The 61,778-nt window shown below is 43.8% G+C and overlaps 3 protein-coding genes across 5 annotated transcripts in view; 1 reads left to right on the top strand and 2 right to left on the bottom strand.

Annotated features, from left to right (window-relative positions):
• The first annotated feature begins 14,668 nt into the window (after positions 1 to 14,668).
• On the top strand, positions 14,669 to 36,026 carry KATNAL2 (katanin catalytic subunit A1 like 2). Of its 2 annotated transcripts, none has more exons than XM_071579974.1 (15): positions 14,669 to 14,735; positions 15,121 to 15,287; positions 17,933 to 17,972; positions 18,359 to 18,485; positions 19,459 to 19,569; positions 20,344 to 20,442; positions 21,187 to 21,264; positions 24,327 to 24,425; positions 24,968 to 25,031; positions 26,345 to 26,463; positions 27,335 to 27,426; positions 28,959 to 29,069; positions 34,042 to 34,204; positions 35,197 to 35,299; positions 35,619 to 36,026. In XM_071579974.1, exons 1-15 carry the CDS (start codon positions 14,671 to 14,673, stop codon positions 35,756 to 35,758), a joined length of 1,578 nt encoding a protein of 525 aa, XP_071436075.1. In that variant the 5' UTR covers positions 14,669 to 14,670; the 3' UTR covers positions 35,759 to 36,026. The 2 variants fall into 2 exon arrangements, with proteins under 2 accessions (XP_071436075.1, XP_071436074.1); XM_071579973.1 differs by having other exon boundaries at positions 17,930 to 17,972.
• A 1,771-nt stretch (positions 36,027 to 37,797) lies between these two features.
• HDHD2 (haloacid dehalogenase like hydrolase domain containing 2) lies at positions 37,798 to 56,355 on the bottom strand. 2 transcript variants are annotated; one of them, XM_071579976.1, is made up of 9 exons: positions 56,203 to 56,218; positions 55,817 to 55,883; positions 54,794 to 54,914; positions 52,904 to 53,014; positions 48,456 to 48,664; positions 45,270 to 45,354; positions 40,757 to 40,973; positions 39,942 to 40,005; positions 37,798 to 38,905 (listed from the first exon to the last, which is right to left on the bottom strand). In XM_071579976.1, exons 3-9 carry the CDS (start codon positions 54,838 to 54,840, stop codon positions 38,802 to 38,804), a joined length of 837 nt encoding a protein of 278 aa, XP_071436077.1. In that variant the 5' UTR covers positions 54,841 to 54,914; positions 55,817 to 55,883; positions 56,203 to 56,218; the 3' UTR covers positions 37,798 to 38,801. The 2 variants fall into 2 exon arrangements, with proteins under 2 accessions (XP_071436077.1, XP_071436076.1); XM_071579975.1 differs by lacking the exon at positions 54,794 to 54,914 and having other exon boundaries at positions 56,203 to 56,355.
• A 5,072-nt stretch (positions 56,356 to 61,427) lies between these two features.
• Positions 61,428 to 61,778, bottom strand: part of IER3IP1 (immediate early response 3 interacting protein 1) — a 3,864-nt gene continuing 3,513 nt past the window's right edge. The window contains exon 3 of the mRNA XM_071579977.1: positions 61,428 to 61,778. This exon is cut by the window's right edge and continues 1,128 nt beyond it. The gene's annotated coding sequence lies outside the window, so the exon portion shown is untranslated.

Below are 61,778 nucleotides of genomic sequence, written 5' to 3'. Positions count from 1 at the left end.
GCGTGGGGGGACACACACAGACACCCACCCCCCGGGGACAGCGGGGGGGGACACACACAGACACCCACCCCCCGGGGACAGCGGGGGGGGACACACACAGACACCCACCCCCCGGGGACAGCGGGGGGGGACACACACAGACACCCACCCCCCGGGGACAGCGGGGGGGGACACACACAGACACCCACCCCCCGGGGACAGCGGGGGGGGGGGGGGGACACACACAGACACCCACCCCCCGGGGACAGCGGGGGGGGGGGGACACACACAGACACCCACCCCCCGGGGACAGCGGGGGGGGGGGGACACACACAGACACCCACCCCCCGGGGACACACACAGACACCCACCCCCCGGGGACACACACAGACACCCACCCCCCGGGGACAGCGGGGTGGGCGGGGGCCGGCACACCGAGGACAGCGGGGGTGGGGGGGGAAGACACACGTGGAGACCGATGGCGGGGGGGACCAGGGGGGTGGGACACACCCCGGGGGACCCAGAGGGAGGTTGGGTGGACACTGCGGGCGACACACACACCTGTGGGGACCGAGAGGGAGGGGGGTGACGACACCGGGCCGCGGTGGCACAGGTGGAATCACGGAATTGTTAGGGCTGGAAGGGAGCTGTGGAGATCACCCAGTACGTAAAAACAAACACCTCCACACAGCCGGTGGGATTGGAATGTCTCCAGAGGGAGACTCCATGGCCTCCCTGGGCAGCTGTTCCAGGGCTCTGCCACCCTCAGCGTGAACAAGTTTTTCCTCAAGTTGAGGTGAAACTTCTTGCCTTGTAGTTTATGGCCACTGCTCCCTGGCCTGTGGCCGGGCACTACTGGAAAGAGTCTGGCACCGTGCTATGGACACCCGCCTTTGAGATGTTTATTTGCACTAATTATGCCGTCTCAGTTTTCTAGACTAAACAGGCCCAGCTCCTGCAGTTCGTCTCTCCTCATCAGAAGAGCCCCATAATCACCTTTGTGCCCTCCACTGGACCCTCTCCAGTAGCTCTTTCTCATAGCCAGGAGCCCAGAAGAGCTCCCTCCCCTCAGCATTAACAGCTCTTCAACAGAGTTGTTCTATTCCCAATAGAAAGAAAAAAACCAAAAACCAGCAAATCACAAAAATAATAAATAAAAAATAACCCGGTATTGCAGTTGAAGTGGATTAAATGGAAAGGTTATGATTTTACAGCTTTCTCAGTTTATCCACCCAATCAACAGTACTCTCATAATTTGTGTTATAATGATGCTGCAGCACATTTTATTAATAAAAAATGAAGGGAAAATGTCACCAGCAGTAAGCTTCAGAAACTAGATAATGGGTTTCCTGCTGCAAGGGAAATGTTGGGACATTTACAGAAAAATAAACATTGAGGTGCAGCTGAGAATATTGTTTCCAAATGCAGGCAGAGATCATTATCTAGTGACAATAATTACCGAGTCACAATATTCAGTTTCATTGGCAACTGGGCCATTAAACTAAACAACCAATTCATTGCAATAAAAAATAGGAAAATCTTGGACAACAAACAGGCAAGCAGCCAGACCAACCCAAGGGAGAAGATGAAGAGACACTGGAAAAGAAGAGATATCTGAAATCCAAGATGTATTTGGTCATATTAATCAAAAGGCAGCTCTTTTTGCATGACTGACAGACTCAAAAGAGTGAGTACAACAGTAACTAAAGGGCCAAGGGTCTGGGCTGTGCTAGGGGAGATGCTGGCACGCAATTTTGGGAAAAAATAGCTGAGCTTTTCTAGAGGATACTGATCTCTGCCATACACACCAGTTATAGGCACTTAACACTGCTACAAGGTCTGGACGCCGGGGAACTCAATTACCATTATTAGTCATAATTTTGGTATCGCTTTTTGAGACAGGCTTTTATTTACTGTCAGCTACTCCAAGGTAAAGCCTTAGCTGTGCTATAAGTTTTAACCATAGGCACAAGTATCTAATCCTTCTCTGCATAAACTGGTCCCATGCTTAGTCTTAGGACACCCATTTCCCTGAAGATATAAGGACTTTATTAATTTCAAACCCCTTTTCTTAGTCAAAACCAAGAATTCACAGCCTAATACGACACTATCTGCTACACTGCTGCACAAGTTCAACTCTTGAGTCCATCAAATTCTTATTTTTTCCTACAATTCAATACCAGACTAAATGGGCAAGCTGCAGGTTAGGCTCTCTGAGTCATTCAAGCACAACCAGACTAAAGCTTTCTCCTTGTCCTTTCAGCACACCCTCACATGTTCCTTCCTTCAGGGACACTGGGAAAGACACCAATGTTCACGCTCACATCAGAGCTGGGCACTTCTTGCCTTGTGTACATTCACCTCCCACTCATAACCGCATCTTTCAACTTTCCCATTAATCTCATCTGCTGGGATAAGTCCAAACAACATATTCTATGTTTTAACATCTCAAGTGCATAAGAGTTAAGACGGGTAATAAACCAGGTCATAAGATCATAAATAATATTACTTTATCCCAATTTTTTTCTTGAAGAGTTCCTACACTGTATTTTGGTTTTTCTCAAGTTTTTTCTGAGGTCCCTACTTCACAAAAGCAAAGGCCACAAGCATATCCTCTCCCATTATCTCCACACTGACATTTCTCTCAAATCTTCTTCTGCTGTTGCAGTAACTAGAATTGGTCTCCCCTTTTGTCCTACTTCTTCAGAATCCTGCTGTTTTATCAAAATTCCTCACACACACATCAGCTCCAGGCTTACAACTCCCTGGTTACCAAAATGTCAACATTCCCAACATTTCTCTTTCCACCAACTTTTAAGAAACGTACCTCAGGTGACAGGCATTATTCCGGGATATGATGCTCTGCCTGGACCACTTTTTCTGGTATGGCCTCCTACCCCTCTTCCCTGACCTTTTATGACCTGCCTCTACGTCTTTCACACCATTCACTCTAAAGGCTTCACCGTGAGCCCTTTCTGAGCGCAGGGCAAGCCTTTCAACCCCGCCCAGCGCCAGCTGGGAGACCTGCCCTTCCACAAGGCAATCAGGCTCTAATTGGGGTAAGAAAGGAGCCGGTAGGTGCAAAGCATCCCGCCCCCTAAACTGAGGCTTGTTAGAGGAAAAAAAAACCCCAAAAAATGCGTTTTCAAACTTTTCTACTAATCTTTCTAGCACTATGAGTGTTGTGTCCACACAAGCACTGTTCCCACAGTCAAGTCAGCTACTGAAAAGACACCTGATCATCCAAACAGCCCCTCCCAACCTTCCACAAACTCCGCAGTTAAAAAACAAACAAACCAAACAAAACCACCAGCCCACAGCTCCTCCCAGCCTTGCAAATTACTCTGATCGATATTGTACCTCAATGAACTCCTCCAGTGCTGCTGATCCAGCCCCAAAATAGACGAGTGGGAACTGCAAGCAGGGTTGGGCTGTGGGGCTGGAGGGACTGCCTGGAAGGTAGATTGGTTTGTGTGTGCTGTGTCTAAAGGAAAGAACTTTAGGAGGTCACCCTTGGGCTTTCCATCATCTCTCCTGTCCCGCAGTCATTTACTTTAAGGTAACACATTTTACTTTATCACTAAATATGGATTGCAAAAATATTTAAGTGGTGCTCAGTGCCTACAACCCTCTTGTGGGAGGTCTAGAGGTGTCAGACCAGAGGGGCACACCCCCCCTAATTGTGCTGCTGAAAACAAAAACGTGGGCCCTTATTTGAAAGGAAGATATTATGAGTTGGATACTCAGAATACTCAGTTTGACACTCAGGCTGAATGGGGATTGGAGCAACCTGGACTAGTGGAAGGTGTCCCTGCCTGTGGCAGGAGGTTGGAACGGGATAGTCTTTAAGGTCCCTTCCAATCCAAACCATCCTGTGGTTCTCTGATTCTGTTTATCGGAAAGAAATATTTTATGTGGCCCCTTTGGATCTGCAGTTTCTGTGCAGCTGATTGGCAAAACAAAGCTTCGATGAGACACAATCTCTCGTTATACTAAGGAATACAATGAATATAATCATATATAACTACACTGATGTCAGATTTAGTAGATATATTAATGTTTAGCAGAAAAAGCCCAAAAATTAGGAACCAAAACTGGCAAAATTGAAAACAAATTCTAGTAGAAGGGGACTTGAGTTAGATGTTAGATCTGATCCACTGTGAAAAACTCAAGTGTCATGTCATGTCACACTGTTCTGAGCTGGAAGGGACCCACAGGGATCATCGAGTCCAACTCTTAAGTCAATGTACTATGGGCCAAATTTCATAAAAGAGATATGTATTTAATTAGATGCTTAACAGGGTGAAAGCACATTACATTTGTACCACAACTGTCTGAGCTGTGAACATACACTGAGGTCATGTTTTTGATGAGGACGTGCTGTCCATGACGACGTAATGAAAGGAGAGAGTAAGAGGCATGTGCAGTTAGAGATACTTCATGAAGGGAATTTAAGGGAACACAAAACCTGTGTTGGCCTGTACTGGAATGAGAAAGCCAAAGAAAAGGGCAGAGGAAACATTCCTGAGTGGGAACAGATGGACACCACAAGGATAAGGCCTTTTGGGCTATTGATGGTGATACTAAGAAGTGTTTCTGGGGGAAGGCCTGGACGTCTGGAAAACATGTTTTTGAGGATGAGATGCTAAACAAGCATGATGTAGAATCCCAGGATGGTTTGGGTTGTAAGGGACCTTAAGGATCACGTAGTTTCAACTGCCCTGCAGAGGGCTGGGACACTTCCTACAGGCCAGTTCATGTTGCATGGATGTGAGAAGGGACTGGAGAAGGGACTGGAGCACAAGTGCTGTGGGGAGAGGCTGAGGGAGCTGGGGGTGTTTAGCCTGGAGAAGAGGAGGCTCAGAGGTGACCTCAGCACTGTCTAGAACTATCTGAAGGAAAGTTCTAGCCAGGTGGGGGTTGGTCTCTTCTCCCAGGCACTCAGCAATAGGACAAGGGGGCACGATGGGCTCAAGCTCTGACAGGGGAAATTGAAGTTGGAGATCAGAAAGAAATTCTTTGCAGAGAGAGTGCTCAGGCATTGGAATGGGCTGCCCAGAGAGGGGGTGGATTCCCCATCCCTGGAGGTTTTTCAGCTGAGCTTGGCCGTGGCACTGAGTGCCATGATCTGGTAAAGGGACTGGAGTTGGACCAAGGGTTGGACTTGATGATCTTGGAGGTCTTTTCCAGCCCAATCCATTCTATGATTCTAACCTGCTGGTTACCCTGCCTAGGAACAGCTGGTGGAGCTGAACAGCTCTTGGGTTTGGGAAAAGGGATAAAAAAGCCTTTCCCACAAAGGTGTTGGGTGCTACGCCTGCCTATACCAATCCCTCTTCCAACTGTGTGTGGAAAGCACTGGATTCCTCATTTTATAGAGGAGTTTTGGGAGTGGTCTCCAGACAGAGCTTTAGGTTTTGTCAGCCTCTTGCAGGATCAAGTGTTCTCCTCCTGCTGTACTGAAGCCAGACAGTATCCAACAGGCACAACTGAGCCCTCCAATAACTCACAGCTTGACCCCAGGAGGCTGCAGCAACCAGGCAGCCGGTTATGCTCTGAAGAGGGCCCTTCCTTTCGCCCCGCGTCCCCTCACAGTGGTGGTCTGTATTTTAACACCCACCAGCATCCTTGACGTGAGGGACGCAGTGGAGTCCGGTTCTGCTTGGACACACCTCGCTCCGTCGGTCAGCAGGATATAGGTGACAGTGGGATGGGCAGGGCTCGGCTCCTTGGCCATGTTTGGGGTTTGCGTGGCCTGTTTTGCCGTGTTTGGGGATGTTTTGGGCTGGTTTGGCCTCTTTGGGGCCCGCACGGCTCCGGCCCCTCAGCCCGACCCCCCACTCCCCTCACAGCCGGGCGCTCATTGGTCAGCGCCGCTGCTAGCCCCGCCTTTCTCTCACGTTTATCTAGTTGTGATTGGTTACCTCTTCTGTCAGTCTTTCCATTCCGGCGTCTTGATTGGCTGTGCTGGGGTGCAGGGCGGGCTTGTCCCTCGCGGGTCTCGGCGGGGCGCGGCCCGGCTCGCTCGGTGCCGCGTTCCCAGCGGCATTCCCGGCGGCATTCCCGGCGGCATTGGCCGCCGCCATGGAGCTCTCCTGCCAGGCGCTGAGAACCACCCACCAGGCGAGGGAAGCGGTGAGAGCCGGCGGGGCGGATCGCCGCGCGTCGCCGTTGCCGTGGCAACCGCAGGGCGCATGCGCGAGGGAGTGGGGGCGTCATGGCGGCGGGGCCGGGGCCCGGGTCGGTCCTGATGGGCAGGGACGAACATGGACCCCCTCCTACAGCCCCTCTCGTCATGGCCCTGCAGCAACAGGCACAGGCAAAGGGGGCAGACAGTCCGTGCTCCTCCCTGCCCCGGCTCCTGTGTCAGTCAGTGACGGCCGTACTGCCCCGCCGCGCCTCCATCCCATCGGCCCCATCCCTGGAATTCCAGGCCAGGCTGGACAGGGCCTGGAGCAACCTGGGATAGCGAAGGTGTCCCTGCCCATGAGAAGGGATTGGAAGTGCAGAGTCCTTAAAGATCCCTTGCAACCCAAACCATACTGTTTTTCCACGATTCTTGCTCCAGCAAGCCCAGAAACAGAAGGAGTTTGCTAAATTTAGTAGCCTGTTCTTTTGCTTCCATCTGCTGGTCGAATTAGAACACAGAGAGAGACTGCGGGGATGCTAAAAGCCTTTCCCACAAGGCTGCTGCAGGCTGTGCATGCATGCGCCGATCCCTCTTCCCATTGTGCGTGGAAAGCACAGGATTCCTCACAAAGGAGGAGTTTGAGAGGGGTCTTCATGTCACCGAAAATCGTGGGGAAGAAATGAAACCCTCCAACACGACCCTTTAAGCATTATAGAGCCAGGCATTACTTTATTCTGGCCAGAGATAGGGAGCAAATAATTCCAGTCTCATAAATCCCTTTCCAGACTTTTCACGTATTTTACATTTTTGTAAACAAAGAAATTAACGTTAATTAGTTCTAAGTTACAAAATTAATTTAATTAGTATTCTAACCTTTATTGGCTAATTTGGTCTGCATTCTGTGATTTTCTTATCATTTTTCCTTAGAGAGTCTCTAACTTTCAGGTTGTAATGACTTTGTTAACTCCCTCTGTATCTTCTGGTTACTCCAACATGTCTTTGAAGGACCACAAATTTAACATCCCAGACGTCCAGTCTTCAACTCCCTCAAGCTTTGTTTGTTGAAACTTATCAGAGCTAGTCCAGAGAAAACTCAAAGCTTCAGTGGTTTAATATCTGCAAGGAAAGAACAGAAGAAACCTTGGTCACTGCTACCATTAATTAAAATTTTAGGAAAGTTATATCATTTCCAACACTGATAATGAGCTTTAAGTTATGTCAACCTGTTGCAGGATCACAGAATATCCTGAGTTGGAAGAGACCCACAAGGATCATCCAGTCCAACCCCTGACCCTGCACAGACACCCCAGCAATCCCACCCTGTCCCTGAGAGTGTTGTGCAAACACCCCTGGAGCTCTGGCAGTCTCGGGGCCTTGTCCTGTTGTCCAAACACCCCTGGAGCTCTGGCAGCCTCGGGGCCTTGTCCTGTTGTCCAAACACCCCTGGAGCTCTGGCAGTCTCGGGGCCTTGTCCTGTTGTCCAGACACTCCTGAAGCTCTGGCAGCCTCGGGGCCTTGTCCTGTTGTCCAAACACCCCTGGAGCTCTGGCAGCCTCGGGGCTGTGCCCACTGTCCTGGGGAGCCTGTTCAGTGCCCACCACCCTCTGGGGGAAGAACATTTTCCTGAGATCCAACCCAACCCTCTCTGACACAACTTCAGGCTATTTCCTGGAGTCCTGTCCCTTGTCCCCACAGAGAGGAGATCAGTCCTGACCCTCTGCATCCTCTCCTATTTCCTGGAGTCCTGTCCCTTGTCCCCACAGAGAGGAGATCAGTCCTGACCCTCTGCATCCTCTCCTGAGGAAGTATTAATATTTACAAGGAATGGGTCCTCCAGAACAGTCTCTTTCCGAGCCCTGAAATTGATTCAGATCCCAACCACAGGGAATGGAGCCCTTAAGCTCTGGTATTGAATCAACATTAAGGTACAGGAGGAAGAGAGGAGAGAAAGAGATCTGATTTGTAACCTCACCAGTGGGTATTTGGGTGGCCCTGATCCCAAGGATGGTGTTGGAAAAGTCTGTGGGATTGGGGCCTGGAGCTGAAGTGCTGCTCCCTGTGACCTCTACCACTCTGTTTGGGTTGGGGTGCTTTGTAAGCACAGCAGGATGGATGTGAGGATGACAATCCACAGTTTGGGTACAGAGAAGAGGGAACTGTTTGTGTTCCACAGTCAAGCAGAAGTTTGGAGCCTTTTTTTAATTAGTGACTTGAAATGAAGCTGCCAGGAGGACTTTTTGATTCTTGCTCTAAGGCTTTCCCTTCCCTGTGGAGGGAGCCTCAATTCTTAATGTCTGTTTTCTGAATTCCAGTATTCCAGTTCAGTATCTGGAAGTCAGACTGCTCTATGCTTGATTTGTAGCACTAATTACTGGGATTTTTAGTTCCATAGCCCTGCCCTTATCTGTATTGCATTTCCCATTAATCTGTTCTACAGAACGGAAATTACTATTTTCTAACTATTTTGGGAAAAGTGTTTTTTAAAAAAATTCCTATATTCATTGCAATTCTATAGCTGTTCACAGCTACCCAGTCTAGTCTTACAGTCAATGAATTTGCCTTGCCAGGCATTTCACTGGTTTTAATGGTAAAATACTTGCTGTGTTTGCTTTGTAAATACCCCTTAACAAGCAATATTGTTGTGAACTGTAGTAGAACTTTGTAAATGTCTACAAATGAATGGGAGAGTTAATGCTTTGTTGATCAATGCTTTATTGTTAATTGCTTGTTAATTACTTTGTAAATTCATGACCCTTAATGTGTATAATTCACCATACTTTGTGTCCATTCATTTTTATGTGTCCGTAGTAGGTAGCACTTCAAATTAGTGAGGTCTTGGCAGTGCAAACCTGGCTTTAGCCTGCTAAAACAGGGAGATTAACAGCGTTTTGTGAGTGGCCCTCAAAATTGGAGCATGAATTAATGAAAGACAACATTGCAGTGGGGGTAGAAATCAGAAGGTTTCTGTTTTGAGTGCACCAAACTCAAATAGTAAATGCTTTTTGAATTAAAGGTAATGTATTTTGGGTGCATCCTACTGGAATGACAGCCGTAAGTTCTGTGGTGAGCTTGCTGTGTGCCTTTAATTATGAAAGCTCGTTGTAATCCTTGGAAAACTTTGCCAGCCCTATTGTTTGCAGCAGCCGTGTGTAATTTGAAAGAAAGGAGAGGGCAAAGTGCCTTTTATTTGTCCTGGGAAATTCTATTCAATGGCAGCCAAGTTATACATTGTTTAAAACTCACCAGTTCCCTCCTCTGTTTGTCTTTTTCAAAAAGTACCGTCAGCGAGTCAGACAATAACTGAACATTCCACCTCCTGAAAAGCCTGTCAAGGCCACCAGTACCCAGAGGGCTATGGGGAAGGGAAAGCTGTGGGGATAGAGGGTGGTGGAGGGAGGAGGAAAGCTGGGCCCATCCAGCCTCTCTGTCCTGGCACACGGTGCCAGCTGGATCTCGAGGAATCCCGTCCTTGGCGTCGTCCTGCGATCCCAAAGACAAAGAGGGGACGGAGGGACGCTGCATGGATGTCACGGAAATCCTTTCCCTGTGTGGTGACAGAGCCATCCTTGTCCAAATTCCTGACCAGAAATCCCTCTGAACTCACCCTGCTGACTGCCCCAATTGGATTCACACAGACACAACTAAAGCAGGATAGTTCTCATTCCCGAGCTTCCCAAATTGTTATTAACACTGTAACTCTATTTAGTTTTCCTCCTAGCAAATGTGTGTGTGGCTCAGCTTCGCGAACGAAGATTTGGGAAGGGCTGTCCCCACGTGGATGTGCCCTTCCAGCCTGCGCAGTGGATTTTAGGTGAGGCTCAGCGTGTGCAGAACTGGCCCCACCCTTTAAGTCCTGAGGTTCACCTGCCACGGCCGAGAGAGCTTGGACGGTGCCAGTGAAGTCCTCAGGACTAGAACCTACAGCACCTGGCATTTCCCAGGAGGTCTCCCATCCAAGTACTAATCCGGGGCTGAAAATATAGAGGGTCAAAAGATAATGAAACATTAAAGAGTTAAATTAATCTTTTAGAAGGTCCATTAATTTGATGGAATTACACAAGAGTCTAGTTGATTTATAAAGTAAATGTATTTTAGTAAAAGGTGTGGAAATGACTAAACAAGCAATTGCACTTAAAGATGCACAACTCTATTAGAGTTTAATTTCAAATGACTCAAAGAAAGGAATATGTTCTGCTCTTTTGTTAAGCTAGAAATAAATAAAATAGCACTGTAAGTGTTGGAGCTAATTAGTTAAGTGCTCAACTATTTAGTTTTTAAAACAAGATCACATTTAAGTGCCTTAAGCTTTTATTAATTTCATGGACCCCCAAATCCCCTATAGTAATTGAAAATTTAATTACATACGTTTTTTTGTTCTTTTAAGAATGGAAGCTTATTAAAGTTTAAACATTTAAACATCTATTGAAATACCAGTGGCTATAAACAACATGCAATTCTAAATACTAATTGAACAGGAAGGCTCAATTGCTATAAAGCTAATCTGAATTTTAAGTAACTTTGCACTCATAAGCACTCCTATTTTTTTCATGCTGTGTAAGATTTACCATTTCCTCTCTATGCAGAATAAAAGCCGTGGGCAGTGTTAGTGTCTGTCTGCACTGTGGGTTTATTTTGTGGGCATATTTGCAGTCCCTGGAGGATAAACTGGAGTTTGGGACAGCAGACTGGGGTGGACAGGGAGCTGTTTCAAGGGAACAGCTGGAGCTGCTGGTGGCGTTGACACAGGCTGAGGTTCATGTGGAAAGCTTATGAAGTAAAACAGGACTGGTGGAGGCAGGAGGTGGATTGGTCAAGAAAGCACCGGAGTCATGATTCAGTCACAGTTACACTTTGTAAGGTCTTTGGTTTTTCTTTCTTTTACAGGACTGGGACCAGAGATATTTTTGTTCTGTTTTTCTGATCCAATCTAATGCAAGTCATTGTCAGTTGGTCAGCTGATTGACAGCTTATTTAGTTTTCTTTGGACACTTTTCTCACTTCCCAAAATCAGCTGCTCATATTTGCATTCTTAACATCAGTTAAAGACAGGATAAAGTAACTTCTCGGTCTAAACTCTCTGCTGACTTTTAGATGAGGCTCTTTTTGGATGTCAAGGCTCATTTTTCCTCCTGCTTGGTCAGCACAACCAGAACATTACTCGCTCAAGGCTGAAGTAGGTGGCTCAAAGGTAGACACAATGTTGTGCTATACCCAAAGCAAGTCTCTAGAGAGAGTATTTGAGATGCTGCCAATCACTGTATCACTAATTACACTAGCACTTAAAATGCTTTAGGAGTAGCAGAAGTAACCCAGGGGGATAAACAGCAGCAGAATGCAAATTCTTTTTAAGGGAAGCTCCAAGCATGGATTGTGAGCCCTGTCAGTTCATCAGGCAGAGGCAATTCTTCTCTTGTCAAGAGTATCCATGTTTATTACACGAAACACTTGATGTGTTTGTCTTCTGTGGCAGCCGCTGTGTTTGCATACCGTGTTTTAAATATTCAAAGCCAGCTGTGACCTTGCCCTTTGATATGTGGGTGAACACAATAGTTAATCTTTCTCAGCATAACCATCAAGAGCAATTGCATTTCAAAGAATGATGGGCTTCTCAGTAAGTGATGACTCCAGTCTCCTCCTTGCACCTCCAGCTGTATTTCAGAAGATTCAAATCATCAGGAGAAATGGTAGAAGTGCCACAATTCAAAATGTGTTCTCCAAGCACCAACACTTCAAAAATTAAGCAGGAGGACATCCTTTCATCCCAGGCTGTCCATGTTTTCTCTTTGTTTATGACAGTTCTCAGAGGGGGTTCATTTCTTGTTGCAGCACCTTGCAGGAACCAGTCTGTTTCATTCAAGTGTTACTAATCTACCAAGCATTCACACAGTTTTGTTTTCTCACCAAAATCGTTCAGAAAAAATATTTTGGAACCACCATTGAAATGCAAACAGTATTGTAACTTCTTTATAGACTCTGAAAAACTTTATCAAGATGGTATCAAAGTATATAAAGCCTTGAAATGGGGTATAGTTTCTTTAGTTTTCCCAAGGCAGATTTATTCTTTCTTGAAAACTGAAATGAAGAATCTATGAATTTTTGCAGTAATACATGAATTGCAAATACACTCACTCTGCAGAAAACGTTGTGAAGAACAAGCCCCAGCTCTTTCTTAGTCGTGACACTAGATGGCCCCACGACTGAAGCAAACATCCCAGGAAATATTTGCTGTACTGGGATGCCTTTTCCCCGCTCTATCCAGTACATTTTATAGGCTGGCAGATTTTATTTTAAAATAAAACAAAAGCTGACTGTGCTATCTCAAGTGTTTAGAATGCCATGTGATATCCACCGTACAGAGCAGAGGGAGCAGATAGTTCTAGTCTGGCAAAGGAGCAGCATGATAAACAGGTAAATTGGTTTTGCACAGCCCAAAAGCACCCTTGATTTCAGGAATAAGTGATTCTCCAGTATCAGCAGTTTACTGTAATGATGTTTCCTTCCAAGAGACTGGAGAGGATAGAGTAATTGTCTTTCTGTATTTGTATTCCTCCCGTGCATCTTGTGGGATTTACAAACATAAGCCTTAGTCAGCAGTGATTCTTTGGCATGTCTGTGTGCCAGGCACAAGCAGAGAGCAACAGAAGTCATTGATACAGATCCTGGGGCTCTGTTTGCAGAATGAAGAGAATGGAGATCACTGGGTTTGAAGGCAGCACTTGAGCTGGGCTTTTCTTGGGGGTGGATGCAGGCACTGTTCAGTTGAAGGAGAAGGGAGGGAATCTGGGGGTGGAAGAGAGAGCCTGTGTGGCATTACAGTGCAGAGTAATCAGAAATGTGCATGTGCTGTGGAAACAAACAGAAATTGCTGGTCTTTCCCCATACACTCAGTGTCATCTGCTACACTCCCACTGGGTCCTTGTGAGTAATCACAGAATCATAGAATAGACAGAGTGTCTGAAGTTGGAGAAAGGGCCACCATTGGATCATCCAGTGTTGAATGCCAGCATCAAGAGGGAAAGGAAAGAATTTATTTGCCTAAATGTGGGTTTGGCCATACCTGCTTTCCCTGTGGTCCCAGCTTCAAGTCACAGTGAGGCAGACTGAAGTCAACATGCTGATTTCTAGAGCTTTCCAAGTAGCACCTTCAGTCATGACCTTAAAATCTCAGGGTTTCTGTGCAGACACTCAGCAAAGACAGCACGTTTCATTGGAGCAAGGCCTTGTTCCAGCATCTTGCCTGATTTGTGTTTCCACTGCCTCTTTAGTCCTACTTGATAGTGCACCTGGTGCTCCCTCAGGAATGAAGGCAGAGATGTCTTATGCTACATTATTTTTCATTGCTGAAGTGTTTCTGAATGACTTTTGGTTCTCTAATCTGTGTCAAGAAACCCATGGGACTCACTCCACATTGAAATTTCTGCATGTTGAGACATGGCTTTGGTCACTCCTGTGTTAAAATCATGCAAGTTTGGTGTTACCCCAATCCACTACAATCTACAAGTGTCTGTGTTTCACTTGCTCCGTTTATAAATCAAGGCCCATGGAATGGGGGGTGCCAACAGTGTTATAGAGCTGGTCTTTGTAGTAGAGTCATGCAGATTCCAGGCCTGTTTTCCAGCCCTACTTCTCCAAGCACTCAGAGAACAAGTTTCCAGTTGCAAGGGGAGGACTCAGCCAGGCTGGAGCTCGAGGCCCAGTTCTGGGCCCCTCAGTTGAGGAAAGAGATTGAGGGGCTGGAGCGGGGCCAGAGAAGAGCAACGAGGCTGGAGAAGGGACTGGAGCACAAGGGCTGTGGGGAGAGGCTGAGGGAGCTGGGGGTGTTTAGCCTGGAGAAGAGGAGGCTCAGAGGTGACCTCAGCACTGTCTGGAACTCCCTGAAGGGAAGTTCTGGCCAGGTGGGGGTTGGTCTCTTCTCCCAGGCACTCAGCAATAGGACAAGGGGGCACAATGGGCTCAAGCTCTGCCAGGGGAAATTTGAGATCAGAAAAAACTTCTTTGCAGAGAGAGTGCTCAGGCATTGGAATGGGCTGCCCAGAGAGGGGGTGGATTCCTCATCCCTGGAGGTTTTTCAGCTGAACTTGGCCATGGCACTGAGTGCCATGATCTGGTAAAGGGACTGGAGTTGGACCAAGGGTTGGACTTGATGATGTCAGAAGTCTTTTCCAACCCAATCTATTCTATGATTCTATGAGGTTTTCTTGGACAGTGCCTGGAGACACTCTGCATTGAGGTTTCCAAGCGTCCTGCCCTGGAATTCTCAGCAGCCTGAACATGCTGGAGATCCATAACCATAACAAGGGAAATGGGTTATTTGTTCAACCTCAGAGTCTTTTCTCTTCTCTAGGAAAAGGCTTCTACGCCTCCAGTAGCCCTGATAATGTGTAAGAAAAATTAGGTTGAAAACCACTTTCCTTGTGTTTATTAACAGTGAGTTGTTTTACAGTTCTTACATGCTGTTGTCTTAATTTGTTTGTTTCCACAGGCTACATTTAGATGCTGTTTACAGCAATAAAGAGAATATTACATTTGATCTAGAGTTCTGTCTTAATTCACAGGAGGAGATGAGAACAGAAGCTCGTCGGAAAAATCTCCTCATTCTAATTTTGCATTATTTAATGGAGGAAGGGTATGTTTTTTAAATAACAGTGCTCTGCATGGTGGGATTGTGTGTGTCTGACCTCCTGTACTGTGTCCTTCTGTCCTCTGTTGGGTGGATGGACATCATGGCCCTTTGGGCTGATCTGAGAAAGAGGTCAACTACTATTATACCTCTTGGCAGTTTACTTTGCTGAATTATTTCAGTTTCTGGAACAAAATGTCATATTTAATTTAAAAATACTTTAGATCAACCAGCAAAGGTTTTTTAAATAAAGTTTATACTTCTCTAATAAATAGAGCAAGTTAAAGATACCATATACTTAGTAATGCCATAGTTTGCTTTTTCTCTCAAAAATCAGTCAGATAATGACTCTCAGTTTTTTGATCTTTGTTTCTTTTTTTGAAATTACCAGATATTTTGATGCTGCAAATGCTTTGGAACAAGAGACAAAATTAAGTTTACGTGGCTTTGAAGTTTGTGACAACGTTGATCTTGAGACAATTTTGATGGAATATGAAAGTTATTACTTCGTAAAATTTCAAAAGTATCCTAAAATTACTAAAAAGGTCGTGGACACTGGTATGTGACTGTTCCAAAAGGAAAACTTTTGACTCCAAAGCCTAAAATATATATTTGCCTGATATGCTAACAGCCCTTTTTGTGTATGCTAGCATTTATTGTTCCAACCCTTACAGCTACAGATCTGTAGTTGTAGCACAGAAGACATAAGAGTTGAGAGATGGAGCTTTGAGCCCTTGTGCTCTCCCATCTCATTATGTAGAGGAACTAAAATGTGGCGTTTTTCTGTCTTTTAAAAAACTGCTTTGATAGTGGAAAATGTGAGCTAAGCACAAAGGATTATGGCATAGATACATTTATTCACTTTATTCTCATGGAGAGAGACTAGTAAGTCTGAGGTATAAATGAATGATACAAAATAAGGCAAATCAGAATATGAGCATTCTGTTATGACCCCAAGAGCCTGAATGGTTTTGCACTTGAGTATAAAATGTAACTCAGAGAAGCCATAAGAACAACTGTGTAAGAATCAGTGATGAAGAGCTTGTAGGATACAGGTTTGGATTGGACATTAGGAAAAATTTCTTCATGGAGAGGGTTGTCCAGCCCTGGCACAGCTGCCCAGGGTGATGGTGGAGGCCCCATCCCTGCAGGCATTTGGAAGGTCTGTGGATGTGGCAACTGGGGACATGGGGAGATGGTGGCCTTGGCAGTGCTGGGGAAATGGTTGGACTCAATAACCTTGAAGGGCTTTTCCAGCCTGAAGGATTCTGTGATTATTTGCATGGTGAAGATAACGTGCTTCTAGAACTGATTGATTGGTGTTTGTGCAAAAAGGAACAGCCTTGCGAGACAAAACCAAAGGGATTTGTCATGAATCAAGAATGAAAATGTATTACAAAGCATTTTTTCACATCTTAGTCAAGCTGAGTGGTAGTCAAGGCTCAATCTGTGATCTAAGTGAAAAAATAATTCCTAGAGAGCTACTCTTGAACACTTAAAAGCTCTCAGTGTTCATATTTTGGTCAGGAAAGCGACTCAGACTTGGCGTGCTCTGCCATTACCCAAGCTCAGAGCCGTGACTGTGCTGGCAGAGAGGCATCATCCTTTTCCCCTGAAGTGCAAGCAGCCTCCTCTCCTGCATGTACTTTGCAAGGTGCCCTGAATGTGTCCATGGTCAGACAGGTGTATCTAAACAAAAGGCTTGGTGGTTGTCTTGGTTTGAGCTGGCAAAATGCCAACTGCCCAACAGAGTCAGAGCTTCCCTCCCCCTGCTGAGAAAAGGGAGGAAAGGAAAAAACCCTCTCAAACAAGGTTTAATGCTTAAACTAATTATATGTATTTATACACAAAGAGAAAAATTAAACTACAACATAACACACACTTACACAATTTAGACAGAACAAGAAATAACTTCCCACTCCCGAGTGAACACAAGTCCCACCATTCTAACTACAAACAAATCACTCTAGACAAGTCAATTCCCCAGAGACAGACTTAAGCAGAGACTAAAACTAAGAACAAACATTTTACTTCCCTAAGATAACATGGTGGTGATCCGGTGCTGGGCCTGGGCCTCCCCATCCCTCCTGGGATGGCCCAGTGTGTCTTCTGGGACCACAGCTGGGAAGGAACTGACCAAGCCACTCCCACACTGGCTCTTACCCCTTGGAGATGATGTCAGAAATATAATATGGAATACTCTTGGCTAGAAGAAGTCAGCTGTCAGCTAGCCCAGCCCAGCTCAAGTCAGCCAACAGTCCCAGGCTTAGTCTGAACTCCAAAGCCTAAATTTAGGCCTGCCTAGCTAAACCCATAACAGTGATACTCCTCCCTACTAAATTCTTTGCAACACTCTTTGCACGACCTACAGAACTAACTTGGTCATTTCCATGCTGGATTCCAGTTGGAAGTGTTGTAGACATACCCACATTATTAGAAGTTTATCTATGGGCTCTGCTGCCTCCGTATTTCCAAGCTCTTTCAGGGAAATAACTGTCTGGGAAGGATTATTGTATATAAGTGTGTGAGAATCTTTAATGGAAGAGCACAGTACAGAGAACACTGAGGGGAGATGTGGTTTGGAACCAGGGTGATGCTGGTGGGACACAAACCCTCAGCTTTGTGAGTTCACATCTGGGCTTGGCAAGTTTGACATTTTGTGGAAAAAGCTTTTTTTGACAGAAATTGTTTCAAATTATATAAATGCAAAAAATAACGTAGTCTGATAACCTCCATTGCAATGGGATTTTTGTTCTGCCTTGTTTTGTTGAACTTGATTGTTTAAAGAGGAGTAAAGCAAGTTCATACTTCCCAATTCAGCAATGAAAAAATTATTAGCATTAAATTGCCATTCTGTGCAATATATTAAATTATGGTGCTTAATCTAATTTCTGGTAGTGTCCATTTTACTGGGAACATGATACTGGTTTTAAAAAGTAAGCAGAGAAACCAAAGACTGAATGAGCCTAAACTGGAACAAGCTTGAAGCAAAACTGCTCTCACCAATATCAGTTTGTTTTCAAAAAGTTTTTGCAAGCTTGCAGTGCTTATAATCACAGTGTTCCTCTTTATGCATTGTTATTTCCAAGGTCATTAATGTGTGCTCTAAAAATATTTTTGAAGGGGGGGGTGTGGAAAAATCAAGTTACCTTTTTTAATATCCTTAATTATTTTCCATTTTAATATTGATTTTGCCACAGCAGAAAATAAACAACGGCTGCAAACTAGGGCAAAAGCAAGAAGGTAAGAGAAAGGTGGTTTTTTGGGCAGAAAATTTTTCTATAAAAACAATATGTTAAAATAATATTGTCGTACCATAGGAATACTAAAGCCCAGGCTTGTGCTGCTGACTGTGTGGTGCACTTTTTTTCTGTATGTGTTAGAGGAAAACAGAGGCTCATTTCCCAAATGTACAGGCAGAATATTTACAGTTTCTGCAATGTGGTTAAGGTGGGGTGGGGTGTTAGTAAATAAATGATTAAACTCTGCTGTAATTGAAATTGATGCCTTCATTTCAGTGGCAGCAAAGTTGGCCCAAAAATGCTTTATTTGAAAACTTTGTCTTTCAATATTTAAGTATTTGGAAGGAAAAAAAGGACTTGGGAAAGCTGTTAATTTCTTTTTTCCAGTTCTAGAGCAGCAAGCTCTTCTCAGAATGTACCAAGGCTCAAACAACAGACAGTGCAACAACCTCTGTCAAAAACTTATGGGAGTACAACAGAATCTAAATCATCTACCAAGGAGAGCCCTGGACAGGTTTAAACATATTTTATCTTGGTAGCCTTACAGTTGAAATTAATGTGACATGCCAATTAATATGTAATGTAATGACACCATTAATAATGGTGCAACTAATGGGCTTCACTGATTATGTAATTAAAGCACGGTAGGTGCAAGACTTGAAGAGAAGATGCTTTCTGGCTGGGAGTTGTGGGGCAAGTCACAGGCAAAAGTGGGAGGAAGATGAGCTAAATAATCCAACCTACACTAAAAGAAATCAGAGCTTTCCCATTAACATCAGCATGTTCATCCTTCAGTGCCAGAATGCAAGACAAACAAATCAGATAGAAAGTCTGGTGTGAGTTGTAAGCATTTTCACAGTGTGTAACATGTTTGACACTGGGGAGTAATTTGGCCCTGGGATTTTCAGTTTTGAGAGTCATATTTTGTTAAGATTACTGTGAAATCTACTTTATTGTTATCTCTTACAGAGAGTGGTCCAGGCATAGCAGGTTGGGGGGAAAGCACTTTGTCTGTTCCAGCTATTTTTGAAGGGCTTGTCTGTATTTCTTCACCAAGAGTAATTAATCTCTGACCTCTTCTCACCACCAATAAACCCCAAAACATCACCTTTTGGATTTTCCAGCAATAACTGCTGTGAAGTGAATATGTAATCCTGAAATGGCTGAGATGACATGCTGTGCCTTACACTTGCCTGTCCTTTCCACTGTTCATAACTGGAGTTTCTTAGAACTGTGTAAATGCAGTTTTCTGCTCTGCACATGAAATAACTTGACTCTAGAGCTGAGGCTGCTGTCACCAGTCAGATGAAGTCTGACTAAATGTAAGTGGTGCTTGTCTGACAAATATGGGATTACTCTGGGAACTGCCATGTATTGTACAGTTCATCTGGGTCTGTATAAAGAGGTGGGATGATACCTATGATGTAATATCTTCAATTCATCTCCTTGGCAATACATCTTTTATTAACTTTACTTTTTTTTTTTAGAATAGTGACAATGCAGTTACTCTGGCTCAGTCTGACTTTGGCTTAAGCATCTCAGCAATCAGCAAACCTGGAGGAGACAGCACTCACCCAAGAAAGGCTAGTGGAAACCTGGTATGTGATTTATCAGAAATTTGTGGTAGAAAAAAATCACACAGGTTTTTAAAAACATCGATTGTTAGCTTTCTATTTTTATATAAAACATTCCTGTATAGTCTGCTGAAGGGTCAGTTTTTTAATGGTTTGGGTAACAATTCCTTGCATAGGAAGCTCTATTTGCATTAAATAATATTTCAGTATAGAATCATAGAATCATAGAATGGATTGGGTTGGAAAAGACCTCCAAGATCATCAAGTCCAACCCTTGGTCCAACTCCAGTCCCTTTACCAGATCATGGCACTCAGTGCCACGGCCAAGCTCAGTTGAAAAACCTCCAGGGATGGGGAATCCACCCCCTCTCTGGGCAGCCCATTCCAATGCCTGAGCACTCTCTCTGCAAAGAATTTTTTTCTGCTCTCCAACTTCAATTTCCCCTGGCAGAGCTTGAGCCCACCGTGCCCCCTTGTCCTATTGCTGAGTGCCTGGGACAATATACTCAAGTTGGAAGAATATTTCTTTTTAAAAACCCAGTGGTAACAGCTAAAATTTAGGATAAGTTTTGCATTCCTGAAAGAGATGATAAGAGGTCCTTCAGTTAAATTGTTCCAATGGCTGAGATGTGTGTTCCACCCCTCTTGCTACCACAGGTTTTGTGGTCTGCTTTTTGCCTTAATTACAACTGTATATGCAGCAAGGAAACCCATTGCTGTAACTGCAAACCAGATTTGGTCCAATGTAGAGCTACCATTGTGGGTAAAGCCTATTACAACACTATTTTCTCCTTTTAGAGCCGAGTAATTGACTCCCATGGGATGATTCAGGATGCTGTCAGCATGTCAGCAAATGGAATTCCCTTGAACAGCCTTAACTGTGATCCGGATCCCTCAGTAAGTGGTTCTGCTCCTATTTCCATCCAGCTAATATGCAAATGAGTTTTACATAACCAAAATAAACTAAATAAAATACTGCAAAAAAGTTGTCTTTGTTCCCAAGTGCTCAAAAAGGGCTTAGATTGTTGAAAGGGGTATTTCATTCTGGAAGGGACTGTCATATTGACAGTGGTCTAATTTGTTGACAGTTGTTTACTCTTTGGACATGCAAGTAGGCAACAAATAGAAATGATACCTTATGATGAAAAAAAGAAATAATAATTTCAGAAACCTGCAGAACTTTTGAGGATGAAATTCTGAAGTTTAGATGATTGAGGCAAATTTTCAGTAATCACTCCTTGTCACAAGCCAGAGCTTGTCAGACAGTGTGTGCAGCTCACACGGTGCCCTGGAACAACTGGTACACTGGAAGAGACCTTCAAAACAGAGAATGTGACAATTCAGTGACCCACCATTGCATTTTTCATTCAGTGACCCACTTCTTAATCTATGTAGGGCATGTTAGAACTGTAAGTTAAATAAGAGAGCTGCTCATTTTAAGGTAAATTCAGGATTAGATTGTATCAGAGGAAAAGATGACTTATTGCAAAAAGGGATTACTTCAAAATGTTTATTATTATCCATATTTCTATGGCTTTAAGAGTTGATATTACCATGTGTCAGCTTTTTAAAAAGTATTTAATAGTCTGTCTGTCTAAAAATATTTGAAGTCTGACAAGAATTTATGTTTTTCTCTTTTAGGAAAGATTATTGAAACCCCTTAGTGCTTTTTCTGGCATGACTGGTGAGATGAGGGAACTTGCAATGGTTGTAAGCAGAGTAAGATCAGATCTCCATTTCCTTGTATAGAGGTGTTGGTTATCTTTGTCATCTGAGAATGCTGTTTGTTTCTTTTTGCTGTGACTGAGAGTGCTTATTCTTGAATATGCATCTAGTTTTCTTTTCATACAACTTCCAACAAGTCATTTCTTTACAAGTAACCATATTTCTTTTTGGTACACAGTGGGAATAAGTGATTAAGACCATTCCCTTCTAATAGAGAACATGTAATCTAATTGTGCTGTGGGAACTGTGTGGCTTTTCCCTTTGTTCTTTTTCTGCAGAAAAAGTACAATAGTTCTCTGGAAAGAGATTTAAATATATTAGCTAATACTAACTATTATCTGATGTATTATCTAACTGGGGTCAAATGGAGGGAAAAACCTTGATCCAGCCCTATGAGTGCAGTTTCCATTCAAGGCATTGGTCTTGAGTCAGCATGGCAGTGTCACACCAATATCTGAATTCTGAATGTATTTACTAGATACAATGTACAAAAATTACTAACCCCTGATAATTCTGCACTGTTTAGAATCATAGAATCACAAAACTGTTTTAGTTGGAAAAATCTTCTAGGACCATCAAGTCCAACCATTCCCCAGCACTGCCAAGGCCACCACTAACCCATGTCCCCACGTGCCACATCCACATGGCTTTTAAATCCCTTGAGCGATGGGGACTCCACCACTGCCCTGGGAGCTTGTTCCTAGACTTAATAACCCTTTCCATGAAGAAATTTTCCCTAATGTCCAACCTGACCCTCCCCTGGCACATCTTGAGGCCATTCTCTCCCCTCCTGTCCCTGTTCCCTCGAGCAGAGCCTGACCCTCCCTGGCTCCCCCTTCCTGTCAGGGAGTTGCAGAGAGTGAGAAGGTCCCCCCTGAACCTCTGAACCTCCTTTTCTCCAGATTCAGCCCCCCCCAGCTCCCTCAGCCACTCCTGCTGCTCCAGCCCCTTCCCAGCCCCGTTCCCTTCCCTGGACACGCTCCAGCCCCTCCATGTCTCTCCTGTCTGAGGGGCCCAGAACTGCCCCAGCACTGGAGGTGTCTCAGCAGTGCCAGCACAGGAACAGGCAGTGCCCTGGGGCTGTGACACCCCATGACTGGCACAGCACAGGGGCCACTGGCCTGGTTCTGGTCCTGTGCTTTGCTTTGTGCTGTGCTTTGTGTGCATGGCCTGGACTCTTGTCTTTTATTGATTGGGGCAGTTCAGAGCTGCTGTAGCTGTAGGCAATACAAGCAGTGCCCTGCTGCATGAGCAGCATCAGTGATGCACTGTATCCCAGGGCAGACTGGGGATTATAGTCCACATTGGGAAGTCTGACAGGTGGAGGATTCCACCATGTGGTCAGCACCGTTTTGTTTCATTCCTGGGTTGAGGATCAGTGGCTACAAAGCAGCTTTGCACGCATCACCTTTGGATGAGGCATCATCCAAAAGGCTTCATAGTATCACAATATTTGGTAGTGTTGTGAGTCTTTCTGGATGCAGACATCTGAAATGGTGTCAGCTGTTGCTCCCACATACTTGTATCATCTGTTTGGAAAGCCCTGAATACTTCTGCTGGCTGATTTTTATAGCTGTGCATGGCCCAAATTCTTGGTCTGCAAGTCTTACATTTGAAGTTTAGTAAATTGAAATCTTAAGAAATTTCCAACCTTAAAGTAAGAAAATTCTCATTCATTTCACTTCACTGGTGTTTAATTTATGATAAACCTTTAAAACAGTGTTGTTCCTGCTGCTGCATTAGCAAAAAAGCAATACAGTTGCTCTCCCTTCATTATTGTGTACCTTTTCTACTGTGCTTCATTACTGTATGTTCTAGTTGCTGGGGTAGTTGACAGTATAAATCAATAAAAATAAAGAGCACATGGTATCTATTTCATAACACAATACAATTTAATTTGGAAATAGTTATGGAAGCCTCTACTTAATATCAGAAATCTGATTCACCCTAATTTGCTGTTAATAGAAAGGGAAAGTGTAATCTACTCTATATAAATATTTTTTTCTAATTGTATTAAATCAACTTTTCCCCTTGGATACAAGCACATAATTTTTCTTCAGTCTGTAGGGACTGTTTTTATTGGAGAGCAGAATTTATCCTTAGTATTTGTATTTGATATGATATTTTTTGCAGAACAATTAGCCTCTGGAACGAAAAGCCACAAAATTTTTATAAGGCAAATGGAAAGATTCATAGAAGATTTGGAAAGTTTGATAAATTAAATGAAATTAATTTAGTGACTGCTTCAGGGCATAGACTAATTACCGACTATCTTTTGATAGAAGCTTAAGGGAAAACTTTCCTCCTGTTGCAGAGTTTCTCACAGCTTTTCTTGCAGCTGATAAAATCTTGCCTAGTGTGGAGTAAATAGCAGTTTTTCAGTGTTACTTATAACATGAGTAATAATGTAAGTAATCGGTGCAGCCATAAAGTTACTCAGCATCAATTTAAAAAAAAAAACAAAAGTATTTTCACATTGCACATGATTGAAGTGTGGAACTCATAGCTGTGGAATAAACACATTGTAAAAATAGGGAAGAGAAATCTTCTGAAGAATGAATGTCAAAAAGTGTTTGAACTCAAAGACTAGGATGGAATTGGAATTATTTGAGTTCAGTTGAAGTCCACTGATGGATGCAAATTTGAGCCAACCTGTCCATGCTATTCCTTATAGTTCTTTTTTAAACATCTCATACTTGCCAGCAACAGAGGCAAAATATATAGGGTTGGTGAACCTTCATATCATGATAGCTCTTCATATGTTGGTTGGCTACTGAGCCAAACCCAGAGAAGACAGATCTGAGAATGATCTGCCCAGCACACACATTTGGCAGGAATTCATTAGGAAAACTGAGGGCTGGAGGGGAAGCTTGAGGGAACTGATTGCTGGGTATGCTTTCCTCTTGGGAGGTCCCTGGCATGTAGGGTTAAATAACACAGCTTGTATCACTTAGCAGCACTTTTATTTTATCACTGAGTTAATCCTTTTACTTTGCCAGAGGTCATTATCCCAGTGCAGGAGGAGTTTTACTAACGAGATGTGATGTGTGTTGCAGGACATTTATCTCCATAAGCCAAACGTGAAGTGGGATGATATTATAGGACTGGATGCAGCTAAAAGGCTGGTCAAGGAAGCAGTTGTTTATCCCATAAAGGTAAAAGTCCTGAACAGTTTTGAGAAAACCAGTGCTGGGCTCTTTAGCATTTTCCTTCTAATTAGAGTGTTGCTTTAGTGTTCTGCTATTTCTTTTCTTTCATGAGAAGTTCATGTTAGAACTACTCCTGTTCCTGTTTTGTATTGGATATATTCCTGTTCCATCTGAAATTGCACTTCCTACAGAAACATGGCCTTTCAGTATTAAAATTGTAAGTGTTAGGTCCAATTTTTGGCACCTTTGACAATGTAAGAAGTGCTGGTTTTGGCCTATCCTAATTCCATGAAAAATTACTTACAAAATAGAATATCAAATCAATTGCACTTGAAAAAATCAGAACAGATTTCAAATGGTAAATTCACTATGTTTCTCAGTACACAGGTCATATATATTCCATTGTTTTGCTGTGTTTTTATGCCCCTCTTCTGATCTCCTATGTTTCCTGAGTGTGTTAGAAGCAGTGAAGGGGGGGACTAGAATCTCTTCCAGTTTTTTACAGATGATACATTTTTAATCCCTGAATTACTTTTCTGTTTCCACAGTACCCAGAGCTGTTTACTGGCATTCTGTCCCCTTGGAAAGGATTACTGCTCTATGGACCACCAGGTATGAAGTGCTTTATACCATATCTGTGTGTTTATCATTGCTTCTGGTTTTGTCCCATGGATAAATCACTGATGATAATTAAATCATAGAATCATAGAATCAGTTGGGTTGGAAGAGGCCTCCGAGATCATCAAGTTCAACCCTTAATCCAACCCCACCTTAAAAACCTCCAGGGTTTTTAGATCAAATGTGTTAAAAAAGAACATGTTCTGCAACATGAATTAAAAAGAGAGAATGTTGGGTGATTATGTCTATCTCTGACACTCAAACCTGGCCTTTCCTGTGAGCATTGACTGTTTTTACACGAGTCTTACAGAAACAGTGCTTATACCAACAATTCAGAGGCACAAAAACTCATATGTCTGTTTTTACTCAGCTTGGACCAGATTAATCAAATTAAGCACGATCTGATCCAATGATATGTGAATAAATCTGTCATGGACTCATTTCCTTGGTGAAAATTTCCTTCCTTTCTTCTGCTTTTAGGGGTTATTTTGGGAATGGGGTGGAAGCTTTGCCCTCTGCTGTGCTAACTGGGTGGTTTTGCTGTCAGCACAGCTTCCCTGCTCCCTCAGCTCCACCTGGACACAAGCAGTACCACTGTGAGTGTGGCTGAAAGGGACTCAGGTTGCACAGGCTGTCACTGCAGCGAATTCCATTTGTTCCTATGAATGTTAAATGCACTTGCCAGAGAAGGCAACTGACCATGTCAGCTTGTACTACTTCAGAATCTGGGAAATGCATTTGCAGGGCTGTGGTACTTGAGTTTCTCCAGATGATCCTGGAAGGGCCACAAAATCTTCTGAGGACTGAAGCTCCTCTGCTCTGGAGCCAGGCTGTGGGGGCTCACCTGGAGAAGAGAAGGCTCCAGGGACACCTGAGAGCCCCTGCCAGGGCCTAAAGGGGATCCAGGAGAGCTGGAGAGGAACCTGGGACAAGGGATGGAGGGACAGGACACAGGGAATGGCTTCCCAGTGCCAGAGGGCAGGGTTGGATGGGATATTGGGAAGGAATTGCTGGGTGTGAGGGTGGTGAGGCCCTGGCACAGGTTGGGCAGAGAAGCTGTGGCTGCCCCATCCCTGGAAGTGTCCAAGGCCAGGTTGGATGGGGCTTGGAGCAACCTGGGCTAGTGGAAGATGTCCCTGCCCATGGCAGGGGCTGGGACAAGATGGACTTTACAGCCCTTCCAACCCAAACCATACTATGACTTTTTTACTGATTTTATCTGGCTGACAGTATAATAAAGGGAATTACTCAAACATTTGCATTGTATTCCTGTAGTGAGTGAATTTTGCAAACACTGTTGTTTGTAGGTACTGGAAAAACTTTGCTTGCTAAGGCTGTTGCCACAGAGTGCAATACAACCTTTTTCAACATATCAGCATCCACCATTGTCAGCAAATGGAGAGGTGATTCAGAAAAACTTGTCCGGGTAAGAATTATGCCCTCATTCGTTACAATTTACAAACATCAGGTTCCCTCCTGAAGAACTGGGGTTTAACTCAGAACTGGAAAGCAAATACTTCTCTGGTACTCATAATGTTTCCTGACTTACACATGACTTTGTTCCTACCTAGTCCTTAAAATGGGAGTAACATCACTTCTGCAGAAGTCTCATAATGGATTCTTACTGTGGAATTTGAGTCTGTGATGTAAGATGAAGCAGATGTTCCAAAGTCAGCAAAGGTCTTTCACTCACTGAAGAACAGACAGACAAGCCAGTTGAAACTTCTTTCTCCATCGGGCAGATCCACATTTTTTGTGTCAGCCTAATGGTCCCTTTTATAATCTTGATTGGTCAAGCAGTTTATGTTTGCTTTCACCAAGAAAACAAACCAAAATAACACTTGATACATATCAAGAAAATCAGTCCATTTTCTTTCATTATGGTTCAGCTGACTTGAAGGTTTTTTTCAATTCCTTATTAAAAAAACACAAAAAACCAACAAAACTACAAATGGAGTAACAATAAAAGGCACATGTTTAATCTCTGATAACAATTTAGGAGTTCCCAGAATCCTCTGATGGATCATTTTCTTCTATCCCATTATTCTCAGGGTGCTCTGGTAGGATTTAGCCAGAAAGATTTACACATAAAGACAGGATTACAAGGCTGTGTTCTTTATATCTCCTTTACAAACCTCTCAGAATTTGAGAGGATTCAGGGACCCTCAGCCTACCCAGAGGTTTTTCCCAGCAATATCCTTTGGAACGTGGGTGCTGTTATTTATCTTTTATGCCAGTGGCCCTTGATGCCTTTTTGTGTCAGGGTATCTTTCACATTTACTCTTCTCCCTGAACAGGTGTTGTTTGAGCTCGCCCGGTATCACGCTCCTTCCACAATTTTCCTGGATGAGCTGGAGTCAGTCATGAGTCAAAGAGGCACTTCTGCTGGGTAACTGGTGGGCCACTCTGGGGGTTGGAAGAGAGGGGTGTAGTGGTTGTTTCAGTCACAGAAGAGAAGGGAGAGTGAAGGAGGTTGTGTGAGGGTGAGAAAGGAGCTACAGGTGTAGCAAGACTGAAGGGAGGAGGTGCAGGAGTGTATAACCAGTGGTGCTGCACTTTAAAATAAGGGATTTGAAGTGGATATAAAGGCAGTGGTGGGGGAAACAACACATGAATTGTTAGATGATTTTGTGACACTTTGGACAAGCTTAGGCACAGGAGAGTAATATGGAGTGTACACAGAGGAGTGGCATTTCCATTGATGGGACAGATTTTGGTGGCACTGCCAGGACTTCCACTTGCAGTAATGGTTGAATATTGTTATTTTCATCCAAGGTACAGACAGTTTATAGTTAAAAAAACCTGATTGAAAAGGTGGGAAAAGAGCAGGAGAAAGATAAAGGTATTGTTACAGCAATTGGGAACCCATTATAGTGGATTTTAAATACAGTTATTACAAGCTCATTTTATTTGTATTATTTGTTTATATTATACGCTTACATTTATAATAAAATATGCCCTGTTTTAAAGATACTACTTGTAATCATTCTCAGTTAATAAATACAAATTAACAGCCAAATTTTTGCCTTCATATAAACTTTAAAAACTCTCATTAACATCACTAGATTATATTTTAATAAGGATTTTTATCCTGATGTATGTATTTTTACATATCCTTATTAAGTACTGAGTTGGCACTGATGTGTGGCTCCCTTTGCAGAAATAAGCCATTAAACCTGAAGTGTAGCTCTTACCATCTAAGGCCCTGATGTTTTCCCTGGGCTTGATCCAGGAGTTTCCAAGAGCTCCACATCTGGAACCAAGAATTCCAGCTGTTTTTCTGCAAAATTGATTACCTGGATCATGGCCAGAATTTGTTGGACTTTGCTTAGGTTCTCTTTTTTTTTTTTTTCATGAAGGATCCTTTCTGTGTGGTCCCAGCCTCATTTTTAAATTCACATCAGTAAGGCATATTATTCCACTTGCTTTTGCAACGTGCTGAATTCAGTAGTTAGTGTATTTTCTTGTGGCCACTTAATATTGACTCACATTAAAATTCCACCCTGAATAGGTAGGTGTGCTAGTTATTTAATGGCAACTATCACATTATAAAAATTCCCTCATATAGATCAATTAATCAGTAAATCAATCAATCAGTCAATCAATCAAAGCCTTAGCTGTTGTCCAGTAAATGTCAGCATTGAGTGGAGATTAATATGAAAGAAAAATAAATAAGAATACATCTTTTCTTTGGATTCAGTAATAGTGAGTTCTCCTCACTTTAATGCACTGGAAAGAGTCCATTTAAGTAATCATTAGAAAGCTTGATTTTAATGCTTAGATGTTAGCTAATGGAGCTTAATCATGCTTTGAACTGGGGCAAAACTGTGACAGGGGCTCAATTGCTGTGAATGACACTGTATAAATAAAGATGATTACTTTAATGCACTGAACAAATCATATTTCTCTGAATCTTGGTAGTGGTGAACACGAAGGAAGTCGGCGGATGAAAACAGAATTACTGGTGCAGATGGATGGCTTGGCCCGATCTGATGATCTTGTATTTGTTTTAGCAGCTTCCAATCTGCCATGGTAAGAGATCCAGAGAGTACATTTTGAATACATTTTCATGAGCTTCTAAGCACAGATAAAGATTTTATTTAGACTTCTGCAGAAAAAGCCTTGATATTTGGTTAAAGCATTTAAAGATTAATTTGGAGCTTTTACTTTTAAACTCTTCAATTCTTGCTATTTGTGTCACATGAGAATAATCCATAATAAAGTCAACATATGCTGGTCCTACAGCTACTAATATTTAAAATGGTGTATTTGAATTTATGGGCAAGTTATTTACTACATTTAAGCTAAGAAGGGTTTCAGCCTAGAACTCTAAGGTGCTTAAAACATCTGGTGCTTAGAAGGATACTCCATAAATAGGAATGTTGGATTTTGTTGATATCAAATGTGACTTTGAAAAGTTGAGGGGCACAATTCTTCAGTTACCTTAACATAATTTAGTATATAAAAATAAACAATTTAGGATTGGAATTAGAGCATTTAATCATGTTGGTTCTCAAACCGGACAGGATGGGAACAAGGCAGCCAGGAGAGGATGAGGGAGGGAGGTAAGATTTGTAGTGTAATGACTCTGGATGCTCAGGAGAGCCCACCATGGCCAATGTGTTTGCAGTTGCTGATCCTCATAGCACTGAGGCCTTTCTGGATACCCATGTCCCCAAAGGAACACAGAGCTCGTTGGGCCTATTCCCCTCTCACATGCAGAGGAGCGCAAGCTGGGAGTTAGAAAAGGAGAAGGCAGGAGTCCTGTTTCCAGGGAACTTCAAACCATGCTCTGGGAAGCGTTTGGTGGAGCCCAGTGGAAGGTGTTCCCAGGAATGACCCATGTGAACAGTGGATCAGCAAAATTCCAAGTGGCTATACTTGAAATTTGACATTGAGGTGACACCCAGCTCTGCATTGTGACAGCCACAGAGCAGGAGCAGAGCACCCAAAACCCGCTGGGAGCCAGAGGAGGCACTGCACCCACAAAACACAGGCTTCATTCATGGATTATTTTTCATGATTACTGATATTTGGCTCATTCTTGCTATGTTGCCAGAGGGAGAAATGTTGGAAAAGCCTCCCTGTGTGACTGAAGAGCTCTGGGCTGAGATGGGGCTGCTGGGTGTGTCCTAGTCTGAATGACACAGATTGTGTATCCTCATATTGCTTTTGAGTACTTGTAAAAACCCCTCAACTCCTCGTGCATATTTTATTTTGTTTTTCATACAATGGCACCTCTCAGTCATGAGATACCTCCTCATGAGGTTCCTCCTCATGAGATTCTCTCACAATGTCTGTGGTAGTGTTTTAGTCCCCTCCTCAGCTGATCCCCTTTTTAGCAGGCCTGGCTGAAAGGCCCAGGGTGCAGGAAAAGAGAATTAAACAATGGAAGTGATGTTGGTGCCTGAGAATTGAGGCTCAAAGATGGTATTTTCAGTCAGTTCCATGTGGCCTGTAAGCCTGGCCCATTGGTGCTGGCAAGCCTGAGTCCTTCAGAGAACAAGCAGGATGTAGATTCCAAGTCCCCATGGGCAGCTCTGCCACACAGTGTTCCCTGCATGATGAACAAGGGGGTGTTTGATCCAGTCCATCATCTTTCAAGAACTCCCAACCTCAGCTGAAAATCAAAACAGGGGCCTAATCTACGTACCAGCAGAGTAATTAAAAGTATTTCTCTCTTCTGAATGTAGGAAAACTTAAGGGGAATGGCCTTGTGAGTCAGGCATAGAGGCACAGTTGCTGCATAAAACTAGGCAGTGTTATTCTTCCATACAGCTCATTAAAATTAGATAAATTAAAACAAATACCTAAGAACTCACTTGAGAATTACAGAGTCTTTTTCTGATGTAAAGGCTGGACTTGCTGTCCATCATGGGAAGAAGTCCAGTTTGCCTCATCCTACAACCCCACTTTTTCCTCTCTATTTTCCTTCCTAATGCAAACCCTAATGTTTCCCATACAGTCAAGGAAAGATGCTCCCAGAGCTGCCAGGCAGGCACCTCACCTGATGGACTTCAAGTGCTGAAGTGGCAGCACATCCAGAGACTTTCATCTGCCCCTCTCTCTTTGGCTTGCCCAGGGCATTATAGCTCTTTAACTAGGAGAGTGCCTGTGTGGACACCTAAAATTTATGTAGAAGTTAGCTGTATAAGTTAGGCTGGTTCCTGCCCTGGCCCAGCACTGTGTGTACAGAGCCATCAAGGGCTTGTATAGCAATAATAGTGTCATAGAATGGATTGGGTTGGAAAAGACCTCCAAGATCATCAAGTCCAACCCTTGGTCCAACTCCAGTCCCTTTACCAGATCATGGCACTCAGTGCCACGGCCAAGCTCAGTTAAAAAACCTCCAGGGCTGGGGAATCCACCCCCTCTCTGGGCAGCCCATTCCAATGCCTGAGCACTCTCTCTGCAAAGAATTTTTTTCTGATCTCCAACTTAAATTTGGCCTGGCAGAGCTTGAGCCCATCGTGCCCCCTTGTCCTATTGCTGAGTGCCTGGGAGAAGAGACCAACCCCCAGCTGGCTGGAAATTCCCTTCAGGTAGTTCTAGACAGTGCTGAGGTCACCTCTGAGCCTTCCCTCCATCACCAGAGTTAATGTCCAACTCCACAAGAATATTTCATAAAGTTTCAAACCACCTAGTGCCACTGTGGGAAGTTGTGGCTTCACAACAGCCTTGTGTTCTTGCAAGCATTTGCTGTTAAGCTGGATTTCAGGAGATTTATTTAACTTGCATATTTATTGATCATAGAAAAAATTGGTACCAAGCTGCTTTTAGATGAGTGAAAAGAAGCCTAAACAAAGCTCTTTACGTTGTCCTAAGCTGCACTGCAGCTATTGATCTTCCTCTTTAGCCTGTGCTTGCTGCCCAGTGCTGCTTTCTGCTCCTCATCAGCAAAGCTTTTCTATTGACAAATTACTTGCTGAAATGATTCAATGTAATTAAATAAAATAAAGGCCTCGTTAGTGAAGGAATGAAATGATCCTTAATCACATAGTGAATGTTTTCTAATGAATTAGTGCATTTAATTCAGCTTCCATTGCAGTGCTGCTTTCTCTTCCCTCCCCACCCTCAGGGTGGGTAAAGTTTTGGTGGGGGCTCATGGACTCTTCCCTTCCAACCCAAACCATTCTGTGATCCTGTGATGCCTCCTCATGTTAACCTGGGGGAGCTCCGAAAAGCCACGGACTCTTAGGGGTCCTGCAGAGCTTTGTGTATCTTTTCAAAAGCATCTTTCAGTACTTTGACTGGCTGTTGTTTCAGAGAATATTTTGGTTGGCTCAGTGCTTATTATTCTGCTCTGGTTAATGTCACTTAACCTTGCCTAACAAAACAATTTAGCAAACAACCTAAACAGAAATAACAAAATAACAAAAATACTCTATTTTGCTCTTTAGCCAACAAGCCAAGTCTTTGTAACCTTTCTGGATAAATAGGACCACAGAATGGTTTGGGTTGGGATGGACCTTAAAGCGCATCTTGTTCCACCCCCTGCCATGGGCAGGGACACCTTCTCTGCTCCAAGCCTGGCCTTGGACACTTCCAGGATGGGGCAGCCACAGCTTTTCTGGGAAAAATAGAGCAACTTCATATTTACAGAACATGGATAGAGAGCTCATGAAATTGTGATCCTGGGGGGACCTGACGCAGGAGGAGTCATGGAAAACTTCATAATTTGGAGTATTTCCAGGGTGTTTGCAGAGACCGGCTGTAGTTGGCCTCTGCCTACAAGTGCTTTTTAAAGTACCTGTGTGGGCACCTCCAAAACCCTGAGAACTTTTGCCCTCTTTACATGGGGGATGTTAATGAGGGTAAAGAACAGCAAAGGGGCTGGTCAGCCAGAGTAATGATTTCCAGCCAAGCAAAGCAATTTTGAGAACTTGAGCCGAAAAATACATTTAGAAGGTGAACAGGTGGGTGTGATTTTCTGTGAGTCCTGGGTGGGACCCTGTGCTATTGCACTGAATGTTGGACAGCACCTGAAACAGCCTAGAAATGTCAATAATAATAATACCCATATACTGATAGCTATTGATTAACAAAATCTGATATTTACTTCTGAGGCCTTGATTAGAAGTACTTGATTAGAAAATCTGAGTGAATTCCTGTTATCCTCTGGGTTCCTATTGATCTGTTTTTCTGATCTTTGCATTCATTTGCCCTGGCTCAGTGCACATGGAACAAGGTCTCCCAAACTGAGACATCCTTTCTGGAAAGAGGGATATTTCTGCTCCTTAAGACTCCTGTTCTTCTGTCTGCACAAGACACATTGAAGTGGGTTTCCCCTAGATGGAAGTTGCTTGGTAGGTATGAGGACTGAATTATATTTTAAACTGGAATAAGGAGTCTGATGGAACAGAGCCAGTAGAGAAACATTTGTGCAGAACCTTTTTCTTACCCCTTTTTTCCAGGGAAACCATCTTTATCAGTTTTCATATTCACAGAATCACAGTTTTTTGCTCACTCACACATTTATCCAGCCTGTCCACCCTTCACATGATCTTCTTTGTAAGGATAAGGCCCTTTGTAACCATGTTAACATTTGTATTAAAGAAGCAGTCTCAGGTCGGTGTCTTGTTCTGCTGTAATACATGGCCTCACATCCAAGGCCATCAGTCTGGATTTTATACCTACTGAGCATCCCTTACTAAGTAGCAATTAATTAGTCCTGACAGTGCCCCAGACAGACAATTTGTAGTGTCTCCTTAATAGCAGAGGGAGAAAGGGAGAGGTTGTTACTGATGAGACATGGAGCAGATGAGTACCAGAGCCAGGGATGGAAACTGCAACTTCTGATTGTTATTGCTAATCCTCAGTGTCAGAAGCCAGCATATAACTGACATGCTGAACAGGAATACACTGGAAAATTAACCCTTTTTCTGTTGTTTTTTTTTTTTTGCACAGAAAAATGCCAGTCCCTGCAGTGAGGAGCTTGCTGTCAAAGCCACGTCCCCACAATGGGGAACATGCTGAGACGGTTCCTCTCCCCCTTTGCTTGCAGGGAGTTGGACTCTGCCATGCTGCGGCGGCTGGAGAAGAGGATTCTGGTGGACCTGCCCAGTAAAGAGGCTCGGCAGGCGATGATCCAGCACTGGCTGCCCCCTCTGAGCAACACCAGGGGTGTGAAGCTGAGGACGGATCTGGATTACAGCTTGCTGAGCCAGGTGGGAAGCACCGAGGCAGGGACGGTGCCCACGCCGTGCTGGAGGCATTTCTGGGCCAGACCTGCAAACGAGGGGTGGGACAGCACTTTGGTGTACCCAGCTGTGACCCAGCCTGAGGCTCCAAAGGGAGATGGGCAGGACATATGGCCTAGCACGTCAGGTGGAAATGACTGGTTTCACACAGCTCTGCCTGCAAAGTGGTGTATTCTGGTCCTCTCTGTTGTGCCAGCGTTTCAGCCTTAAATACAGGGAGAGTTCCAGCAATAGTACATTTTATCACTGTTCTCACCAAGCTGGGAGCACTTGCAATTCATCGGGGTAATGAACAGTTAATTGTGTAGGGAAGGTTTGTCACAGCTCCTCTGCTGCAGAAGAGCATTTGACAGTGAAAAGACTCACTAGATACCCAGGCTTTAATTTAGCCCTTTGTCACATATTCAGTTCTGTGGAAATAGAATCACAGAATCCTAGAATCGTTTGGGTTGGGAGGGACCTTAAAGATCATCTAGTTCCAACTCCCTGCCTTGGGCAGTGATGCCACTCACTAGATCAGTTTGCTCAGGGAACCAACCCCTAAATATTTTACAGTTTGCCCAGTTGACTCATTTTATATCTGTTCACAGAGACAATACTGCTTGGGTTTGGGTTCATAAATGCTAATGAGGAAACACAGTTACTTTATTAACAGGAAAGCTGGGGATGGACACAGAAAGATGGGTTTTACTTGACCTGCAGAAAATTAGGGTTTAGAGAGAAAATGCCCAGTAATTTCCTTGCTCCTACAAGGTATTGTGGGCATTCAAAAAAAATTGAGCAATATAATTTGGAGGGGAGGATGCACATAAAAATAGGTACGTGTGTATATACAGGTATTTCAGACAGCAGCAGACTTAAAAAGTATTTTCTATAAATACACAGACAATATTCATGCCTGCAAATGGTATTCCTGTCTGATTTTTAAGCTGTAATTCATCATTCTGATCCCATCACAGGAAACAGATGGATACTCTGGCTCAGACATAAAACTCGTGTGCAAAGAAGCAGCCATGAGACCAGTGAGGAAAATATTTGATGCTCTTGAAAATCATCAGCCAGGTACCTCAACTCTGAGCACAGAATGTGAACCGGGAATGCCGATCTGCTGCTTAACTCTAGGAACGGTAATATTACTCCAGCAGGTGGAGCTCTGATATCTGCCTGGAAAACTTAAACTCTGCAGATCAAAAACATCTAAATGTCTGAAAATCAGGCCTTCTTTTAAATCTGTCAGTGTCTGAGCTCTCTACATAAATACATTTTTTTCTTTATGTCACTTTATTATGTTGCATCCCTATATTATGTGTTGCATTAGGCAGGGACAAAAAAATGTCTTTTGGTAATAATAACAGTATTTATTCAATTCTCTTCTCTTTAGGTAACAGTAACTTGTCCGTGATCCAACTGGACATGATCACAACAGCTGATTTCCTGGATGTGATCACCCACACCAAGCCATCAGCAAAGAATCTAAGCCAAAAGTACATGGCTTGGCAGAGAGAATTTGAGTCAGTTTGACAGAAGACACCCCCAAAATTTCCAAGACTTCCAAGGTGGCATCTCCTTGCCTCCAAAGGATCGAGTGGATGGGGAAGGAAATGCTATTGTCTCAGGGAAGAGAAAGCAGTGACAAGTGTCAGAGGGTGAGTGGAAGGGGGGTGGTTATTCATTATTAACCAGTTTAATGACCATTCTACAAACATTCTTTGTGGTATTAACGTAATGGCAGCTCCAGTGCAACAAAGCCTTCGGCCTCAATTTTATACATAAAGACTTAAAAGATTGATTGCTTCTCAGTCTTTATTCATGACAGCTGCGTACAGGTGTGGGGTAGAACTGGATAAGAAAGACTAACAACAGTTAGACAATTAGTGTAGTTCTCCATTCCTCAGACTCACTAGACCAACACAGTCAGTGTGGCTTTACCAGCAGAGACCTGCACTTTTCCTAATGAAACATCAATCAGGTTTTTAGTGAAATTCAGGACCTTAGCAGGGCTATGTAGATCTGGTTAGTCATCGTTTTTAGCTGAGTTCAGAGCCTTAATATGCCAAATGGGTTGCTTTCCTGTTGGTTTGGGGCATTTCCCAAGTGGGAAAGGCAACAATTTAGAGGAAAACTGTAGAAAATCAGCAGATTTGGGCTAATTAACTAGAAACTATATTGGTAGTTACCAACTGGTTCACAGCCAGCTGTAAAACAGAATCACAGAATCCTGAAGGGTTCAGGTTGGGAAGGACCACAGTGGGTCATCTGGTTGCACCTCCCTGCTCAGGCAGGGTCATCCCAGAGCACACGGCACAGGATTGTGTCCAGGTGGTTCTGCAATATCCCCAGTGAGGGAGACTCCACACCTTCCCTGGACAACTTGTTCCAGTGGTCACTGCACAGGGAAGAAGTTCTTCTTCATGTCCAGGTGGAACTTCTGGGGCATCAGTTCCTCCGGATTCCTCTTGTCCTATGGCTGGGCCCCCCAAGCAGAACCTGGTCCATCCTCTGCCCCTGCAGACACTGACAGACATGGGGCAGGTCCCCACTCAGTGTCTCCTCCGGGGGCTGAACAGCCCCAGCTCCCTCAGCCTTTCCTTGTCACAAAGATGCTCCAGTCCCTTCATCAGCTGTGTCACCCTCCACTGGACCCAGTGGAGTTTTGGAGTCTTTGCAGGGCAGTGGTAAATGCCAGCCAGGCTCTGGAGACTGTTCTTACACACATGGCCAGGTGAGCAGCCAGCACTGCCACGAGTCCTGCAGTCTTCTCACCACAAATTCTAACAAGTCATTCTTTCAGGTCTCATACTCTCCTCCCCTCCCTCTTGCTTGGCAACAGTTCCCCTCTCTTTGCAGTTTTCCCAGTGCTTTTCTTGGGCTTGTGTGCCTCTGCATTCCAAGCACCACGGTTGTGCAGGCTTTCCAGCATGTTCCAAGACCTGAGAGGCACTGACAGTCCAGCACCAGTCACATGTCAGAGGTCTCCATGGGAAGAGTCTTCACAGGATTTTGCTCATCGATCTCCCACCTCCTGAACCTGACTCTGGCCTTGGGCCACAGCCTTCCCTTACATCCTCCAAGCAGAAACAGGTTCAGACTTGCTGGCACAAAAACTAGATATGTGAATTTATCCCAAACTGTACCTGACAGTGTATGAGGGCACACAGAACCTAAAGATGGCTTCCCTTCCTGAGGGGTCTCTTCTCCCAGGTAACAAGTGACCAGACAAGGGAAAACAGCCCCAAGTTGTGCCAGGGAAGTCCAGGTTGAGTATTTGGAGTAATTTCTCATGGAAAGGGTTACCCAGGACAGTGGTGGAGTCCCATCCTTGGAGAGATTTAAAAGCCATGTCGATGTGGCACTTGGGGACATGGGGTAGTGATGGGCTTGGCAGTGCTGGGGGAAAATTGGACTTGTTGATCTTAAATGACTTTTCCGACCTAAACAATTCTGCAATTAATTCTCGTGTTTCTACTGCAAAATCTGCTCCATCCACATGTTCTGCCTCTGACAGAGATTAAATCTCAACATAGTAACCACCCACCAAGTGAGACTGCAGAGAGACACTGTCACATGTCAGGAAATTCATTCATCACGATGATTTTGTTTAACAAGAACGAGCATGGCTCATTAAGACAAAACTGTATTTTCAATAAGGTTAATACTCCAGTAATGCATAATTACAATCTAATAATTTAACACTCAGGAGCACTGTAAAACAACTGTAAAGGACTTTGATTATTACAGTTTGCAAATGGACCAGAAAAGCCATTTACCATCATTACAAAGTTGGTTCATATTGGGGGATGTAGTGCATAGAAAAGCATTGCATGCTACAGAATTAAATTTCATTTTACAGCTCTGCTAACCAACTGTAAAAACTGGAATCTGTCCCTATGGCTCGTGAAGGATTTTTCCCATAACATTAAAAAGAAACAAAAAAATCCCCAACAACAGTGAAATTTTGCAACTGTAGCACTAATAGGACCCTGCTGAAGCCTAATTTTAAACAGTCACTGTCTCTGAGGCATTTAATACCAGAGTTTTGTTTCTGTATCATTCTTTTTAATAACAGCATCTAATTAAAACATCTGTAAAATGCTGACAGTTTTTAATTTTATGTAAAATTTGAAAAACAAAGAACAAGATTTGCTGTAATGAGAGGAAAGACAGCCACAGTAGTTATTATTAAGCAACAGTGGTATTTTAATTTAAAAGTCACTTTTAAATGTGCATAATCTCTACCTTTAAGTAAGAGCTCAGTGAAATCACTACAGGCCAACTAAGGCTCTGTCAGTGTTGCTATTTTCAGTGCATGTTTTCAGTGTAGCTTATTCTGCAGTAAGTGACTTACCAGACAGGACTTTTCATCAGGTATTTCCTGAAAATAAGAACTCTGCCACACTCCCTGTGTGTGTGTGACAGTGTTGGGCACACACAGACCCTCTGCCCCTCACACCTTGGGCAGGTTTCTGATGCCACACATGCAATGATCTTGGGACCTTAATTTTGGAAGCAAGAATGAAGGAAATGATGTGAAGCAGATGTTTCTTCAAAACAGCTATTCCCTTTCTCACAGCATACGCTGTAGGATGTGTTCCACTGCCTCTGGGAAACTCTCACAGGTTAAGTATGGAGCTGGATTGATTTTGTCTTCATCTGCTGGTCGGTATTTACCTGCAACAGATTAACAAAATGATCCATTTAACTAAGCTCATTTAACTATTCCTTTTTATTTTTTCTCCTGAAAATTACAGCCTCCTCAAATCACTACCAATGATGAAATGGTAGGAGAAATGCCCTTCTCAGGGTCTCCTGCAATAAACATCCCACAAGGTTTCCCTAAATATGCACTGATTATACTTACTGAAGATTCCACCAGGGGCAGCTCTGGCTCTAAATTTGTGTTACTTATGCAGTGGTTCACACTGCAGCACTGGCACTGTTCTCTCACTGCCTGTTCACACATCCATGCTGAAGGTTCATGAAATAATGATGTTACTTTCAGTTTTGTAGAATCAGAGAATCCCAGAACGGTTTGGTTTGAAAGGGACCTTAAAGCTCATCTCTAACCTAAATCTCCTATCTTTCAGTGTGAACCCATTACTCCTTGTTCTCTCACTACAGCTCCTGATGCAAAGGGTCTCTCTGAAGGCGACTTTGAGGAACAGCAGGATTACTTCCTTTCATTTTCAATGTAACAGTCTAGATGAGCAGCAGCCACCTCAGAAAGGCCTCAGCAGTCCACTGTACCACCAGTAACACTGTCAGCCCCTTCAGGTTTCACTTTTATCCAAAGCAAACTTCGTTTATAATGACCACTGTAATTCCCTGGGAATGCCACCAGTGTTCCTGAACAAACAGTGGGTAATTCACTGTGATTGGTTCTGGCACCTTAAGATGTCACAGTAACAGTTCTCTGTTATAGTGCACAGGATATTTGAGACATTAGAACAAAAAGTTCATACCCACAAGAGCCACCACCCTCATCTATGACTTTCTGTCACCCTGCTCTCAGCCTGGGGTCTGTCACAATTTGCTGTGTTCACCCCAAAATGGTTCAGCCACAGGGAGGGTGGGCTGTTCCAAAGCACCAGGGCTGGCCCCAGGGCTCTGTGTGCCTTCACTCTGGGCACGGGGGTTGCTGTTACCCAGGGTGAGATCACAAAAGGCACCACCATCTCCCAGAATGACCAATCCATGGACTACTTACCCGTCCTTACCAAGATCCCACGCATCCCTGCCTCCTGGGCACCGCCAACATCATCCCTGCAGTCCTGGGGCAGAACAGAGAGCAGCTGGTTGGTGGGCACAGACAATTCCACAGCAACTTTTGCTTTGCACATCACTTAAAAGCAGCGACACAGAGTTGAATCTTGAGGCTGCCTCTGTCCATCAAACTGTCATAGGAGTGGTTCACTGTGTGCCTTTTGCCCCATCAAATAGTGACTGGAGTAAGAGAACCTACCCCAGGAACTGCACATTAAATCCTGTGAGTTTTCATAGAATTTTTTAGATAGGGAAAGAAGTCCAACCATTCCCCAGGCATTGTTAAACCCACCCACTAACCCATGTCCCCAAGTGCCACATCCACATGGCTTTTAAACCCTTCCATCAATGGAGACTCCACCACTACCCTGGGCATCTCTGCCAAGTCTGGACAACACTTTCCATGAGCAAATTTTCCCCAAATCCCATCTAAACCTACCCTGGCACAGCTTGAGGCCATTCCCTCTCCTCCGGTCCCTGTTCCCTGGAGCAGAGCCCGACCCCTCCCTGGCTCCCCCCTCCTGTCAGGGAGTTGCAGAGAGTGAGAAGGTCCCCCCAGGGCCTCCTTTTCTCCAGCTGAGCCCCCCCAGCTCCCTCAGCCACTCCTGCTGCTCCAGCCCCTTCCCAGCTCCGTTCCCTCCCCTGGACACACAAAGGGGTGATTCCAGAGGATGGAACCACCCCTTTGCAAGCACTGCACACGGTGGAGCTGAGCACTGTGCCAGCAGGCGGGTGATGAGGGTGTTGGTCCCCACGTACATCTCCGATCATGACGGCCTCCTCTGGGACACAGCCAGTCCCCCGCAGGGCTTCCAGGAAGAAGGTTTTCTCTGGCTTCCCCACAACCATCGCTTTGGTGTCTGTTGCATATTCCAGCCCCGTCACAAAAGGCCCAGGTCCCAGAGATAACCCATCTTTCTTCTTGAAATACCTGGCTTTATGGATTGCTATAAGAGGAGCCCCATCCAAAATCAACCTAAAGAATGAATGAAGAAGAAAGTACAAAATAAATTATATTTACAGCTGAAGGCCTCAATGGTGTTCACAGAAAGGTTTAGGTGTGAAAGGACCTTAAAGCTCATCCAGTCTCACCCCTTGCTATGGGCAGGGACACCTTCCACTAGCCCAGGTTGCTCTAAGCCCTGTCCAGCCTGGCCTTGGACACTTCCAGGGATGGGGCAGCCTGGGCAACCTGTGCCAGGGCCTCATCACCTTCACAGGGAAAAATTTCTTACATGTAGAGGATGAATAATTTGACCTTAACTTTGTATTTTAACATTGAAGGAATTACAGTAACAAGTTACATAAAAAAAACCCACAAAGCTATTTGATATATTCATGTCCCACTGAATTCCCCAGTTAACAGTGCTGTTACTGAGCCTTTTAGAACAAAGCTGGATTGGAGCTCCTTTCTACTGGAAACCAAACATTCCAAGTGGAATTTAAAGATCAAAATTCCAAGATAGTTAAAATTTTAACACTTACTGTGCTTGAGTACAATAAAAGGGTGATTAATTTTAACACTTACTGTGCTTGAGTACAATAAAAAGGTGACAGGGTAAGGGTTGTAATGCATGGTTTGGCAGCATTAAAGGAGGGTCTTGGCTGGGCACAGCATTGGGAGCCTTGGGAAGCGAGTGCAGCAGTGATCTGCCAGGCTGGGAGCTGCTCCCTGCCCGACAGGGAGATCCTCCCACCTTCCATGGGCTCACCACTGCCCCAACACAGCACCCTGCACCCTCCTTAGATTCCACAGGCAGCACCTCTGCCTGTTAAAAAGAACATGGGATTGTCTGGAGTGGTGGAAAGATGTAAGGGAAGAGATCACTAAGAAACTGGTGCTGCTCCCCTGATCTCAGCCAGAGCCTCCACAGCCTCACTACCCTGTGACCTCTTCATGTCTGCTTAGGGCTGGTGTCCAACATCCGCCTTGTAAAACCCTTTGTCAGGGAGTTTTGTGTGTGCTGAATGGGAGTCTGAGAGGGCTTGTTCCCACAGAACCTGCACCTCATCTTTGATTCTTATCCTTCTCTTACATGCCTGGTAGCTTTTCCTTACACCAGACACAGCAGCTCCCTCTCCTGCAGGGAAGGGGAGCCGGTGTAGCCGCTGCACTGCAGGAACCCTCCTGGACCACCAGGTGTGACCTGCAGTTCCCTCCAGACAAAGCTCAGGTAAGGACTGCCAAATGCTTCCCCTTCCATTCCACACCTTCTCTGGGTATTGCAGGTCATTCCAGTCTTTATCACAACATGTAGGATTAAGGAGCAAAGCTGGGGGTAGAGAATAAACCCTGGCTGTTATCTCTAGGGTAGAAGACTCTTTTTCCTCTTAACCCCACCCAATTTTCAAAACAAAATAAAAAAGCCTGTAAGAAAACAAAATCCTGCTGTGCCCCTGTTGCTTGAGGCTGGCTGAGGTGAGCTGGGTGCTCCTTCCCACGAACTTGCAGAGCCACCTGGCTACTCTGAGCAGCACATAAATGAAAATCTTTCATTTCAGTTCATTATCACAAAACACTTCTATTAAATCAATGCATTCCAAAGCAAGCTCAAATAGAGGAGAGCTGGCATGAGTGTCTGTGAGCAGCCAGACATGTTCACAATGGGAGGATGCCTCTAGGACACAGAAAAATTTAATTTGACAGCAGCACCACAACCACTACATTCAGCAGTTTGCAGGGAAGATCTCACCTGAGAGAATTCTTTTAAACGTGGTATCAAAATCCAATGTATACAAAAAGAGAAATTTAGTCTCAGTCATTTCAAATGGTGCCTGGAGAATGGTCTTACTTTGTGTACCTCGTTTTGGGACTCATGTTGGGTTAGATTTACCTAATCTTGGATGTCAGTGGAATAGCTGCCTACCAGGTAATTAGTCAGCCTGGGCTCTTCACAGCCAGTGCAGAGGAAAATGCACTTCTAGGGCACAGTTCAACTGTCCTATTTTAAGCACTACTAGGGGAAAAATGCCTGACAAGTGCCTCCCCTCTCCCCTCAGAGCCCAGGCACCTGCACTGTAGATACCTGCATTTAATCAGATTCACCTCAAAGTTTTGCAATCCCAATCCAATTCCATTTGCAATGTAAATCCCAATTGACTTAATTACCTGAGCAGTAAAGGAGAAGGAATATGGATGTGGCATAAGGCAAGATAAGAAGAGAGAATGTGACCTGTGGTTTGTATTTCCATCAGGCTGAACAGAACTGACACCAGCAAAAGTTTACCCTCAGCAGAGGATGGAGAAAAACACACAGGAAAGTCAGTGAAGGTGTTACAGATCAGACAGAGCCAGTCCTAGAGACTCTATAAAGCCTGAAAAAACACAGAATTGCTTGGGTTGGAAAAGACCTCAGATCATCAAGTCCAACCCTTGGTCCAACTCCAGTCCCTTTACCAGATCATGGCACTCAGTGCCACGGCCAAGCTCAGCTGAAAAACCTCCAGGGATGGGGAATCCACCCCCTCTCTGGGCAGCCCATTCCAATGCCTGAGCACTCTCTCTGCAAAGAATTTTTTTCTAATCTCCAGCTTCAATTTCCCCTGGCAGAGCTTGAGCCCATCGTGCCCCGTTGTCCTATTGCTGAGTGCTTGGGAGAAGAGACCAACCCCTACCTGGCCAGAACTTCCCTTCAGGTAGTTCCAGACAGTGATGAGGTCACCTCTAAGCCTTCCATCCATCACCAGAGTTAATGTCCACTCTCATCCTTAATGCAAAAACTCAAAATCCATCCTGGGACAACCTCGCCCATCCCCACATGGCCAGTTCCATGGGCATTCCCACATAACCTGGAAGTCTGGAACCCTCAGGGCTTCTCCATGTTATCCTTGGTTTCTTGTTTTAAATGTCCTGATCTCCAGCCCCAGGCAGCAAATGGATATGATTCAACAGCTAATACATTCAGGACAGAAATATCAATAAATAAAATTATGTAAGCCCTGGGACACACAAGGGGTTAAAGCTCATGGAGTTGTGAAATTGAGAGTCCACTCAGGGCTGCACTGTACAACTCCAAAATCAATGCCTTTGGCACATGCACTAATGATGCAGAGTCAGTTTGGGTCAGTATGTGTTGTTATGACACATAATTGGCAGCAGATAAGGACAGCACTGGCCTCCTACCCCAAGGAACCTCCCTAAAATACTGGTGAGCAGTAAATCATAATCTGTCTTCAGATTTTCTGGTTGTAAAGGCAGATGAAAGTGCTTGAGATCAGGGTTTTTACCAGATTTTAAGGTGCAAATTTGTGTGGTAACCACCATCCCGTAAGGCAGAGTGGGAAGGATTCATCACATCCGTCACTGAGGCCACACTCACCAACAGGCTCACGTTTGTCTCTTCAAGCTGAAGGGTTTTTGAGTTAAAATCAAGAGTGTGGTGTCAAGCTAGAACTAGAGAGAAGGAAAAAGGCTCTGCACACACTCTTGCAGCCTGGCTCATGGATGATCACAGAAAACTTCAATCTGATTTACTCCTTAGTCTAGAGACAAAACCAAAAGCTTTACAAATAAGACAGGCTGGATCAGCTCCATAGTTCACTTAGCCCAGCATGTTGTGCTGGCCACTCCTAAACAGAAGATGACTCTGAAGATATTGCTGGATATACTGCACTAAGAGGGTAAGAAATAATCTGCCCTGAACACTGGATCTCCTGCCCTATAATACTTGGGATCTGAAGGCTGGACTTTGGACATGGAAGCCATCTCTCCTCTTGGACAAGAGGAAATGGCTGTGCCAGGGGAGGTTGAGGTTGGACATCCAGAGGAATTTCTCCATGGAAAAGGTGGTCAGGCATTGGAAGGGGCTGCCCAGGGAGGTTTGGAGTCCCCACCCCTGGGAGTGTCCAAGGAATGACTGGACATGGCAGTCAGTGCTCTGGGCTGGGTGACAAGGTGGGCATTGGGCACAGGGTGGACTCAACGACCTTGGAGGGCCTTTCCACCCCATCTGATTCTGTGATTCCGTGAATGCTTCCCACATCCTTGTTTTCGTGTATTTCCTCTTGAGGCACTGCCAACATTTCCCCCTCACAGTCACAACTGTGACTGTACTTCTGCAACTTATTTACAGGCTGAAAGCTCTAAAAATGAAGTTCTGGACTGCCTGAAGTTCACCGTGATGGCCCCAAACTCACCAAGATTAGTGGCTCGCTCACATTCTGCCTAAGAGTGGTATCCCTATCACCCTCTTCTTCCCACAGAAGAAGGAATTCCTTGCACATGCAGAGGTTCAGAGCCCACCACTCAAAAACCCAGGAGGGGCTGCCTTACCGAAATGCCCTGTTCATCATCTCATAGTGGAAGTGCTCAGGAGCCAGTCCTACCACCACTGCGTTGGGATCATCAGTGCCTATCCCTGAAAATCAGAACACGACTCTGAGCAAACAGAATTTAATTCACACTTAGCAGCACACAGTCAGCAAGTGCATTTAATCACTTCACAGCAAAAATGAGCATTTTCAGACACGGACTATCCAAAGAGACTAGTTTTTATGTTATTTAAAAGTCAAAAAAGCATCTGTGGAAAGGGTGTTGGTCTACCCAGACCCTGCCATCCTCCAGGATCAATACAGCTCTGGACAGTCTGAACAGTGACTCCTGAATGGCTCCACTGAAATGCAGCAGACCACACAAATCCCTCTTTTAACTGAATGACTGTTACCTGAGAATCCTGCTCTACAGATATTTATCTGCTTTCTAAGACAGAAAAGTGGGAAGACTGGTGAATTCCATCCAGTTTTTCTCCTCCCCCTTGTCCCAGAAAACTTTACTGAGGGTCTAAAGCCTGGCTGTTGTGCCATTTATCAGTCTGGTTATGACAGCAAAGATGGTACTGCAGCGTGGCCTAGAAGTTGTTACATTAGATTAGTTTGGACTCTTCTGGAAGGTCTTTTTTTTAATGTGGATTAGTCCCCCAGAGAACATCCTCTTTGTCCTCCAGTGTTCCTGAGGAGCGGGGCTGTTTTCATATGGCAGTGCCACCTCTGAACAGAGCCAGCAATGGAAGCTGAGCAGCATCAACAGGAGAAACAGACAGTTTTATTAATGGCATGTTGTCAGCTGCATTCTGCATGTGCTGTGGTTTTTTTCCACCTTCACACATAACACAGTTGCCACGTGGATTTGTGACACCACCCAGAAGCACCTGGGTCCTTCAGTGAGGAACAGATTACACTCATCCATCTGTGACCAACTTCATAGAGAGATTAGCCAAGAATAGCTCAATAGCAGACATTAACAGGAATTTAAAGCATTCTGCACTGTACTTAAATGTTTTAAGAGCAGCACTGAGTGTGAGCCAAACCCCTTGTAGCAAAAAGAAACAAAATCCCCTCCAAACCCAGGCAACACAGACAATGCACCAGTGCACCCAAATGATGTCTCTATCTGTGCCATCTTTTACAAAATTAGCAACAGCTACTGCAAAACTGATGGAAAGGTCCCAAAACCACAGAGATTAAACTGATTTGATCACTTTCAATGAAAGAGCTCCTGTCTCTGCTGTTTCTGACCCACTAAAGCTTTCCTGAGAACACAAACAGAATATTGCTGGGGGTTTCTTCCTCTGGAGATGATGTTAGACACAGATTATGAGGTTTCATTGCTCTCAGGACCCACAGAGGCTCTTCTCCTGAACACTCATCTATCTGGGGATTACTGACTATGGCACTGAAGTTTAACAGGACGTTTCTAGATCCTAGCAAGATTAGAACCTACTTAAATTATACAGCCAGAGGGATTCCAGTTTGTAAAACAAGGAGCAGGGAACAGTGACAAGCCACCCATATTTTTGTTGCTTAGAGTTTAAATAAAAGCTGAAAATACAGTTTTAAACTCTGAGTATGTTAACAACATGGGTATCTTCACTATTCTTGAAACAACGATGTGGGTCTAACTTCAGGCCCTTTCCAGACATATGAGAACATATCATCACCTTCTCTCCTGACTGCTGAGGGAGGGAAATGGGAACATCTGAAAGTAAAGCAGGTTTTAACCAGCTCTTTAATCATAGAATGGATTGGGTTGTAAAGACCTCCAAGATCATCAAGTCCAACCCTTGGTCCAACTCCAGTCCCTTTACCAGATCATGGCACTCAGTGCCACGGCCAAGCTCAGCTGAAAAACCTCCAGGGATGGGGAATCCACCCCCTTTCTGGGCAGCCCATTCCAATGCCTGAGCACTCCCTTTATAAAGAATTTTTTTCTGCTCTCCAACTTCAATTTCCCCTGTCAGAGCTTGAGCCCATCGTGCCCCCTTGTCCTATTGCTGAGTGCCTGGGAGAAGAGACCAACCCCCACCTGGCCAGAACTTCCCTTCAGGGAGTTGTAGACAGTGCTGAGATCACCTGTGAGCCTCCTCTTCTCCAGGCTAAACACCCCCAGCTCCCTCAGCCTCTCCCCACAGCACTTGTGCTCCAGTCCCTTCTCCAGCCTCGTTGCTCTTCTCTGGCCCCACTCCAGCCCCTCAATCTCTTTCCTGACCTGAGGGGCCCAGAACTGAACACAACACTCAAGGTGTGGCCTCCCCAAGGCAGAGTCCAGGGGAAGGGTCACTGCCCTGGGCCTGCTGGCCACGCTAGTTTGGATCCAGGACAGGATCCCATTGGCCTTCTTGGCCACCTGGGCACACTGGTGGCTCCTGTTGAGCTTTCTGTCCCTCAGTCCCCCCAGGTCCCTCTGCCTGGCTGCTCTCCAGCCACTCTGTGCCCAGCCTGGAGCGCTGCAGGGGTTGGGCTGGCCAAAGGGCAGGACCTGCACCTGGCCTTGTTGAACTTCATCCCACTGGAATCAGCCCATCTCAAGTCTATCCAGAGATGACAATCTAGAGATGTAGAGATGATGAACCTTCTGCCACCAAGGAAGGTATCTGAGTACATGGGGTGAGACCCAGGTGTTCAGTGTAAAATAAGCAACAACTACCTGGAGATTTTGCATTTAATAATAATCTGTTAAGAGAGAAACTGCCTCCTTCATGGCCTACACACTGTTTTATCAGCTCTTTATCAGCAAAACCTCTGTTGGAAATCAGGTGTTGCACAGATTGACACATCCTTGCTACAAAAAAAACCCCTGATTTGTTACACTGGTATGTGACCTGGTGATAACTATTTTCTTTTTACACAGGGAATTAGTGGAAAGTATTGAGTTTTACCCGAATTCCTGACTACCTGAGATTAGCTCAGCTGGTTAGAGCGTGGTGCTAACACCGAGGTTGTAGGGCTGAGTCCTGTATGGGCCATTCACTTTAGAGCTGGGCTTCATGATCCCTGTGGATTCACCTTGGAATATTCTGTGATTCTATCTGAAGGCTTTACCTGCCATTTCCACTGCTACTTCAAGAAGCCATGACTTCAGGCTGTTAAATTTAAGAAGAAGACAGGTCTGTGTACAGCAGAGAGCACTGTCATTCCTTAGTTGTTTCCTAATTCCCCCCATTCTGTTTCGTAAGCACCTCACCTGTGAAGTCAGGCAGGGCCTTGTCGTCCACCAGGAGCAGAGGCCGCACCTGCTTTTGCTCCAGGAGGTTCCTGGCTGCTGTCAGAGATGTGAAGATCTCGTTCTCTGCAATGTCAAACCCCAGCCTCGTCAGCCTCTCCAGCAGGTCCCTCTTGCTCTCCTTGGTCGTGTTGGTCACGAACCGGATGGTGACGGGGGCCCTGCGCAGCCTGTGGGGAACAGGACAGACAGACTGGCCATGGAGCCCCTCCCTTGGCACACCTGGACTTCTCTTTGGGGCTTGTTATGGTTTGAGCTGGCAAAATGCCAACTGCCCAATACAGAGTCAAAGGGTTCCCTCCCAGGGAAAGGGAGTGGGGAAAAACCCCTTATAAATAAAGCTTCGAAAAGGTAAGGTTATTATATTTACACAAAAGAAATTTAAAACAGAATATGATACAACACATACACATATGAATGCAAAAAGAAATAATAACACATTCAATGAGTTGCCCCAGTTAATAACGCAGATTCCAACCACCAAACCCACAGAAAACGTCCCAAAAACTCTTCCCAAGAAACCTCCCAGCAACAGAGAGAGAAATTAATAAGAAAATGTTCACCTCCCCAGATAAACAACAGCGTGGACAGCAGTAGGGCCTAACCTCAGCAGTCAGAACAGCAGGTCTTCCCAGGTCAGGAGCAGAGACCGAAAGAGAGACAGAAATTCCTCCTCCCTCTTTTTATACCCCTTGACACTTCAAGGTGATATGAAATACCTCTTTGGTTGCTTAAATCAGGTGATGCTTGTCCCTTCTAGTCTATGTCACATCCTTTGAGGCCTGCTAAAATTGAGGCCTAAATAAGGCCTAAACTGAAACTAAAGCCAGAACTACCACAGGGCTAAAACGGCACCACTTGTGGCTGCAGATGGACAGACCAGAGCACTGGCACCACACAAGAACTTCTGTGGGCTGGAGGGTAGTGTGAAACAGACTGCAAGAATTACAGTAACCAAGACAAACACCAAGTCTTCCCCCAACTCCTCTTCCCCTTCTCCCATGAAAATTCCAGAGGAAAATGGTAATTCCAAGCTCCACCTTCACAGCAGCCACAAACACATCTGTGATCAACAACTAGTTTGAAAAGCCTTTTAATCCAAGCTAGATAACAAATAAACCAGCCCTGCATTCCTGACCAACAGCACCATGAACCAAAAATAACCAAACCAAAGAAGATTGTTGTTAAATTAACACATTGAACTACACGTGGTGGGTGAATTCCCAGGAGCTGTGGCTCATTCTGAGATGCAGGATGCTCCAGGAGCTTGGGTTACCTTGGTGGAGCTTTTATGTCAGCTTTTGCAGCCATTTCTGCCTTTCCTGGGGAACACCAGGATCACATAAACCCACATTATTGCCCTACACTGACAGTACATGCAACCAAACAATCAAATCATTTAAAGTGACAGTTTCAACAGCATTCCCTGTAATTATTCCCTCATCATCACTTTCTCTGTTTGTTGCTATAGGAACAAACCCTGGCATCAGGACTGCATGGAGAACATCAGAATAACGTTGGTCAGTGCTGGAGACTTTACTTGCACCTGCCCACTTCCTCCTCTTGTTTGTCAGATACACTGACCCTGTAGGAACTCCTAAAAAAGTCCCCTGGTTGATATTAAAATAAAAATTCCTATTATTTTCCCTATGGACCGACCTCAATACTGAGAAGAAACCCTAAAAATGACACCTCTCCATTTTTTCCAATGTCAATCATTCCACCTTCTCCTTAGAAGGACAAGGACATGGATTAGCAGAAAAGAGCATGAGAAAATATTTTTTTTTCAAAATCTGAGGACCAAGTCCTCTGCAGTGCAATGACACCTGCTCTCCATACCCGTGACAGCACACACACACACGTGGATTTCCAAAAACACTGACTCTCACCTGGCACAAGTTCCCCCTTAAGTGTGAAACACCAAGCTGAGGTGATGCAGTCAGTGAAAGGGCAACAAATGAGTACCCATGTTTTAGGAGCTTTTACTTCCTTGCAGTTTTACATCTTTAGGACATAATTCACAGCATTATTTGTGACAAGAAATGTAGAGTTTAAATCATAGAATCGACTGGGTTGGAAAAGATCTCTGAGATCTTTACTTGCTTAATTGTTGAGTACTTGTTACGGGTTCACCTAGGTGGACTAAATTTGGGCTCTGAAGTCTGGACTAGGCCGAAGCTGTCAGCTGACTTGAGCTGGGCTGAGCTAACAGCTGACCTCTTCTAGCCAGTAACTTTGTATTCCATCCCACATTATGACATCATCTCCAGGGAAGTAGGAACCAGTGTGGGAGTGGTTAAGGCAGTCGCTTCTCAGCCCTCCTCTTGGGAGGACGCACGATGCTGTCCCAGGGGGGATGGAGAGGACCAGGCCCACCACTGGCTCACAGGGTACCAAGTAAAATGTGTTGTTCTGGGTCTCTCCTTTCTGCTTGGGTTTGTCTCCCTGGGGAATAAGCTTCTTCTTAAGTAATGTGTAGTTAAGACAGTAGAATTTGTGTGTTCGTTCAGAAGTTGAGGTGGGAAACTGGACTTTGTTGTTGTTGCAGACTTGTGTGAGTGTATATTTGTACTCTCTTCTAATTGTCTCTTTCTGTGAAAAAATATATGTAGATTTAGTATAAATGCAGTTTGAAGTGGTTTTTTCTTTCCCCTCTCTTTTCCTCCCTTTCCCTGCTGTTAGGAGGGAGGCTTCTCTCTGTGCTTGGGGGGGTTGGCAGTTGCTTATCTCAAACCAAGACAGTACTTTACTTGCTTAATTGTTGGATATTCTTCACTTTAGTAAGGCTTCCCCATGAAGGAGTGTTTGGTTCTGAACCAATCTGAGACTTTTAGTTACTGAAAAGGTACTACTATGAATGGACAGAGTAGGGGCTGTTCAGCCTTGAGAAGAGAAGGCTTCATGGAGAACTAATTGTGTCCTTTTACTATTTAAAGGGAGCTTACAACAGATGGGGCCAGATGTTTTAGTAGGACAAGGGGTAATGATTTTAAACTACAAGAGGGCAGTTTTAGAGTAGACAGGAAGAAGGTATTTTTTACAGTGAGGGTGGGAAAACAGTGGAACAGGTTGCCCAGAGAGATGGTCAATGCCCCATCTCTGGAAACATTCAAGATCAGACTGGATGGGGCTATTAGCAACCTGATCTAGCTGAAAATGTTCTTGCTCATTGCAGAGGGGCTGGACTAGATGACCTTCAAAGGTTCCTTCCAACCCAAGTCATTCTATCAAGTCCAACCCTTGGTCCAACTCCAGTCCCTTTACCAGATCATGGCACTCAGTGCCACGGCCAAGCTCAGTTTAAAAACCTCCAGGGATGGGGAATCCACCCCCTCTCTGGGCAGCCCATTCCAATGCCTGAGCACTCTCTCTGCAAAGAATTTTTTTCTGATCTCCAACTTCAGTTTCCCCTGGCAGAGCTTGAGCCCATCGTGCCCCCTTGTCCTATTGCTGAGTGCCTGGTTTCCTAATCCCTCTGTGAACTTTTCCTCCAAGCTGCATAAAAATCTCAGCAGCTCATGCAACTCCAGTAGAGACTTCCCATCTTTAATTTAAACCCAGTCCTCTATACTGATTAATTCTTACTGTCCCAGAGTCTTAAGGTGTCCTCCCTCATTCACCTCAACAGCACAGACCACTTTGTGGCTTTTCCTCATCCATTGCAAGATGTCTTCTCCAAGAACAGTGTCATAACACAGTAGAAATTTCACCACTGGTTTGGTTGGTTTAAATAACTTTTCTGCACCTCAGTTTCTTTAGGCTCCCTTACATCACAAGGCCAAGAGGTATTTGATTGTCCTTTTCATTAATGTATTGAAATTCCTACAAAGGATGAACTGTATTATCAAATCTCTCTCAAACTAAAAAGTCACTGATGTGGTTTATTTAGCAGAAAGAAACTTTAAAAAAAAATAAAGTGTTGCCTAAATGCAGTGAGAATCCTGCAGAGCTTGCCTTGCTCACTAAGCCAAGGTTTTCTGCTATTCCACTGAAACTCAGGACAGTTTTAAGGGCTCTGACACAGGATCAGGTTCCCGTAGTTAAATAAAGCCTGGAGGAACAGCTCAGCTGAAGTGATTTTGGTGTGAGTGGGGCAATTCAGGTGAACTCAACTACTTTGGCTAAGGCTGAAGGCACATGTGAAACACCTTAAATACTGGAGGTTTTTTCTACCTGGAAAAGGCTTGGAAAACACATAAAGAGCCACTCGGGAAAGATGAATTTGCTAAACTCTCTTGGTATGAATGCAGGTGTAAGTTAAAGCAGAATTTGGCCACGTCTTTGCTCACCACAACAGCGTAAGGAAGGCAGAGGTTTCAGGCTTACCTAGAGAAGCGACTTTGTGCAAACAGCACTGACATAACCTGCCAGAGGAAATAAAAATAAAATAAAAAAAAACACCAACTTGCCTTTTGAGAGCCTCCTGGGCGCCTGGCACAGCCGAGTCCTCCACGTGAAGTGTTCCATTGAGATCCACGAGGACGGCTTTCAGCGCCTGCCGCGCTGCCATCGCCCCTCCCCTGGGACACCATAACAAATGAAACCACAAACTGGTTTAGCAGACAATGGGTAATAAAAACAAGGAGCTCAGTTAAGCGCCTCATTTGTGCCAAGCCCGGTATTACTCACAACATTACTCGCAGCACTAAATGGGCCCCTTTAGACGAGGAAATAAGAGGCAGCATTTAAAAAAACAAACCCAAACATAATTGATAGGGTGGTATTTTGTTGGGGTTTTTTTTCCCAAAGACTCTATATATGGAAATCAGGTGCTGTTTGGCTTTTTAAGGGTCTTTATTTGGCCGTCAAAAAAAAAAAAATCCGAAGAGCTCAAGAGTGTTGGGAAGAGGATCATTAGGTCTGGTATTGCTGGTTCAAGGCCTCAGCAAACACATTTCAGCAAGTCCCACCAACACCCCACGGCGCTGTTGAAGCGAAAATAAACATACAGTGCTCTGGCTGTAAAGCTCAAAATGCTCCTCCGAAGTGGGTGTTGTTAATTTTTATTTTTGTAAGCAAGACCGAGAGTGATCCGGCCCAAAGCACAGCTCAGGAGCCCTGACTCTGTCCGTGGAGCCAGAGTGGGATTTGCAGGGAGCTCTCAGGGAGGCTCAGAGGTGACCCCAGCACTGTCTGGAACTCCCTGAAGGGAAGTTCTGGCCAGGTGAGGGTTGGTCTCTTCTCCCAGGCACTCAGCAATAGGACAACGGGGCACGGTGGGCTCAAGCTCTGCCAGGGGAAATTGAAGTTGGAGAGCAGAAAAAAATTCTTTGCAGAGAGAGTGCTCAGGCATTGGAATGGGCTGCCCAGAGAGGGGGTGGATTCCCCATCCCTGGAGGTTTTTCAGCTGAGCTTGGCCATGGCACTGAGTGCCATGATCTGGTAAAGGGACTGGAGTTGGACCAAGGGTTGGACTTGATGATCTCAGAGGTCTTTTCCAACCCAATCCACTCTATGATTCTGTGATTCAGGGCTCTGGATACCCAGCACCCCAAAGGGTTGGTCTCTGCTCCTGCAAAAGGGGCAGCCAGGGAGGTGCTTCACAACTTCTGGGTCTCACAAAGAGGTACAAGAGACTCAGACCAAAATAAGAGCAGCATTCCAAGGGTAAAGGCACTGGGGAAGGAAACAGAGAGTCACCTGCCTTAAACTGAGTTCAGAAACAAGAATTTCTCATGTGAGCTGCCAAGTGCTGCCTTTTGCTCCAGAAGCAAGTCTGATAATTTTCTGTCCAATGCAGACAAAACATACCTCTCTTTATTAAACAATAAACAGAATTAAACTATTGGAAAGGCTGAGAGGACTGGGATTGTTCAGCCTGGAAAAGGCTTTGGAATGACATAATTGTGGCCTTACAGTACCCGGAGGGAACCAGCAACAGAGAGGGACTTTTTACAGGAGTCTGGAGGGACAGGACACAGGGAATGGCTTCCCAGTCCCAGAGGGTGGTTAGATGGGATACTGGGAAGGAATTCCTGGCTGGGAGGGTGGAGAGGCCCTGGCACAGGTTGGGCAGAGAAACTGTGGCTGTCCCTGGATCCCTGGAAGCGTCCAAGGCCAGGCTGGACGGGGTTTGGAGCAATTTGGGATAGTGGAAGGTGTCCCTGCCCATGGCAGGGGCTGGGAATGAGATGAGCTGTATGGTCCCTTCCAACCCAATTATTCCATGAATCTGTGATCTGTCACCCCTAGCAAGGGATCATGATCTTATGTTGAGCTGTTTTAGTTACAAACAACACGTAACATGTTTGTGCTTTTAAAACACACACAGAATACTCAACAGAACAGTTAGAACCTGCCTGATAAATTTAAATTTCTTCTGGTTTAGCTTTGCAGACAGTTTCATCAACGATCATGTGAGCTTGATGTCTCAGGCACAAGACACACACACAGAAAACTTTCATTATTCCTGCTGGTTCTCTGCAGCAAGAAAATAAATAATTAAAAAATGCTTCTTTTTATAGCATGTCTGTGGCTACAAAGGCCAAAGTTAAATGTTTCTGATACAAAGCTGACAACAGACCTCCTCAAGGAGCTTCACCAGTTAGATGGGAAAGGGGGCACAGTAATAAAAAACCCCTCTCTTTCCTTTTAGAAGAACTTGTAACTCTGGCACAGAGAATTCCAAATGCTGGGATTAAAGAGGGCACTGAAGAAGGTGCTGTTTCATGAATTGTCCAGCCAAAGACACTCCACTGCAGAGCAACTGCATCATGGGCAGGGATGGAACACCATCGTTTAACAGAAATGGGGATATTTTTTGTAATTCACAGAATTAGTATCAATTAAAATCAACAGAATATGCTGAGCTGGAAGGGACCCACAAGGATCATCAAGTCCAACTCCTGGCCCATTCTTATTCTTATTCTTCTTTTATTATTGTTCTTGTTGTTATTCTTTTATTATTATTGCTATTATTATCATTATTATTGTTGTTGTTGTCAGTACAGCATATATTTTAATTACTATTTATAATATTCTGATGTGCATTATTACTCTATATATTATATAAATACTATATTAATAATATCGTATTAATAATGTATTTATTATATAATTATTATTCTAGATATAATGACTATTTATATTATTCATAAATATATATGCTATATATATTTTAATTACTATTATATTGGGGATTTTACCCCAGATCTCCATCGGTTCTCCTGTCCACAGTGTATTTATCTAGAAAACACCCCCAGGTTATCCACAGAGCCAGTTTCCAGCACAGCCGAATTCCAAGGATAACCCTCCCCTCATGGCCTGGCACGGAATTCCCACAAAGCCTCAGTTTTCATAATCTCGGTACAAATAAAACTCACCTGGTCAGGACAAAGAGACCCCCCAGCCCAGCTCTGGGACAAGGACACGAGGGACACAAGGCACGGCCTAATGGAAAGAGGGGTATTTATCTGACAGTATTTGTGGTTTCACAAGCCCCTGGTGCGAAGGGTGGTGGTGGCACCGCAGTGTCCGCGCCGTGCCCGCCCTGCCCTGCGCACCCCCGCCCGAGGAGATGGTACCGCCCCTCTCCGCAGCGCACAACGGGCCGGCGGGCTGGCCCATTCTCCATCGGGGGAGTTTCGTGCGCTGCGGGCTCCCCTTTTCCTGCCGCAGATGGTTTCGCCCGCCCGTTGGCGGCCAAAGGCGGCGGGCGCGCCCACTTGGAGGAGAGGGGGGCGCCGCCCTCCCCTTCCCCGACACTGACCTGCTTCCACCGCCGCCGCCGCGCCGGGCCCGCCACGCCGCGGGGGCCTCGCGGGGCCGCGGCCGCCCTGCCCGGCGCCGGTCCGGGTTGAAATATACCGTGAGAAATACACCGGGACAGCTGTTGGCATAAACACACACTGACCTCCGCCCTCACGGGGTGGCGGCGCCGGGAGTGCCGGACGGCCGTGACAGGCAGCGTGTGGGCAGCCCGCGGGGCCCTGGGGCCGGCACGTGATGAGGGTGTTTATAAATGAATTAAATAATTATCTCGATTATATCGACTGTGTCCGTCGCAGCCGGGATACCTGTCCTGTCATACCCACTAGGGCTTATCTACTCGGATCCGACACCCTCATCTTTCTTATCCGATGTGCTATTTATATCCCATGTGGGTATGCCAATAAATTATATAAATTATCACCATTCTGTCCATCTGTTATTAATATATCCGTGTTCCTTATGCTATGGATATATTATTTGCTATAAATTATGGATATATTGCATCCTGTACATAATAGTGTACCTATGTATGGATATTACCATTATAAAAAATTGCATATAATATAAAAATATAATCAATATATAAAATAATATACAGTATTATGTCCGTATATGGATAGGTTATGTCTATAATAGAACCATTACATATATATATAAAAAATATCTGGAAGAAATTCTTCCAAGTATATATATTATATAATTACATATGATATATAATTAACTGTAAAGATTATATCTTTAATAAGTTGTATATAATTATATAATAATATAATATTTATATAATTATATAATCATGTAATTGTGTATTATTTTATAATATAAAATTGATATTACATATATATTTTTATATCTAGTTAATTATATATATAATTATAGCTGTTATATATCCATAACAGCCAATCCACTTATTATATCCTTAGGTGGATATATGATTATATGTAATAACACTTTAATGAATCAATATATAGATATATTATATCCATAACATATCCAAAGAAAGAAAGAAAAAGACAGAAAGATAAAGAGAGATAAGGAAAAGAGAAAATATATGAAAAGAAAAAGAAAGAAAGAAAGAAAGAAAGAAAGAAAGAAAGAAAGAAAGAAAGAAAGAAAGAAAGAAAGAAAGAAAGAAAGAAAGAAAGAAAGAAAGAAAGAAAGAAAGGGAGAAAGAAAGAAAAAGAAAGAGAGAAAGAAAGAGAGAAAGAGAGAAAGAAAGGGAGAAAGAAAGAAAAAGAAAGAGAGAAAGAAAGAAAGAAAGAAAGAAAGAGAGAAAGAGAGAAAGAAAGAAAGAAAGAGAAAAAGAAAGAGAGAAAGAAAGAAAGAAAGAGAAAAAGAAAGAAAGAAAGAAAGAAAGAAAGAAAGAAAGAAAGAAAGAAAGAAAGAAAGAAAGAAAGAAAGAAAGAAAGAAAGAAAGGGAGAAAGAAAGAAAAAGAAAGAGAGAAAGAAAGAGAGAAAGAGAGAAAGAAAGGGAGAAAGAAAGAAAAAGAAAGAGAGAAAGAAAGAAAGAAAGAAAGAGAGAAAGAGAGAAAGAAAGAAAGAAAGAGAAAAAGAAAGAGAGAAAGAAAGAAAGAAAGAGAAAAAGAAAGAAAGAAAGAAAGAAAGAAAGAAAGAAAGAAAGAAAGAAAGAAAGAAAGAAAGAAAGAAAGAAAGAAAGAAAGAAAGAAAGAAAGAAAGAAAGAAAGGGAGAAAGAAAGAAAAAGAAAGGGAGAAAGAAAGAAAGAGAGAAAGAAAGAGAGAAAGAGAGAAAGAAAGAAAGAAAGAAAGAAAGAGAGAAAGAGAGAAAGAGAGAAAGAGAGAAAGAAAGAAAGAGAAAAAGAAAGAGAGAAAGAAAGAAAGAGAAAAAGAAAGAAAGAAAGAAAGAAAGAAAGAAAGAAAGAAAGAAAGAAAGAAAGAAAGAAAGAAAGAAAGAAAGAAAGAAAGAAAGAAAGAAAGGGAGAAAGAAAGAAAAAGAAAGGGAGAAAGAAAGAAAGAGAGAAAGAAAGAAAGAAAGAAAGAAAGAAAGAAAGAAAGAAAGAAAGAAAGAAAGAAAGAAAGAAAGAAAGAAAGAAAGAAAGAAAGAAAGAAAGAAAGAAAGAGAAAGAAGAAAGAAAAGAGGGAAAAAGAGAAAGAGAAAGAAAGGAGGACAAGAGAGAAAGAGAAAGAAAGGAAAAAAGAGAAAGAAAGGAGGAAAAGAGAGAAAGAGAAAGAAAGAAAGGAAAAAAGAGAAAGAAAGAAAAAGAAAGGTGGAAAAAAGAGAAAGAGAAAGAAAGAAAGGAAAAAAAGAAAGAAAGAAAAAGAAAGGAGGAAAAAAGAGAAAGAGAAAGGAAAGAGAAAGAGAAAGAAAGTAAAAAAGAAAGAAAGAAAAAAAAGAAAGAAAAAGAAAGGAGGAAAAAAGAGAAAGAAAAAGAAAGGAAAAAAGAGAAAGACAAAGAAAGGAAAAAAAGAGAAAGAAAGAAAAAGGAGGAAAAAAGAGAAAGAGAAAGGAAAAAAGAGAAAGAAAGAAAAAGAAAGGAAAAAAGAGAAAGAGAAAGGAAAGAGAAAGAGAAAGAAAGAAAGAAAGGAAAAAAGAGAAAGAAAGAAAAAGAAAGGAGGAAAAAAGAGAAAGAAAAAGAAAGGAGGAAAAAAGAGAAAGAAAGAAAAAGAAAGGAGGAAAAAAGAGAAAGAAAAAGAAAGGAGGAAAAAAGAGAAAGGAGGAAAAAAGAAAGAAAGGAGGAAAAAAGAGAAAGAAAGAAAGAAAGGAAAAAAGAGAAAGAAAGAAAGAAAGAAAAGAAAGAAAAAGAAAGGAGGAAAAAAGAGAAAGGAGGAAAAAAGAGAAAGAAAGGAGGAAAAAAGAGAAAGAAAGAAAGGAAAAAAGAGGAAGAAAGAAAAGAAAGAAAGAGAAAGGAGGAAAAAAGAGAAAGAAAGGAGGAAAAAAGAGAAAGAAAGAAAGAAAGAAAGAAAGAAAGAAAGAAAGAAAGAAAGAAAGAAAGAAAGAAAGAAAGAAAGAAAGAAAGAAAGAAAGAAAGAGGAAAAAAGAGAAAGAAAGAAAGAAAAGAAAGAAAAAGAAAGGAGGAAAAAAGAGAAAGGAGGAAAAAAGAGAAAGAAAGGAGGAAAAAATAGAAAGAAAAAGAAAGAAAGGAGAAAAAAAGGGAAAGAAAAAGAAGAGAAAAAAAGAAAGAAAACAGAAAAAAGAAGGAAAGAGAAAAAGAGAAAGAAGAAAGAAAGAGAAAGAAAGAAAAGAGAAAAAAGAAAAAAGGAAAGAAAAAAGAAAAAAGAGAAAGAAAAGAGAAAAAAGAAAAAAGGAAAGAAAAAAGAAAAAAGAGAAAGAAAAGAGAAAAAAGAAAAAAAGGAAAAAGAGAGAAAAAAGAAAAAAGAAAGAAAAAGAGAAAGAAAAAGAAGAGAAAAAAGAAAGAATGAGTAAAAAAGAAGAAAGAAAAGAGAAAAAGAGAAAGAAAAGGAGAAAGAAAGAAAAAGAAAGAAGAGAAAAAAGAAAGAAAAAAGAAAAGAGAAAAAGAGAAAGAAAAGAAAGAAAAAGAAAGAAAGAAAGAAAAAGAAAAGTTAGAAAGTTGAAAAGAAGGAAAAAGAATCAGGGGCAAATTTTTTCTAATTGCATGCATATATATATATATATATATGTATGTATATATGTTTGTAAATATATTTACAAATTATATCCATAATAACTAATCCAATTCTTATATCCATAGACGGGGATATTACGTGGATATTCCAGGCTGCCCAGAGAGGTCCTGCAGTCTCCCTTTCTGGGGGGAAACGTAGTTTTGCCCATTCCTCGTTCTGCTCGAGAGCTGCTCCAAGCCCCTCCAGCAGACAGCACTGTGGGTGTTCCCCTGCCACCCCTCCCCTGCTCAGCACCTGGGGCACCTCATCTCCACCTGCTGCCCCACTTTGAATTCCCTGGTTTGCACCTCTCAGATAACAGGTCACTCAAATGCAGTTTTGCCTCAAATGCAGGTTTTCCTGCTGCATGAAGCCTCTACTCCAGGTGCCTCCCCGGTTTGGAAGGGATGTGGCCAAGAAGGCCAATGGGATCCTGGCCTGGATCCAAACTAGCGTGGCCAGCAGGCCCAGGGCAGTGACCCTTCCCCTGGACTCTGCCTTGGGGAGGCCACACCTTGAGTGTTGTGTTCAGTTCTGGGCCCCTCAGTTGAGGAAAGAGATTGAGGGGCTGGAGCGGGGCCAGAGAAGAGCAACAAGGCTGGAGAAGGGACTGGAGCACAAGTGCTGTGGGGAGAGGCTGAGGGAGCTGGGGGTGTTTAGCCTGGAGAAGAGGAGGCTCAGAGGTGACCTCAGCACTGTCTGGAACTGCCTGAAGGGAAGTTCTGGCCAGGTGGGGGTTGGTCTCTTCTCCCAGGCACTCAGCAATAGGACAAGGGGGCACGATGGGCTCAAGCTCTGCCAGGGGAAATTGAAGTTGGAGATGAGAAAAAACTTCTTTGCAGAGAGAGTACTCAGGCATTGGAATGGGCTGCCCAGAGAGGGGGTGGATTCCCCATCCCTGGAGGTTTTAAACTGAGCTTGGCCGTGGCACTGAGTGCCATGATCTGGTAAAGGGACTGGAGTTGGACCAAGGGTTGGACTTGATGATCTTGGAGGCCTTTTCCAACCCAATCCATTCTATGATTCCATGATGTGCCCACATGCTGTAGCCACACACTGGAAACTTAATTCCTCCAGAAAGGACAGGGAGACACAGGAAATCAACTTTTCACCCGTTTTTAAAGCTGTTTCCTGTAATCTTTAGTAGTGGCTTTTATTTTAGTGTTTTAACAGTCAACAGACATGACATGATACACCAGCTGTGCTTCAAATCACTCACACCAATGAAACAGCAGTGGGAACATCAACCACTGCTGTTCTTTCCAAAAATTCTACACCAGTTTGAGATGTTTTACCATTTTTATCCACTTTTGATCAGTTCCACATACATACTGCCCATGAAAAGACAGATACATGAAAAAACTGAGACCGGCTGTACCCTCTTCATCTCTGAATTACACTGAGATTATATTAAAGAAATGCTTTGCAACAGATCCACCTGCTCCAGACTTGTAAAGATCCTACTCTGCCTCAGGCTAGTGTTGCCATGGCTCATTAGGTTTGCTACATAAACCAAAATACACCTTCACAGGGATGAGAAAAAGAACCAGTTTCCTGTAAGAACAGTAACTTTGGGGTCTGCAACAGGATGAAGTTTTGAGATAATCCCACTGCACACAGATAGAGAGCGAGTTAGCAGAGTGCTTAACTTTGAAATTTAGAATTTATTTACAAAAATCACTATAAAAAAAACAACACAAAAGTCTCCTCCTGGATATATTCTACTTGGAGAAAACACTGCAACTGAAGATCATTAAATGCATTTACACATTTTACAGATTTATCTTCATATACAACAGTGTATAGTTTAGCCATGAAGATGTCAGGAGATTATAAACTAAACTTCTTTAAAATAATGAAACAGCCAGGTTGCCCTTGGCATCCCCTCAGTAAAATTAAGGTAAAACACTTTAGCAGAGATACAGACACAAGAAATCCAACTTTTCTGGGAAGGTACATGAGAATCAGCCTTCTTCAATTCAGACCTAACTCAGC

This window comes from Pithys albifrons, chromosome Z (assembly GCF_047495875.1).
Source record: "Pithys albifrons albifrons isolate INPA30051 chromosome Z, PitAlb_v1, whole genome shotgun sequence".
NCBI classification, from domain to species: domain Eukaryota; kingdom Metazoa; phylum Chordata; class Aves; order Passeriformes; family Thamnophilidae; genus Pithys; species Pithys albifrons.
The sequence above is the reverse complement of the archived record's forward strand: the minus strand, read 5'-3'. Positions and strand labels throughout refer to the sequence as shown.

Excerpts from the sequence above, each read along its gene's own strand:
- KATNAL2 (XM_071579973.1), top strand. The coding sequence starts at position 14,671 with ATGAGAACAGAAGCTCGTCGGAAAAATCTCCTCATTCTAATTTTGCAT. Across the intron at positions 21,265-24,326 it reads TTGCAATGGTTGTAAGCAGA|GACATTTATCTCCATAAGCC; the intron begins GTAAGATCAGAT and ends TGTGTGTTGCAG. Across the intron at positions 27,427-28,958 it reads CAAAGAGGCACTTCTGCTGG|TGGTGAACACGAAGGAAGTC; the intron begins GTAACTGGTGGG and ends GAATCTTGGTAG.
- HDHD2 (XM_071579975.1), bottom strand. The coding sequence starts at position 56,332 with ATGCCAACAGCTGTCCCGGTGTATTTCTCACGGTATATTTCAACCCGG. Across the intron at positions 55,884-56,202 it reads GGCGGCGGCGGTGGAAGCAG|GCCGTGCCTTGTGTCCCTCG; the intron begins GTCAGTGTCGGG and ends TCTTTCCATTAG. Across the intron at positions 38,906-39,941 it reads TGGGATCTTGGTAAGGACGG|GTAAATACCGACCAGCAGAT; the intron begins GTAAGTAGTCCA and ends AATCTGTTGCAG.